The sequence below is a fragment of the Silene latifolia genome, chromosome 11, assembly GCF_048544455.1.
Source record: "Silene latifolia isolate original U9 population chromosome 11, ASM4854445v1, whole genome shotgun sequence".
NCBI lineage: Eukaryota > Viridiplantae > Streptophyta > Magnoliopsida > Caryophyllales > Caryophyllaceae > Silene > Silene latifolia.
Window position 1 is genome coordinate 203286512 of NC_133536.1, and position 53869 is coordinate 203340380.

Genomic DNA, 53869 nt, shown 5'->3' on the forward strand with positions numbered 1-53869 from the left:
TCTACAAGCCACGGGTGGTAACTAATCACTGCTCTGGAATTACACCCGGAACAATTGGCGCCGTCTGTGGGGAAGGGACACTAGAAGCTAGTCACATTCATTCCCAAACAAAAACAAAACTCAAAATAAAAACCCACCCAAAAAGCCGAGAAAATGTCGAAACAAAAAGACGCGATGCCGTGACCGACGAAACCGCGTTCTACCAAGATGACGCTTTCAACAACTCCGGAGTCATGCAGCCCTCCACCGGCGGAGTAATCCAACCGGAGTTCGGGATGCCAATAATACCCGACGCGCCGGTGCCAACCAACCAGGTCACCATCATGGGGCATGTGGTTGACGTAGCGAAGCTAAAAATGCTCTTGGACCTAATCAGCAACACGCCCGCTCACACCGTCACACCGACAAGAGCGGCGGAAACCGTCCCGGATAACGGGGCCCAAAACGTGACTCAGAAATCAACGGAGCACTAGGAGAAGTTGACCCGGTCAAGACGCCTGGGAGCCCAAAGTGGGCGCGGTAGACCTAAGTCCTTCCCGCACTCGCGGGAGGACAGCGTCCCCGCCGCACGAACGAGGCACACCCCAAAGGAGCCAGAGGAGTCCGACTCAGCAGAGTTGGAGAAGGAGTCATAGTCGAAGAAGGAGCCCCTCCCGCTACGAGGGGAGAAGCCCGGATAGGGATGCGAGGAGCCGATCGCCACGTGTCATTCAACACGTGGTCGGGCGCCCCCTCAACGCCTACGTCCTAGAGGTCCCGGTGCCAAACAAGCTAAAATTGCCACCCCTATCATACAAGGGGGATAGCGATCCACCGACCACGCCGAGGCTTTCGAGTCTTACATGTCGGTATGGGAGCAGCCCGACGAGGTCAGTGCCGAATTTTCCCAACAACTTTGCATGGGATGGCTCAGAGCTGGTACAAAGGGCTTCCCGATGGCTCGGTGTACTATTACGCCGACCGAAGGGCGCTTTCCTAGCCCAAGACTCTGCAATAAGAGAAGGGCCGTAGAGACCTCCGACCTCCCGACTATCGACAGACGGGGGCGAGTCTCTCCGGAGCTATGTGAAGAGGTTTGATGGAAAGGTCCAGCAGATTCGAGAAATTAATCCCGAGCCGGCGGCCTTGCGGCGATGAAGGGTCTCCCGAGGGGAGCCTTAAAAACGAGCTCATCAAGAGCGGAGGCCTAGGCCGGGACGCCGCCAGGAAGGCGGCCGACCAAGCCATCAAGGTAGAAGACTATCACAAGACCTGGGTAGATCCCAGTGAAGCCGAGCCCTCGAAAAGAGGAGTCACCGCAAGACGATCGGAGACGAAGAACGCCGCGACAACAACGGTTCGCGGCCCGACGGAAAGCGCCGTGAGAATAATAGGTCACGGTCGGACAGATCCGACCGGAGGCAAGACTCGGTGGGCGCCGGGTGGAATTCGGGAACGTACCACCGGGCGGTATAGTGAAAAAACCCCCTCGTCGTATCGGCCGAGGTCTTCGCCCGAGCAAAACGAGGGCCGAAGTGGGAGACCCCCAAGCCAAAAAGTGACGGTGACACGAGCGATCGTGAGTACCACGGCCACACCGGCCATTTAACCAACGACTGCCGCCATCTGAAGAATGCCATAGAGGAGCTGATCCGGAAGGGAAGCCTCGGCAAGTACGTTGCGAAAGGCCAAAAGACTGACGCCGGCAGTTCAGATAAAAAGTCCGTCTTCGAACGGATAGGAGTGATTCACGTTGTCATCGGGGGCAACGAGAACGGAGGGTCCGCTCATGGGCACAAACGACACCTAAACGAGCTATATCAGGCCATCAACTTTGTGCCCAACTCAGGGATCCCCTCTGCAAGCATCCCCGACATGACTATTGGAAGAAAGGACTACGAAGGGGTCATCGCCCCTCACAGCGACCCGCTCGTGGTCAATTTAGACATATCCAACCACCTGGTCAAGAGGTGCCTGATTGACACGGGCGCATACACGAACATCATGTTTAGAGAATGCTTCCTCGGCCTCGGCCTCAAGATCAAGGACTTAAGCCCCGCACCAACCCGTTATACTGACTTTTAAGGGCCGGCCTAGTACCACTGGGGTCAATTAGGCTCCCGGTGAGGTTCGGCGAAAAGACGTCAGCCAAGAACGTCCTAGCCGAGTTTGTGGTCATCGACGGCTCGTCCGCATACAACGTCCTCATAGGCCGGGTCACCCTAAGCGAGGCCGACGCAGTGATGTCCATCCGGGCCCTAACACTGATGTACGTCTCGGACCGGGGGGAAGCGCATAAGCTCGTCTCCAAAGACGAGAAGGATGAGGTGATCAACGTCCAGATAGCTGCCCGAGGATGCAACATTCAATCCCTCAAAGAGGCAAGAAAGTCCGAGAAAGGGAAGAGTCCGTCCTTGCAGCAGGAGGGCGACCAAATGGATACAACTAGGGGCTGACTGGGGAAGTTTGCCTGTAATGAGCCGTTAGGGCATCGGTAATCTCGTAAGATTTTATGTAGCCGCGGAGGTGTCCAAAATAGCTGTGGACACCCCAACGCATGTTTTCACCTAATGAGAAACCATCAAGCCTTCGACCAAAGCAAAATTTTCCCATCAGTTCTCTATCAAGAAACAGACGCCGGCTCACACTGTCATACCGACAAGAGCGGCAGTCTCCATCAAGAAACAGACGCCGGCTCACACTGTCATACCGACAAGAGCGGCAGTCTCCATCAAGAAATTAGCGCCGTCGCAGTCACCCCAAGTAGTAGACGCCACGGCAGTCACCCCAAGAGGTAGACGCCGTCGCAGTCACTCCAAGTGGTAGACGCCACGTAACACGCTATCAAGAAATGACGCCGCTCACACCGACATACCGACAAGAGCGGCGCCTCCATCAAGAAATGTACGCCGCTCACACTGCATACCGACAAGAGCGGCAGTCTCCATCAAGAAGCAGACGCCGGCTCACACTGTCATACCGACAAGAGCGGCAGTCTCCATCAAGAAATTAGCGCCGTCGCAGTCACCCCAAGTAGTAGACGCCACGGCAGTCACCCCAAGAGGTAGACGCCGTCGCAGTCACTCCAAGTGGTAGACGCCACGTAACACGCTATCAAGAAACAGACGCCGGCTCACACTGTCATACCGACAAGAGCGGCAGTCTCCATCAAGAAATTAGCGCCGTCGCAGTCACCCCAAGTAGTAGACGCCACTAGCCACCCCAAGAGGTAGACGCCGTCGCACTCACTCCAAGTGGTAGACGCCACGTAACACGCTATCAAGAAACAGACGCCGGCTCACACTGCCATACCGACAAGAGCGCCTCTCCTCAAGAAGCGTACGCCGCCACACCGTCATACCGACAAGAGCGGCGCCTCCATCAAGAAATTAGCGCTGTCGCAGTCACCCCAGTAGTAGACGCCACGGCGGCCACCCCAAGAGGTAGACGCCGTCGCAATCACTCCAAGTGGTAGACGCCACGTAACACGCTATCAAGAAACAGACGCCGCTCACACTGTCATACCGACAAGAGCGGCGATCTCCATCAAGAAACGTACGCCGCTCACACTGTCATACCGACAAGAGCGGCGCCTCCATCAAGAAGCGTACGCCGCTCACACCGTCATACCGACAAGAGCGGCAGCTCCATCAAGAAATTAGCGCTGTCGCAGCCACCCCAAGTAGTAGACGCCACGGCAGTCACCCCAAGAGGTAGACGCCGTCGCAGTCACTCCAAGTGGTAGACGCCACGTAACACGCTATCAAGGAATGTACGCCGCTCACACACTGTCATACCGACAAGAGCAAAGCGTGATCGTTGAAAAAAAATACGTGCGCTGTCGCAGCCACCCCCAAGTAGTAGACGCCACGGCGATCACCCCAAGAGGTAGACGCCGTCGCAGCCACTCCAAGTGGTAGACGCCACGTAACACGCTATCAAGAAACAGACGCGCTCACATCACATACCGACAAGAGCGGCGCTCCATCAAGAAACAGACGCCGGCTCACACCGTCATACCGACAAGAGCGGCGCCTCCATCAAGAAGCGTACGCCGACTCACACTGTCATACCGACAAGAGCGGCGCTCCATCAAGAAATTAGCGCTGTCGCAGCACCCCAAGTAGTAGACGCCACGGCAGCACCCCAAGAGGTAGACGCCCGTCGCACTACTCCAAGTGGTAGACGCCACGTAACACGCTATCAAGAAATGTACGCCGCTCACACCGTCATACCGACAAGAGCGGCAGCCTCCATCAAGAAATTAGCGCCGTCGCAGTCACCCCAAGTAGTAGACGCCACGGCAGTCACCCCAAGAGGTAGACGCCGTCGCAGTCACTCCAAGTGGTAGACGCCACGTAACACGCTATCAAGAAACAGACGCCGGCTCACACTGTCATACCGACAAGAGCGGCAGTCTTCATCAAGAAATTAGCGCCGTCGCAGTCACCCCAAGTAGTAGACGCCACGGCAGTCACCCCAAGAGGTAGACGCCGTCGCAGTCACTCCAAGTGGTAGACGCCACGTAACACGCTATCAAGAAACAGACGCCGCTCACACCGTCATACCGACAAGAGCGGCAGCTCTATCAAGAAACGACGCCGCCACACTTGTCATACCGACAAGAGCGGCAGCCCATCAAGAAATTAGCGCTGTCGCAGCCACCCCAAGTAGTAGACGCCACTACAGCACCCCAAGAGGTAGACGCCGTCGCAAATACCCAAGTGGTAGACGCCACGTAACACGCTATCAAGAAACAGACGCCGCTCACACTGTCATACCGACAAGAGCGGCCTCTTCATCAAGAAATTAGCGCCGTCGCAGCCACCCCAAGTAGTAGACGCCACTAGCCACCCCAAGAGGTAGACGCCGTCGCAGCCACCCAAGTGGTAGACGCCACGTAACACGCTATCAAGAAATGACGCTGCCACACCGTCATACCGACAAGAGCGGCAGCCTCTATCAAGAAATGTACGCCGCTCACACCGTCATACCGACAAGAGCGGTCTCCATCAAGAAGCGTACGCCACACCGCATACCGACAAGAGCGGCGGTCTCCATCAAGAAATTAGCGCCGTCGCAGTCACCCCAAGTAGTAGACGCCACGGCCACCACAAGAGGTAGACGCCGTCGCAGTCACTCCAAGTGGTAGACGCCACGTAACACGCTATCAAGAAACAGACGCCGGCTCACACTGTCATACCGACAAGAGCGGCAGTCTCCATCAAGAAACAGACGCCGGCTCACACTGTCATACCGACAAGAGCGGCAGTCTCCATCAAGAAGCAGACGCCGGCTCACACTGTCATACCGACAAGAGCGGCAGTCTCCATCAAGAAATTAGCGCCGTCGCAGTCACCCCAAGTAGTAGACGCCACGGCAGTCACCCCAAGAGGTAGACGCCGTCGCAGTCACTCCAAGTGGTAGACGCCACGTAACACGCTATCAAGGAACAGACGCCGGCTCACACTGTCATACCGACAAGAGCAGCAGTCGTTGCGAAAAAAATACAGCGTCGTCGCAGTCACCCCAAGTAGTAGACGCCACGGCAGTCACCCCAAGAGGTAGATGCCGTCGCAGTCACTTCAAGTGGTAGACGCCACGTAACACGCTATCAAGAAACAGACGCCGGCTCACACTGTCATACCGACAAGAGCCGTCGCACATCACACTCGCAAAAGCATTCGAAGTGTCTTGGAAGCGTTGAAACACAGTTGAGATACGCACTCTAAAACGGCCCCGGCCAAGCCAAGGCGAAAACAAAGGGGGCGCTCAATTAGGAATACAGGAAGGCAACTCTGACAAAGATAAGACAAAGACCTCGGCCAGGCCGAAGCGAAAGAAACGAACTATTATTAGAAGATAAGTTACAAAATTTACAAGTGAAAAGAATACAGACGACGGCCGTCCCCACAGGGGTAAGCCGAAACACAACCTACCAAAGTTGTACAAAAAGCAAAAGCTACAATTATGTTCATACATCAAGAGATAGCGGGGAGGCAGGGCTGAGTAATTGGCCCTCGAACAGCTGAAGCGGATCTGCTGTAAACTTGTTCTCATCAAGCAGCACGTGGTAGTGAGGAGCTGAAGCAGATCTGCTGTAAGCTTGCTCTCCTAAGCCTGTCGCTGCCTGCCATCATTATCGGCAGCCGCGTCTTCCCCAGTGGGCAACCCAGCAGCTTCTCTAGCAGCCTCAACCTTGGCCTCGGCATCCTCAGCTGCCCTCATCCTTTCGGCTTCTTCCTTAGCCACCCTAGCCTTCTCAGCAAGAGCTGCTTTCTCCGCGGCCGCCTCCCTCTCCATCTTCGCCTTCGCCACCTCCTTGGCCTTCTCCACCGCGGCTTTCTCCTTAGCCTCGACCCTGTCATCAAGCAGCGCGTCGAACCTATCCCATGGGAAGGAACCATCGAGAGGGAAGAGCTCCCCGATAACTTCCCTAGCGGCATCTTCGGCCAAGTCCCGGAACTCGGCGCACAGTTTGGGGAGCATGACGGTTTGGAGCATATTGATGTCCACCTCCTTTTGCTTGATGATGGCCTCTTTGCCCCGAATCGCTCCGCCGGGCCTTAAACAGACCCCTGTATTCATCCCTCTGCTGGAGACAGAGGTCAGCACGCTTCTGAGCAAGGCTACATTTCTCCAGCAGTTTCGCAGCTTCGGTCGCCGCAGCCTCGACCTTAGCTCTCTCAGCAAGGACCTCTTTTTCGGCATCCTCCCGGAGCTTCCTCTCAGCCGAGAGCGCCTTCTCAGCATCTCCCCTAAGCTTTTGCTCATTAAGGAGATTCAGCTTCGCCGACGCGACCACCTGCTTAGTGGCATTACGCTCGGAAACAGCTCGAGCAATAAACCTCTCCTGCTCCTTGAGGCGAGCCCCGGTAGCCACGTTCCACCTCGCCAGCTCCTTGATCAACTTTGTGCCCTCCTCTATAAGCTGGGAGACGGAAGCCTTCTGGGGGGGAGGAACGGCGTTGGTACTTTGGCCACCAGCCTGCGGCTGGGAGAAGGAAACCTTCTGGGATGAAGAAGTGACGGTGACGCCCTGATCACGAACATACGCAGAGAAACCCACCGCCTGCTGCCCAGCGTGGGCGACAGCCGACTGCGGCTGGCCTGCAAAAATTCAATTAAAACATCAGTATCAACATTGACTTATCAGAAACACCTAAGGGCACGGCTGAATTCAAGCCATAGTATAGACGGATACCATGTTTGGCCCTCTTGGCCGGAGAAGGCACTTCCTTGCCAGCTGTAGAAGCCGTCCTCTTCCTCCTACAGATAAGGGGAGATCCCTCTGCATCCGAGTCCCCCTCATCGGGAATATCAACAATCTCAACCTCCTTAGGGGAGAGGACGGGAGTTGGAACCGGTGTCGACGCCGTTTTCCGCGTCCGATGAACTACGCCGCTAACGACCCTAGCCTGCGCCTCCTCTTTGCTCAAGGCCTTCAGCCGCTGTTCCATAAGGTCATTCGGCGACGTCCTGCGATCATGGGCCAGAGCCTTGGGATGCAAGTTAGCAACGGTCTTATCTTTGTGCAGCCCCATTCTCCGAAGAAGATCCTCAGATAGGTCCGGTCCAAAGTGGTCTGCAAAAGAAACAGAGAGTCAAGTAGAGGAAATAAATCGAGGTCCGAGAAAACAGGAACATTGAGAGCGGTGATGGGCCTCACACCGACCCCACTCACCCTGCGCTAGGGCCGGTATGAGGCCGACATAGCAAAGCGGCTCATCCTGAAGAATAATCTGCGTCGGGGGAATCCATCTTTTCGACATCCCACTCTTGTCCACCTCGAAGAGCCTCATCGCCAGCCTCTCGTCCTCCTTCAGATGGACCCCTGGCGGCATCCATTTTCGATGTTTCCGGTGACCCATCCGTCATGCTCCGCCCTAGTCTCACACCGCAAATTAACCTGGTCTTTGGAAGGAGCGGGCGGCGAATAGTCGTCCGGCACCTTAACGTACACCCACCGACCCTGCCAGTCCTTGCAAGAAGAGATCTTGTCAACAGAGACGTAACCTTGCTCCGTTTGCACACTGTACCATCCGACACGGCCAGAGCTTGATGGTTTCAGATAATGAAGTCGACGGAATAAATTCACCGTCGGAGCCTCCCCCTTAAAGAGGCAAAGCCGCATTTAAACCGATTATGGTTCTCATGGCCAACGGGTGCAGTTGGGCAACGGCAACGTTCATAGCCTTAATTATGGCCATAACATACCCATTCAGCGGAAACCGGAGCCCGTACTCCAAATGCCGCATGTACACACCGGTGTGGCCTGGCGGAGGACAACAGACGGACTGATCCTCCTCAGGGATGACAATTTCGTACCCACTACCGAAGAAAAATGGCCCTCGAAAAACTTCTCGCCGGAACAACTGGCAAGCTTATGGGACCAAACACGGTCAAGGCGAACCTTACAGGCATCACCGTGATCCATGACGTACTGCCTCCCCTCACTAGGACGAGGCCTTTCCTCCTCCTCACCAAAATCATCACCAAAATCACCACAAGAATCTTCATCCTCCCATTCCTCCAGAATTTGAGGATCAACCTCAGGAGAAGGAGGCTTAGGACCCTCCGACACAGGCCCACTAGGTCCAGCATCGGCAGAAGACATGTTCACAACAAATTACTAGCAAAGAAAAGAAAAATTCGCTTGTTTACCTCAAAAGGAAAAAGTGCTAGCCGGATCAAAAACTCTGAAGATTGGAAGAAAAAGGAAGCCCTTGAGTTTAGCAAGACGAAAATTTTGGAGAAAATTTGAGAAAATGAAATTAGTGACCAAAATCACGGAAAAACGCCCTATTTATAGGAAAAAGCCCATAATGAAGGGCCAATCGAGCACGACCCATGAAGCAACGGCCAATCAACGAATGTACACGTGTCGAGCATGCAACCACGGAATGTCAATCGTCGCAACAGTTAAACGTCAATCAATGCAATAGTGACCAAGCGTCTTCAACACGCCCATTCACATCTCTTCAACTATTCATCTTCCTCAACAAATTCCTAGGTATCTGGTCTCCGCCGGCCACCTGATCAACCAAGCTAGGAAGCACCGGCCGGGGGCAATCAAAATCAACCGGCACTCTCAGCCTTGGTCTCGGCCAGCGTCATATTCTTTTCCACATCGAGTGCCCTTTACGCATCCATGTGGAGGGGGGATATGGTATACGGTACGGCCTAACAAGAGCCATGCCGATGCACAAGAAGAAGCCGATGCAGAAAATTTCTAAAAATTACTTGTGCAGAATACATGCTCAACGTACATCGAAGCCCATACCACGGCATAGACTACGCTGGGGGCAAATTGATGGGGCATATTCTGCACCGCTGACCAAGTCAACACACTGAGCAAGGTCAAAGATATCCACAGCAAGTCAACGACTTAGACAGCCTAGCCGATGCATCCCATCGGCCTGTCATCTGGGTCTCGGCATGACAACCTGCCAGCCGGGACACATATCCGCGTACTCATATCCAAGACCCCTCGGCGGTGAGTCAACATTGTCCGCCGGCCTGCCATAGGTCCCTCGGCCGAGGGGTAGATCAGTCTTTCCACCTGCTAGCCACTTGGCCACTTGGCCACTACGTGACAAAAGGTGAAGGTCTATAAATACTCCTCAACCTTCATTGAGGAAAGGATCCCACAATTATAACCTAAATACACTATTCATCTGGTAATATCTCCCTTATCTCTCTACAATACGCATCTAACCAAGTAACACAGCTTAATCCTTTAAGTTTACTGACTTGAGCGTCGGAGTGAGTACGCTTGGCACACAGCCAAGCCCTCAGTTCGTTCATTGTTGCAGGAGAGGCCGAGAGGGACGATAGGAGCAAGGAGGACTCAACTCAAGACATTATTCTACAAGCCACGGGTGGTAACTAATCACTGCTCTGGAATTACACCCGGAACAGATTTGATTTCCGTTCTTAGAAATACTCTATTGTTTTGTCAAAAAAAATAAAATAAAGAAACTTCAAAAAAGGGGAAGATTACATTCAAAATATGGGATTTTTTAAAATTAACGAAAATAAGTTTTAAATAAATGAAAATAATAATTTAAACATAATATAGGCAACGAAATAAAGTAAAAAGAATATTATTTAAAAACACATACTTACTTATATTTAATAATTTTATTTAAAAAAACAATACTCATTAGATCTATGATATTCACTAATAATTTTATAATTTATAAAAAAATAAAAAATCAACTTTTAGAAAAATAACCATCAGATCTATGAGAAATTGAATAGAAAAAAATTACAGAAACATGAACAAAAAATGAAACCAACATAGCTGATAGTGAGAGAGATTGACAATTAGGTAAACATTATCGAGTAAGAAGATAATATATTGTTTAAAGAATGAGGATTATAGAGAGAAATTATAGGGACTATGAATCCATGAGATTTACGAGAGATAAAGTTGAGACAGAAGTGAGAGAATGAGTTTGAGGGAGTGATATAATGACGGTGACTGGTGACGGTGTGTTTGAGAGAGCGAGGGAGAAAGAGGCAGGTGAAGTATGTTAGGTTAGCATTACTGATTTACTATATTACGTGAAGGTGGGGGCTTTGGCGATATGTACTGGGATTTTAATGGGTTAGTTTGAGGTTGTTTAAGCTTATTTTAATCATATTTAGATTTTGAGCCAACAGTTTGTTATTTAGCATATTTAGATTGACACGAATTATAGAGTAAGACGTATCACCCTGTGAGACTGTTTATTTCTACAAATAAACTATTTATCTAATACTAATAAGTAAGTTGTTTTTATATACAACGAAATCGTCTCACCGTGTAAAACCGTCTCATGTAATAACGACTGTATTAATGTTATTGTCTTTACTATATTCAATATTGTCGATTGATATTCTTACTTATAATTTTGTATATTTGAATTTCAATATTTCTACATTTTCTTCATTCATAATTTAATAATAACAATTGTTTAATAAGTAACCCCGTGCAATTTTTGCACGGGATTAAAACTAGTTGTTGTTACAATTTAGGGGTGAGCATGGGTCTCGGACCGGATCGAAGATCGAGAATGTGAATTTTGTCGACCGAACACCTGAAGTAAAAGTTCCGGTCTCAGTCCAGTCCGGTCTTAGACCTAAATGGACCGAAAGTTATTATTTGTCACTAAAAAGTATGCACTAATTAATTTTAGTTTCACCAAATCAAGCATAGTAAATACTCAAACTATCTTTTGATCTAAATAATCGTTAATATTGAGTTTGAAATGTCTTTCGAAAGTAAATTAGTAAACTATTTGAAAATTTATAAAGATTAACCTTAAAAAAATCTAAATCAGTCTTTTCGGTCCAGACCTAAAATAACCGGTCTTGCACCGGTCCGGACCGAAGACCAAAACCTACAAAATGTGGACCGAGGACCGGACCTAAAGCATTTCGGTCTGGTTTCGGTCCAGACCGAATGGTCCGATCCGATCCATTTTTTGGTCCGGACTTAAGGTTACTCATCCCTAATTGTACTTGTTGGCTTACTAATTTGAGAGATTATTGTATAATCACTATTGATTAATGATAAACTAAGTAATACGAGGTAAGTTAAAATTGGCATGGCCCATGTACGGTCCATATTAGCACGATATAGTATTGGCAAGACCCAACAAAGTACAACATGTCATGGGTCGTGGATCATGTTTGGGCCGAAGTTTGAGAATAAATATATTACTTAATCCAAGGACCACACTTATAATATAAAGAAATAAAATTAAAGTGGAGGAATTGTTTGGTCATGTCAAAGCACGACACAGAACGTCATGGATCGTGTCTAGGTTGTCATTTCCATTTCGCCGGCACAGCACAAAGCGAATTTTTCCGTTGAAGATATTTGTAAAACAGTTAAACAGGAAATACTAAAGATATATTTAAAAAGAGATGAGCATGATATTCTACCATCTACATCAAGTTAGCGACAGTATGTTTTGCCAACTCAAATTTATGCAGAGGGTGAAAACTGAGAAAGGCAGAAAAGATAAAGATATTTGAATCTATTTGGCCAATACAACAATTCAGTGATGCCTTTGGATTCTGATTTCACGAAGCTTTATTAGTGGCCTTTGCCTTATCATCTCATTTTACTCTCACCAAATCTTTTCAATATCACTTTTTTTTTTATAAGTCTTCTTTAAAACGGATATATAAATGTCCGTTTAAAAAAACTGGATTAAATAACACATTATTTGTATAAATGAGATAAATCTTTTACCAATTTCAATGCATTTCTTTCTATCTTATGTGTAATACTTTACCCGTATTATGATTAAAACGAATATATCCGTCTTAAATGAGAATTTGTGCTTTTCTTATGATTCTCCTTTGACACTTTGCATCAAATACAACGCCAACACCTATGTGCTCCTAATTTTATGTTGTTATCATCTACTTCACAAGCAAGACGCTTTGCATCTACTTATCCATACTACATTAGTACCACTCAATTAAATCCAAAGATTATTTGCAGTTGTTATTATTATTGGAAAGTGTTAATTTTCCACACCGCAATGGAAAGAACTAACCAACAAGTAAACTATAAAAATAAAGAACTATAAACAATAATAAAATAATACGGTATTTAGGATAAAATCTAGGCCGAAACTCTCCAATGCAGAGGTCAATCCACAAGTCAAATCGACTATAATCCACTATAAAAATAGTAGTAATACAACATAACCATCCCGAATAAAAACTAATTAGGAACCCATGATAATTAAATATAACAACCTCTAGACCTCCGGTAATATTGGTAAAATCCCACCAATAATACCCCTAGAGTAACCCCTCAATTATTGTTTTTAGAACGCCTGTTGCACTACCTCTCACACCCTCAAACTCTGCATTTGTAGTCACCTTGTTTGATACAGTATGTATTTTGTGAGATTGATATTATTGTTTTCGAAATAAAATACATCCTCTATAGTATAGGAGAACCTATGGAATATGGTTCATGTACTAACGTCTATAATAAGACATTACTTACATTAGTCCCCTCTATAGTATGAGGAAGTCCAGTCTTACTGTCAAAAAAAAAAAAAAAAACTTTAATGTGACTTATATAACATTAATCGGTAATCCTTAAAATATGCTCCCGCCTAGTAAAAACTTATTCTTAAACTAAACTAATTCGGTTTAATATTCTAATATACTCCTATTAATTAAGACTAGAATTGGTGCCCGGCTTCGCCCGGGCTACCTCTACTTACCATTATTATTTTTTTTCATTAAATAAATTACTTAAAGTTGCATAACCCATAAATTTATCATTAATATATTTTTTATAACATATCCTAAAATTATGATGAAATAAATTTTGAGACAAATTCACTACTCCCGCTATTAATATTTTACACATATTAAATGAAACAATAGTAATAAGATTTCACTACTTGCATGTAATCATTATTACTTTCACTACTCCCGCCGTAATTATTGTTACTGTCACTACTGCCGCATTAATATTGATAATTTCACTACTCCCGCCGTGATTATTGTTACTTTCACTATTACCGCATTAATATTGATTATTTCACTACTCCCGTTGTTGTTTCTACCACGTTCACTAATCTCGCCGATAATATTGTTACTTTTACTATTCAAATGAGTAATTACTATCATATAACTATATCCAATGTTACTACAATTCTTTTCTTTATTGACGAAATTACTTTTACTACTTACGCATGCAATTTTAAGAGGGTTATATATTTATATAAATACTCCGTATATTACATATATGCATTAAATCAAATCGAAAGAATTATGCAATATTATATATTATGGAATCTAACTTGAATTATTTATAAACCACTTATTATATTTTTGTATGTTTAATAATTAACATCTCTATACATCTAATAAACTATAAAGTTTAATAAAATTGCATAGATTTTAAATTTAATATATAATTTTATCATGATAATAATTAATACCATAAGTGTGCATGTTTATACTAATAAAATATTTTACTTTAAGGAAATTGACCATCTTATAGTCTTCTATAAATATTTAGGAAAATTACCAAACATCTTCTTTTTTTTAGTCTCCTTGAAATTGACCATCTTAATTAATTATTTTATTTTAAGGAAATTGACCATGTTTTAGTTTCTTACAAATGTTTAGGAAAATTACCAAGCTTCTATATAATTTAATTTTATCTCAAACTATATAATAGTTGCATTGAGATCCCTTAATTGGGTCCATCACACGGTGTTATTGATCTAAAACTATATAGTATAATTAATTTGTATAACTTTCTTTAATTACATTGAAGTCCCTTGGTTTCTGGATTTAATATATAGTATTGATTGATAACTTTTTCCTCCTACAATAGAATTCTAATATTACATACGATCGTTTCAATAAAGATATCAATTATTATGAAGAATTTTCTCACTGTGTTATGCCAAATTACCATTTACCTAACACACTTATGTCATTGCTTAAACTTTTTAGGATTAATAAGATAAATGATAAATGATAAGTCGAAGATTTCCATGATAGATAACATTTCTAACATAAAAACACATAGAGCTAATAATAAAATAAAAATAATGTTACATCTTAGCATACCTAGGAGATCTAAGCCCTTAAAAGTGGAGGACAACTCAATTTGCATTAGAATAGTGAGTAGTGACCACCAAAAAATAAAGCAAGGATTCTTGTAAATTATGCGCTTTAAATAATCGGGATTTAAATGACCTAGGTGAAACATTTAGCAAATAGCTGGAATAGCTCAGTTGGTTAGAGCGTGTGGCTGTTAACCACAAGGTCGGAGGTTCAAGCCCTCCTTCTAGCGAAAATCTTTTCCATTTTTTTTTACTGCTTTAATTGAGGTCATTTTAAACGTCGTTTATGCAGTAAAATCCCCATGCCACCAAATTTGTTGTTCACTATAAATTCCGTGAAGATGGTAGAGTCACTTTATGTCCCCTACCTTTCTATTCACAAATCACAATTTTAGCCAAGGTGACAACTTGTAAAGCTAGATACATATTCATTTCTGATAATTTGAGATGTTTTACAATCGATTAAAATAATGTTGTTAGAGGTATCGAGTTGGTGGTATCTTTATATCACCTTGACATAAGGAGCCTATATGAATGAATAGGCTTCATAAGATCATTTCATGTGTCTAGTTTTAAGCTTATAGGTCTCACCGACCAAACACGATATCTTCCCCCCTCGTATTGTAAAATACCAAACAATTTTATTTAATATAAAAATAAATATCCATATTTAACAAAAGCAGTTGTTAGAATCCTCATTATCAGTAGAGGCCATAATGGCGATTATGTAACTTAAAAGCGAATTTCAATGTCGATAACTGTTTATGAACCGCTACATCATTAAATAAACACCTAACACAGATGCCCTAACCTTCTTGTGCATTAACAGAAGATCTAACAATAAGCTAAGGATGATCAGTAACCAGACTAGGCCATGTTTCCAGAGGCAAACACGCAGCAAAATTCGTCATTTTTAAGACCCATTTCTAGCAGTTATCTGAGAAATCATTCCCACTGTATTTTTCTATGGAAACTCCAGTCTGAGGGATTGAATGTGCGCTTCCCGTCAGATAATACAAGATCATAAGGGGAGTCCTCAGAAAACTCAGTTGGCATGGATTTCCAGTGTAAACTTGGCTCCCACTCGGCTTCTTTAAGCGTCTTGAGTATCTCTTCTGTCACTATTTGGCTTCCTTCTGCAGATAAATGGATTCCATCTCTGGCAACAAAATGACAGAGAAATTCAGAAATTCAGCGAACCTTGCAAGCAACAAGTGTTAAATTCCTTCGAGTAGCAAGACTGTTTGCATTTCTTATATGAAAAAACTGAGGGACATTATATTTAATGTTCTGTGAAATTGTATTGACGATAATCTGAAACTAATACATTACATTGGTAGCTGAAAGCCTCTGTTAATGACAGAGTACTTTTGAATAAGGGAAAGTAAAATTAAGAGAACTTACGTAAAAACAGATGTCAACCAATCGTCCCTCTTCTGCATTGCAGTCCAAAGATCGATAACTTTGAGATCCATTTCCCTGCATAGCTCAATAAGAGCTTCGGAATACTTCCCGCAGATTTCATTGGTTCGAACTAGATCTGAGAGGAACTGACTGGTTTAACAGACATACATATTGCAGAATTAGCATTTTGATTTTTTTTCTGAAATTAACAACGGAAAAAAAAAGAGAAGGTGCAGAGGAGGAGAACCTTTGGTTTTTTTTTATTAAGGCCTCATCCACTGGGGGAGTGCTAAGAAAAACGATTCGTGTAGTATCTGAAAGATCCTACACATTGGGAAATTAGGTTAGGCTTTTGATCCATATACACATATACAACCTAATAATCCCGGTGTCTCCAATCAACACAAGATAGACATTGCTATGACTTGGTTCTAACTTCTAATATAGCATATTAGCATACACGCACCTTGAGATAAGTAGCAATCATTCTCATGTTCTCAACATATTCAGGAAGAGGCACATGCGGGCCAAGGCCAGATGGGTGAGCTCCCATCGAATCATTTCCTCCAAAGTAGACTATGATTAATGATGGCTGAAGAGCAGCATCCTAAAATCAATATATACAATGGAGTTAATCATAGCTAGTTAGCTTCCATGGCAACAAAAAGCATGTACCGCATGAAGTTACACCAGCAAGTGTAGAAAGGAACTAGGAAAACACTGTGATCACATTGCACTTAACACGAGTCTGGGTAGCTCACATACAAGGATCTTGTTGAAATCCTTTAAAAAAATCCATTTAGTGAGGCCTCGACAATCCTCACTACAACCTTTTTTAACTGACTACAAAACTCAACATTGTGGAGTTTCAAAGTGCACAAAACCCCATCTCTAGTTCTATACTAGCGAAATAGCTTCTGCAATGGGCATCTGCCTAAGTAAACACCACAGCCTCTATTTCCTATAGCATTAAAGCTTCTCATAAAAATAGAAGGGTAAAGATGAGTAATCTAGTAGCTAACACAGTCTCAGGGTAAATTTGTCAAAGGGTTTAGACTCGAATCCCATATCCAATATGCGTACCAAGATAAAGGCGTGACATGCTGTTCTGGACCATGTCAACAGCGTAGACTCAACTGACCAAGAATTCTTCAGTTTGTCCTGCCTCATTTCGTAATACACTAGTTACAGCTTCCTATTTCCCATTATGATCAAATCTGATCTTCTGCTAAAAAAGTAGCTGTGTCTGATAAACATTACTCCCTATATCCATGAGTAACTTTATGGTTTATGCTCGGGCGTCCATGAACAAACTTCCTACTTCGAATCATTCCCTTTTCCTATGGTGGTCATTATCGTCTGTGGCTTTGCACTTTTCTTCAACTTGCATTTATATCCACTTCTTCACATGTTTTCGAAACTTTATGCAAAACATTAAAAGCAAACTAGGAAGCGTAAATTGGAGTATATTCATACCTTTGGAAACACTTTTTCAAGGACTGCCAATGCCCGGCGAGAGTTCCAGCCACTGTATCCTCGCACAAGTATGTCTGCCTGGTCATATCAGGAGGCAACATGTCATTATAAGGCCGAAAATAGAAAACACGCATTTTTCCCAGCAATACATAAAACAAGAGACATGATGAATTAGAGAAGGAAAATAAAGATGGGAAATTTAAAAAGATAAATGGAATATACTAGGAACCACAAGTAATACAGTTTCATAAGAACATAAGCTAACTTAAAGGCCTCTTCATATATCACACATCACATGGCAAATCACAAAGGTGTTGTTTCTCATAAAGTAGTGAGAGCATCGGTGCAGTGAAGATAGAAGCAGGTTAACCTAATGCTAAGACTTAAAATGCTAAAACAGTTTTGGCTGCTACATTTCTGAACATACAGATATAACCTCAGTCAGCTCAAAGTCAATTCTACAACTGATAACAAAACAAGTCATCTCGCAAAAGACATTTCTAACAGGTATACCATAAGCAATCACTGACTTCTAGTGTAAAGGACCTCAATGGCATGTACTTTAGAAAAAGCTAGCAATAAGTAATCCCTAAAAAATGTTACTACTTTGGAATAAGTGGGACTACTTAATAAACGGTGAAGATGAACTTTTGGTCAGCGAATATAAAGCCACTTTCGTATAAATTAACCATTTAGCAAGTGGTTTGCTGCATCTCTAACCTGTCCACAAATTCTTCTACGAACGTTATAATTTGAGCATGATATCATCAAAGAATACTCGGCAGCTTTTTTTTTTTCAGCAGTTATAAATTGACATTTAAAGCTGATTAAAGCAAGTTCATGCCTGTACTGCCTTAAACGATAATGACATTTCAACTCTGGAAATAGTTCCACCAACCTACTGCTGTGAACAAAATATAGTTTATCCTTGAGAGTTATCTGAAAGGAAGGGGAGGGAAAGGGAGGTGAACAAATTCCCTTAGGTTAGCAAGTTGAGTTGGAGGGATAGGAGAAGGTTCCATTTCACCTTCTATAAGTCCAACAAAAATCCTTCCGACATTGGAAAGGTTTGTTTGAAAGACGTCATCTTCCTTCCCTCCCCTGCCCTTCCCTCCTCAACGTGTAACCCCGTGGTAGAAAAACAAGAAATCCATTACACTGCGCAGCATTTCATTGTTCACAACAACACAAGGTCAAAGAGCTTAAACGCTGCACATACAACTCCTACAACCTATTTTCATCCACACTACTCTCGAGATTGTTAGAACTGTCCGTATGAAAATGATCTCTTCAAAGCTTAGACATTTAACTTTACACTTTGAATTGGGTTACGAAAAAATTAAGTTGTTTCTTGTTGTATTGCACTTCCATGATTCATACACAGCTTACTAATTGGTTTCTTGCTACTTGAGAAATGGTCCCTAGTCCTTGCAATTGCTCAATTCCCCCGTCTAACTCAGCATTTTAGTTCATAATTTTAAGTACATTGGTGTCAATTTAAAAGCAAGTTTTCCACTTTCTTCCATTTCCACCAAAATGTGTAATGACTCCGCCTATAATTGGGTAAAGAGTCGAATGTATGTCATTATGCAAGTGTCGAAAAGGCGATCTTTTTGTAGGGGCCATAATTAAAAGCAAAATCACAAAGGAAAAACCAAGTCATCATCATATAATCCTAAACTAAAACAAAAAGAACTAATACTCCTTCGTCTCCAACCTCCAACCACCAAACTGCATGTATACATCAGCCAATTTAAAAAAACTTCACACAGTGGCAGCTGCAGTATTTGAAATTAGGAGGCGAAAATTGAATACTCCTTCGTCTCAATCATGTATTTACCTTTTACTATATTATTTGTGAAGAGTATTTTAGTCAACGGTAAACAAATGATTGACACGAAGGGAGTAGAATAAAGTAAACTAGAAATTAATCAGGAATTTTAATTAAAAGTTCCAAAATTTTCCTTGTCCAAAGGAACGACAGCTCCTCCAACGGTGGAGCGAGGGGGGTTAGCAGGGGTACTCGCCCCGGCTCAAAAATGAAAAGTTTGAAATTTCTAGTTAAAATTTCAAGAAATTTCCAACTTTCCCTTATGACATTACTCATTCGCCTCTCTTACGACAAATCCTGGCTCCGCCACTGCTCCAACCCTTTTATTTCTAACATTGACTCTACACTTATACTGATATACAACTATACGCAAACTTCGACAAAAAAGCAATGCTAACGACCTTCTCTTTCGGGTCTTCTATCCTCACAGACAAATAAATACCATATGCAAGTGGCTACCATGAGTATTAATTATCAGTTTGTGGAAAAAGGGAGAAGACCCGAAAGAGACTGTCTATAGCATTACTCTCGACAATATATCACATTCAGTTCCTAATAATCAAATACTACTCCAAATACATAAGCAAAACCCTACTTTAACCAAATGCATCAAAAAATTAAAAAAAAAAAAAAAAACTGTAGAAAAATGTAGTAAACCTTTCGAGCATAAATATCGGCGAGGTTGGCGCCCCAGCCGCCATTACTGAAGCTAAACTGTACTATTGATGACCCGAATAACACAAATTGTGGTCTGGATGGTCCGACCATATTTTTGTAGCAGTGTTGTAATTTGATGGAGAATATTATATTATTATTATTATTATTATGTGTGCTGTGCAACTTCAAGGGTAGATAGATTTCTTATAATGAAACCATGATTGAGTGTGAGAGCAGTTGGGGTGGGGTAGTTTGGTTTTATACTTTCGTCACAACATAATTGTGGGTCGCTATTTATTATGAGAAATTTGGTGGTATACCAAACTAGACCTGGCCATGGGCCAGGTCAAGGCCGAGCCGGGCTTCTTTGGTCGAGTCCTGAATCAGCCTATTGGATTGTGCTGGCTTCATGGATTCGGTAAGGGCCACATATGTTTGTTGTGGCCGGCTAACCCGGCACGTTAGGCAGGCTAAAACGGGTATGGCTTTCGAAAGTGAGCCTTAAGCTAGCCCGTATAGATGGCGGGCAAGCACATGACTTAAGTGTGCAGGGCGGGCCACTAAAAGAGGGCCTAGCAGCATGTACGGGTCAAGCTGGGTCGGGTTGTTTGCCACCACTATATTAAACCTAATAGTTATACGAGTATGTCACTGTGGGAGTGTCGGTCTAGAAGTTACTATACATCTGGTTAATATAAAATATAGATTATAATGCTCTATAATTGCGAGACACGTAGTATATATACAATGATCTTATATAAGACTAACTCGTATCAAAGAGTTAATAATTAAGATGTGGGTATGCTAAACACTAAGTCGTAGGTTTGATTACTCTTTCTTCCAATTTCCTAATCCCTTAAACATAAATGCACCTACTAATCCCTTAACTCCACCACTGCTTATGTATCACACTATTAACCTATGTATATTGATCAATTTGAATCCAAGTGATAAATCACACCACCTAGTTAACTCACAAGTCACAATATATAAGGTATTTGTACAACAATAAGGTCATTTTACCATGTGACACTATTACAAAATAACATTAGTCAATTAGTCATGCAATGTGGTCAACAATCTTATGACCATTTGTGTTTGAAAAGTGAAGGACAATCAATATATTTGAAACTTCGAAGGGGTAATAAATGGAGCGTATAGAATATGGTTACAATGTGGCCGGTTATGGTTGAAAATTAAAAGCCAGGCCAAATCCTACACCTATATAGAGTATACACCTTTCTCCATTACTAGCAAGTACTACCAACGTCGCAATAAACACATGCACTGCTTATGCCAAATTCTTATTATAGACGGATACCATTTTCTCTCACAAAATACCCATTTGCCATAAAGTGGGAAGCACATGGGGGGTGCCCCACCTTATCCCCCCTATCCGTTTTATTAGAGGTCTTTACCTGTTTATACGCCCCACCCGTCTATACCAAGACCTATTGACTGCTTATTACTCCGCATTTAGTCATACATTTTTAATTACCCGTTTCGCGCTAGTTAATTCTTATCTAATTTCGTTTTGGACGTATTACTTAATTATTATTTATTTCTATTTTTTTTTTTAAGTTTTATACGAGTGAACATGTGAGAGAACTCTCTAATTTATCGTTGTTTTCTCTCATTTTCTATCATTCCTTGATCTTTGTGCCCGGTGACGAACCCAGAATTTCTTATTAGGGAGTGAAAATTTTCAACAGGGGCAAACGAGTAACTTTAACAGGTAAATTTGAGAAAAGTTCGGAAAATTAACTAAAAACTTCGGATTTTTTCATTTTCGGCGGGGGAGAGCGTCTATGCTAACTCACACCCCCCCTCGTTCCACCACTATTTGTGCCAAAACGAATAGATAACAAATAACTAAGACGGAAGAGGTATAAATTAAATTAACTTCTCCTACTTGACTGTCCTTTTCTTAGTGTTGTTTCTTATGAGGTAGGTGTCTGGTACTTGCACTTTTTACGCTTTACATATTCCCCACCCTTTTGGGGAAATAATGTCCTCCTATTGTATTAGCTCAACGATTACCAAACCATCATTATTAGGGGTAGACTTATAATTGGACTCCGTCATCTCTAACTTACTAATTCCGTCCATGGTTACACATATCACGTGTGAATTAAAGGGGTTGAACGGTTTGTTGTCTAGTGTGGGCATTGAGCATCCTATGGCTACTATATCGATATCTTGTGATAGTCGGTCTGCCTTGTATATTGCTCAAAATCCCGTCTTCCATACCAAGGATATTGAGATCAATTGCCATTATTAGACTTGTATATTTGTAGTTTTGTGGGTTTGATATATGTGTAACCCTAAGGGCCTACGTTGTTATAACCAATGAGAAAGTAAGTCGTTATTTCGTGCTAATACATAGTACTCCATATCTCTTAGCATTTAGTTGGGTGTATATGATAACCAAATGAACGTATTGTATAACATATTAATAAAACTATACGCACACAAGGTGGTGTAACAACAGGTTTTCAGATGGCGGATATGACCATTTTTCTTTTTTTTGGTTGACGAGGGGATTCTCAAAACCGACAACCACTATCTTTTTATAAGATGCGCACTGGGGTCTGGGTAAACCCGTATATACTTGATAGATTGAAACATGGAAGCTAATAAGCTATGTATATCAGGTTTGACCACCCTTTTTACAAGGTGATATAATCTCGAAATTTAATAATCAAAGAAAAAAAGATGAGGTGTAGGGAAGGATGAGCCATGAATTTGCAGACAAGAACAATTGATAAGTCATAAATATAAGTTTGAAGACAAACTCTGGCACCGCAATCCAACTACTTTAGAGGACGATGACTTCATGGTTGTTAGAATCAAATGAAATCGATCTACTTATATTTGTTGCATTGAAGCTCATGCATCGCCTTTTACTGGTTTACTGTCACACCATGTCACCCTACAATTTGGAACACAGCACTAACACATACAAGCTGTCAATTTTTATGCACAACTATGCAAATTAATTGCGCATTCAACTTCAATGTGGTTGTCAATTTCTCATATAAGTACTAAGAATAGTTTTTGCATTGATTTACGATGGCCTTACTTATATTATATGAGAGCATTTTATTGAATGAGGAGATGTAAAAGTGAAGTATCCCGAGCACACGAGATAATAATACAAATCATCTTAGAAGCAATGTCGGAGCCAGAATTTGAATTTAGGGGTGGCGAAAATTTTTAAGGGGGAGGAACGGTTAACTATGTAAGGTACACTCGAAAAAAGCCCTACTAGCCTCCCCCACCCCTAGAAGGAACATATTACGATAATGACACGATAATAATTTTTTTTTTTTTTTTTGAGAAAAGATCATTATCATTAATAAAAAGTCATACGACATCTACAACATATGTCAAGCTCAATCGGATACAAATCGATTACAACCATAAGAAATAAATTCTCGTTCAAAGAATGAAACACTGCAACAGAGTCTCTATCATCGATTCGCCGCAAAAGGCTTTCATCCATAAGAGGGTCTCTGAATCTTCCTTGACGAGTATCCATTTCTTCTGGCGTGATTGATTGTAGCCATGAATTGACGAGTATCCATTTCTTCTGACGTGATTGATTGTAGCCATGAATCGGACAAAATATGTAAAACCATGATCTATAACAACGTTGATCTTCTGCTGACTTATTAGAAAAATGCAAACGAACCAGAAAACGAAAGCTCTCAAACTGAGAGAAGGACACCACCGATAGACGGGGACAGAGCCCTCGGAAAGAGAGACGAAACAAAAACGAAAGCGAAAATTAAACAAAAACATAAAGGAAACAAAGCGGAACACAGGAAAAAAAACGGAAGTCACCGCCTCCCTACCAACCCACAAGACCGCCAGATCCAAGCACCACCCTGCCACACCACCTCAACAAACTCGTTCGATAAGACCCGAAGAGCCCACATACACCACGCAGACCGAGAGGGATGAGCAGACCCGTACGATTCAGAACCGGGTGTGGGTAAGAAAGGGGAGGAGGGTTAATCGGAAGAGAGGAGACGGGTCGCCGGAGAAAGGTCTTGAGAGACCCCATCCCCGGCGACATGGTAGGGGGTTGATGGGTGGCGGTGGGAGGAAGGAGGAGAACGGCGGCAACAAAAGGGGAGGATTTAGGGTTTTGTTTTTTCAGAGAGAAGAAAAATATAGAATTGCTAGATGATATCTATCTACGATGGGTAGAGCATTATTATTAAAAACATGTTGCACTTGGAACCATGACTTTCTTAGAATTGCTAGATGATGAGGAGACTGTTTTTGACACGATAATAATTTCTGGCTTACCTTTCTCATTAGCATAATCACATACTTATACAATAATAGTTGGGCTTAGCCCATACGGCGGCCATCACAATATAGCTAATAACCCTCTTTAAGTGGGAGCATACGAATTTGTAAGGCCCAACTTGCCAACTAAATTACAAAATTGAGTGAGTAAAAACATTGGCCAACTAATTAAGCCTCAGTACGGAACATGGGAAGGGGGCAACAACCCCGTCCTGGATAGCATTACGAATAACAGTAGGTCTTATGAGAGATCGTCTTCCCTAGTGAATTAATTTAAGTGTGCTTGGTCTCTTAAAATACTGGATTTTTCGCAAGATACAAAGCAGTTGGCTATCACAATCTTGCTTGTGACGGTCACTATCCGTCACAAGCTTGCGACGGATAGTGACCCTCTCACAATATGCAAGTGGGAGGGCAAGTGAGGCGCTCCATATTCGTCCCACTTGCTCTCTCACCCCACTTGCAATTATGTGAGAGAGCCACTATCCGTCACAAGCTTATGTCTAATATGGGTATTAGACATAAATCGTTAATTAACGAGTAAGAAAAACTAGTTTCGGGGGAGATATACGGTGGTGATTGGGGAGTATACGTGAAAGTTTGGGGGTTATTTGTAAAAATGCAAATACATGGTAGTTATTTGTAAAAATACGCGAATAAAACGGTGGTTATTTGTAATTTTTCCTTTTAGAATAAGTTTATTTCATAGAAATAATTCATCCTATGGATGACCTGAATTCATTCTATGGATGACCTGCTTAAATTACTCCATCCTTTAAGTAATCCGAATTTAATCCCTCATATCCCTCCTCTTTTCCCAGAACACACTAGAGTAACCGACAACCTAAACAACAGGTTATCTTATGTTTTTAAGGGTTAATAAACACCTTAATTATTTACAAGAATAATCCAAACTATGAGTGACCTTCTTATAATACTCCCAAGTCCCAACTATATTTAATCTCATAATAATCTGAACTATTAACACTTCTTCTGTGGTCACTCCTCCGGCGCCAACTCCCTCTATTCTCATGTCCCCTTTTCTCTTATTCTCTCAATTCCAACCTTATCAATGGCGACCCAACCCAAGCGTCCTAACCTGCATAACAAACTGAAGATGTAAAATCAATCCAAAATAATCAAAACTCGAATCAAAACCAAAATGTCATTATCCACATCAACAACAACATCACCCTCTTCGATCACCTCTCCAAAAACTCTACCTTCAAAGACCCCACCACACCGCAACCACCAAACCAAAACGACGACAACAACAACAATCATTTAGCCACCTTCTCCGGAGTCCCAATATTCTCCCTATTCCTATTCCCAACATTCTCATCAACTCAATTCTCATCACAAGCACTCTCTTCTGCCACCGTCGTCTCAAATTACCGAACGTGATGGTGATTGGATGGTTAAAAATGCATGATGGTGATAGGAGAGATAAAGGATAGAGTAATTTAAGCAGGTCACCCATATGATGAATTATTTCTATGAAATATTAGTGGTCACATCATTTTTCACCTGTTATAGCAAGGTCAAAAAAACAAGCAAGTTTGTTCCGCGAAGGAATTGGGGATATGAGGGATTAAATTCGAATTACTTAATGGATGAATTAATTTAAGCAGGTCACCCATGGAATGGATTATTCCTATGAAATAACCCTTTAGTATAATATTTCATTAATTTTCATTTTTCACCTCAATAATTTGTATTTAAATTCGAGAAAACGAGTTTATCTCAAATAAAAAGAATTGAGTAATTCCATGAAATGTGTGTATTTATTAAAAAAAAAAAAAATAGTTACCTCACATCTAATAATTTCATTTTATAAATTTTCTTAAATTCTTTTAGTAAATTCTTTTTCATCACGAAGTTAATAATAACAGTTTATGGGTATGTAGGGATAGTTTATAGTTTTATACCAATTTTATTTTATTTAGTTAAAGATTAAATTTTAAAATTAAATGATGAAAAGATTATAGGTTAATGAAACGATTTATTATTTATTAAATGAAAGATTAGTTTAATGAAAGAAAATTTAATTTATTTCCATATTTAAGTTCAAGTACTTTGTAGGGAAAACTTTTTGAGAATCCTTTTTCTCTCTTATGAGGTGTTTGGTTGAAGGGTTTGGAATGGAGTTAGATATCCAATGGATTCCAACTTCATTCCAACCTCTTGTAATACTATACTTATGTATACACTCAAGTTTCTAAATCCATTCCACCCTATTACTATACTCAATCCATTTCAGGATCGAATCAAACACTTGTGAGCCAGTATGGGATTCTAACTCCATACCTCTATGGTATCACAATCTATTCCAATCCATTCCAATACTTTAAACCAAACGATCTCTTAGTAAATAAGAGATAGGAGATATGTTCTTTTCTACACCGTCATTTTTAGGACCCTCTTTTCTCTTTTATCTTCAATCATAAGTCCAATTCAACTTTATAATGAATAAATTAGTCAAATCGATTTTATTACCGTAAGGTTAACATTTTTTTAATATGGGTTTAAGGTTTTCTTCACGCCTTCTAGTATATAAAATTCCGAAATTGAAACTCTATTTTCTCAAGTTTTTCAATTTTGTATTTTGAAATCGCTTCACTCACCAAACAAAGAATTTGAATTCAAAAATTCTTATTTCACTTTTCTAAATTGAAATGAGGTATTTAAAATTAACTTCTTATTGCAAACACTATCTTATTGAATTGATCCCATCGAATAACCCAATTAGTATAATACAACTTCACGTTCAAACTGAGGACTCAAACTTCGCCCGTAACTTGAATTGACTCGCCTCAAATGTTTATTGTTACAGAGAGTCCATTATCCCACAATAACTTAGAATAAGTTAACCGCACTTAAAAAAACCTACCAACCTAATTCAATCTGACCAGACGCGATCCAACCCGACCCACATCTACCTCAGTTGACCCCCTTTACCTTGTCTACTCCCAATTAGATCCGACAAAACTATTCTGATCCGAATTACCCGGTCTGAAAAAACCGACCCGCACCCGAATTGAGGATCCAATTTTGACCCGAATTGACCCAAAACTAATTCAAGCTAACCTGAATGCTGATTATCGAAAAAAAGACCGTTATCCCAAATAACTTGAAAATAACCACCGAAAAATGACGGACCTGATCCAACCCAATCCAACCTGAATTCTTGCAAACTCGAACAACCCAAACCCGACTTGACTGACCCGACCCCGATCTAGGGGTGTTCATTGGTCCGGGATCGGACCAGACCGGACCAAACTCTTTGGACCGAAGACCAAATAAGGGTTAAGAGGTGGACCGAGGACTGGACCATATTAATATTGGTCTGGTCCGGTCTGGACCATAAAAACACGAGGACCGAACCGGACCAAATGGACCAAAGTGGACTAAATATTGTTGTCATTGACATGTTTTACCATATAAAACTAGAACTCGAGAAGTTCATAACGATCAAAATAAGCAACATTATTTTCTTACTAAATTTAACTACATAATTATACATTTAATATAATACATGTAAACAAACTAGAAAATAAAATCAATAATATTGCAATGTTAAAAATTCTTTTTTTATATAATTTCGATCCATGGTCCGGTCATGGCCCATCTTATCTTGGTTTTAATCCTAACCTGGACCAAGATCAAAGTAAAGTAAATAGGTGACCGTGACCGACTAAAATAAAATTCAAATCGTTTCGATCCGATCCAATTAATGGTCCGGCCCTGGTCTCTTTTTGTCCCACCACTGAGTGAACAGCCCTACCCCGATCCAATTGACTTGTTTGCAGGGTTAAGTCTCAATCACCCTTCACCACCAAAAACAATACTTATCATTTATCATGTCCTACTACCAATCTGGACCAAGACCAAATGTAAACAACCTATCAGCCCAACATTTTAGACCAACAAAAACCCAAAAAAACAAGTTCAAAACCCTAAAAAAATCCACCATCAACCTGCCTCCAAATATAAACCCTCACACAACTTCACTTCCCCCTTCACCCCATCCATTTCCCCTTGTTCATCCCCAATCTGCAAAAATGCAGATCTTCGTAAAAACCCTAACCGGCAAAACAATCACCCTAGAAGTCGAATCCTCTGACACAATCGACAATGTCAAAACCAAAATCCAAGACAAAGAAGGAATCCCACCAGACCAACAGCGTCTAATCTTCGCCGGAAAACAACTCGAAGACGGCCGTACCCTCGCCGACTACAACATCCAGAAGGAATCAACCCTCCACCTCGTCCTCCGTCTCCGCGGTGGTGCGAAAAAGAGGAAGAAGAAGACTTACACCAAGCCCAAGAAGATCAAGCACAAACATCGCAAAGTCAAGCTTGCTGTGTTGCAGTTTTACAAGGTTGATGATAGTGGAAAGGTTCAGAGGTTGAGGAAGGAGTGTCCTAATGCTGAATGTGGTGCTGGAACTTTCATGGCGAATCATTTTGATCGCCATTATTGTGGGAAGTGTGGGCTTACTTATGTTTATCAGAAAGCCGGCGGCGATTGATTGATTGATCGATTGATTGATTGATCGAGGAAAAGGTCTATTTAATTTACATTTCCGTTTTAGCAGACTTTGTTTTTATTTTAGCTATGTGCTAATGTTATTTGGGATCATTTTGGATACACAGTTTTTCGTGTTTTGTTTTACTGTATGAATTCATCTGTCCCAAATCTCCCAATCATTTTACTTTCGGCAAATCTGCGGTTTTATTTATCGTAGATGTTGAACGTATTGTTTGAATGTTTGAGGCTTTCGTATCGGATTGTTAACATGATGCTGGTAATTGAGTATGTAGTTGTGAATGACTTGTTTGTTATTCTTTGGTTGCATTAGATAATACTTTGTAGTACTCCCTTCGTCTCAATCATTTGTTTGACTTCTTTATTACCGCCTCAATCTGTATTTTAGGCTGTTGTATCTGATTGTTAACATGATGCTGTTAAATTGAGTGTGTAGGTGTGAATGATTTGTCTGTGATGAAACCATCCCAATCATTTGTTTGCATTTGATTAAAATACCCGTCACAATGAATAAAAAAAGCCAAACAAATGATTGGGATGAAGGGATACCTAATTGTGGCTTGAACCGATAACAATCGGCCTTTTTACAATCCTATACTTGATGGTCATCAATGTTCCTTATATGAGGTTGATGACGTTTTGAGCTTGTATATGTTTATCATTAGGTCAATTGTATTGGGGATAGAAATTTCGCATTATTGAAATGCAATTTAGGTAGAATGTGCCCATGTAATAAGATCAGAGGTTTGTCTGAAATATTCAGAAAAATGACTGAAGACAAAAATTTGTTCATTGATAAGAAATTTAGTCCAAGTGATTGTAAACTCTATTTGATTTTTTCAACCGGCGGTTTTATTTTATTTTCCATCGTGGGGATTTTGTGTGGCTGTACTTTTGATTGTTTCCATCAACTGGTATTTGCATATTACTTTGTAGTGCTAATGATAATGATGATGCTTGGGTGAGATGCTGTGTGCTCAACTCTTTCTGGACGCTTGATGTATATAGAATGGTCATTACGTCTTCTCATATGTTATCTACACTTCGTCTTAGTCAACATTGCTGCTATTTCTACCTCAATCCTACGCACCACTTGGGCTGTCAGCCAAAACCTCCCAATTCCACCCCATTAGTTAGGCGACGATTGTGGTTGATGCATGAGCTTTACTATGAAGTTTTTATTAAGATTGTTAATGGGAAATTAATTGTTAAAAATGTGTTTTTTATTTGGCTGTTTTAGAACAAATGCAAAAGTTCTTCATTTGAAGTCATTTTTCACTAGTTTTGTTGTTCCTATTATCTTATTTTACTTGTTACTAATCTAAGAACGTGATTCGTAAACAAGATTCTACGGAGTATGTGTGCGTAGATGTGTAACTCTACTTTTACCTTGTTTTTTATATCGTTTATACCTTATTGAGTTATTGTTGCTGCACCGATGACAATGAGCTTTTTTGTGTAGTAGTCAACTATAGATTCCCTCAGTACAGTCTTGGTTTTGTTGAATATTAAATTGCAACCCTATACTCGGTGGTCATCAATGTTTCATGTGACGTCGATGATGGTATTTTTGACACCGTGAAATAGTACTCTCCTTTGTTCGCGTGTTTTGTTGAGGTACCACCAGATTATAAATCAATGGTTTGTAAAGTCCTCTATATGTCAGTGGAGGTGGGCTGGTTGTGGTTGCAGAGAAGTATAGTGAATGAGTCATGGCGTAGATGTGTGTAGATGCGTAACTCTTCAGGAGTTGAGGGATTGGTTGTCGTCCCTCTCCATTGTTTTGGGTTATTTAATTTGTGTTTCTATATTCTGTTTAGCTACTCCCATTCAACTATTTACTAAAATACTCGTCATAACTGTAAAAACGTAAACTATTGGTATAGTACACAAGCCTCTTTGTGGTGATTGATCTCTTTGTAGTGATTGATCAAGGTCTCGAGTGTTAATATCTGTGTTAAGTTATCTGGATGATTAGTACTCCGTGTATATGATGAAGCTGACTCCATGTGTTTGATTAGTATGATGAAGGCTGCTTTTTTCTCTGCCAATTACTTGGGAAATAATGGTAAGAGTAGTGTTGAACTTGGCTATTTTCTTTTTTTTTGTCGAGTTTAAGTTCGTTAGGCGTGTTGGAAACATGGTAGCTCATTGTATGATGCATCTGTCTTACTTAACTCTCGGGTAGATGCATCTGTCTTATTTTTGTTTCTGGGTTTACAAAGTTTGAGGTGTCTTAATTCTGGATTTTTGATTGCTGAATTTCTTTCTGGGGTTTTTGTGTTGGGTATTATGCTTGAATGGTTCTTACTTTTACATCATTTCTTTCTTTGGTATCCATTTTCATCCATACAAACGGAAATATTCGTTCAACCTGGAAATTGTCGCATATTCCTATAGACCTATGTCTGTAGAAACTTCCGGTTTTGTTTATATCGTAATTTTGCCTTTGTTTGGTCCTGGTGATTGATTAATGACTTTGAAGGTTGATTGTTGTATCTATGGTTTCCACATTTCTTAAATGACAAATGACAAACTCTATTTTAACTTTGTGCTAATTTGTCTAGATGGTTTGATGTTATTCTGGTTTTTATAAAATTGGATACGTGAATTTTAGGTTGAATACAAAGTACGGAGTACCACCATTAGTAAAAAAAGAATTAGCATGTTACAAAACTGAACAGGCTAAAACGGATTAAGATCTTCTCTATTTCCTCTCCAATCTCTTTTGATAATAATTTCACATAACTTTCATTTTTCTTTATTTTTATACATAAATTTAGAACCGTTAGATGTTAAAATGCGATCCGGATAAATGAACTCTTCATTTTTTTTAGAAAATGGAGTGGATCTTAGCTCACTTAAAACCTAGAACGAACTATATTGTCAACGAATGTTAGGGTATAGTTTGTATGCCAATTAATCAAGCACTATCTCTTTTGACTAACGATTGGGTAATCTTCGTAGTTGTTTGCTTATGATTTTGTACATACTGGATAATATTAATTACTTCCTACTTTCTACGTCCTAAACATTTTTTTACATTACAAAGAATAGGAAGATGCGTAAATAAATGATTGAGAGAAAAAGAGTGATTTTGTATATATAATTTAATGAATGAGAACGACAACATTAATAATGTATAGTGTGGTTAAACTTGGGTGAATCTCTCAAGGGTCTCAAGTTCAAGCCTCATTAAGAGCAATCCTCTTATGGGGTAAAATGACTTTTAGTTATGCCTTCTAAACTTCGAGCTTATCACTAGAGCTAACAAGTCTGACACGACCCGATAACCAGCGACCCGAACACAGCCCAGACCCGACCCTTTATGAACCCGACCCGGTATTGACCAGATTAAACTGATGACCCGATAATTATTAAGCTTAATATTGATAAGGCTGATGTCGATTTAATGTTTAGTTTGATACATTTGACTTAATAATGAAATAATTAAACCAAATAATGGTTGAAATACTAATTTTAATGGTTAAAAATCGAAGAAATTCAATAAAATTGACATACCCTATAATGACCCGACCCAAACCCGACCCGACACACTATTTGACCTGAAAAGACCCGACCCGATAACGACCCGATCCGACTCAACTCGACCTGAAGCCTGACTCGAGATGACCCTGATCCGATTGTCACCTCTACTTCTCACCCCTTACAAAGGGTGGTTGACCTAGTATACGTGATTTCCAGGCTGTCACATATATTCGAGGGAGTACGCACCAAAAATAAAGCCTGCGTTGTGATTTGGTTGGCGACTTCCTACTTGGCTTGGGAAGCTGAATTGATGCGTTAACTCTCTTATCTCGCAGGTTAAAATAGTTTCTCTCTCTTTTTTTTTTTTTTTTTTTTTTTTTTTTTTTTTTTTTTATCTTGGGCGAATTTTTGTTTTAGACGGACAATTTTACGTCTGAAACTAAGACTGACTCCATTGTCAACATTTTAGGATAAAATGTAAATATTTTCTGATATGTCCTGTCCCTTAATCTTTGAGGTGGATCGTAGGGTTGTGTTTTTAGTTCTTATATGGGTAACGTTATCTGTTTTTAGCCCCCCTTTGATTTTAGTCTCAATAAATTTCCTTATGGAGATTGTTGGTAGTGATGTGTGGGTTGGATTCGATAGAAGAGTTTTCTTGAAGTATTGGCCTTTTGGTCAAAGAGTTCGATTTCTAAGGTGTAGGAGTTTTGTCTCCGTCGATGGCAGACTTCGTCGTCTTGCTCATCGCTTTTTATTTCTTCGTTCTTTTCGCAAGAGCGGAAGTACACCTTGTCATTGTCACTCTGCGGCTCGGTTGCGTCGATGTCTTCTGGAAGTCAAGTCTGCTGTTGAAGCTGGATCGGTTGTTCGTGGCCATTGCTCCGTCCTTTTTCGTCCTATCATCGCGGAGCTAGCTTATCTAGTTCTTGTTTTAATTACTTTTAATGTATGTCTTAGGTATGACTTTGTAGTGCTAGATTTAGCCGTCGTGTTTCTGGTGCTACCTTGTCGAGTAGCTTACGTTGTTGCTGATAGAACATTGTAAGTTATTCCCCTGTCGTTGTCAAAAAAAAAAAAAAAAAAAAAAAAAAAAAAAAAAAAACTTTTTGTTAAAAAGTGACAACTTTAGTTTTAACATTTTATAATTAAATGGTAACTCCATTTGTCCCAGACATTTGTTTACCTTTGATTTTAACACGAGGATCAAGGAAAGCGGACCAAATTGACTGTGAAAAATCAAATTACCCATAAAACACATTCCCAAAATAGAAAGGTAAATAATTGACTGAGACACCTTAAAATGAAATAGGTAAACAAATGTTTGGAACGGAAGGAGTACTTTTTATTAAAAAATGTTGACATTTTCTGATTTTTAGGTAAAACCGTCTTAAGGGATACCTAGTAAGTCTTCCTTGTGACGAGTATTATCTGTCACAAGCTTGTGACGGGTCAAATATCACCCACATGAGTAGATAAGACAAAGTCATAGTACATAGGGAGGCACAGATGATTTGTCTTTATCTAACCACGTGAGTTTTATTTGACCAGTCACAAGCTTTTGACGGATACTATCCCTCACTGATAAACAAGTCGTTGTTCACTCTCAAACACATTTATATCCAATTTAGTATAGCAAGTAAGTCGAATTCGAACCCAAAGTACGAAGGTATTTAAATTGCCCAGTCCAAGTCTAGTTGTGCTAAGGTGTCACGATTTTTTTTTTTTTTTTGAAGGGAAAGCCCGAGGGCCTTACTGTATTAAACGAGAATCAAAACAAACCGCATTGTTCGCAGCCGGTGGTAAAACATCCGACCACACAAATCTACCAACTACTCTAGGTAAAGGATGCGCTAAATAATGAGCCACACTATTGTTTTCACGGCTCGTATACGACCAAACAACAGATGAAAAGGAATTGCATAAAAATAAAATGTCCTGTAACACTAGCGAGAACATGCTCCGCCCCGTATCCTTCTTCTTGAGTCTTTCGATGACCGGCAAACAATCGCTCTCCATCACATCTTGGAATGCCCTCTCCTCGCAGCTTCATTAATTCCTTCCAAAATAGCCACCGCTTCCGCCATTTGTGAGTCCCATTGTTGTTCCTGCACAAGAGAAACACCCCATAGAACCGCTCCCCTCTCGTCCCTACATACCACACCAACACTCATTCCCTCGCCATCCGTTAGACCTGCGTCCACATTGACCTTGACAAACTCCGGTGGGGGTACCACCCACACCCCCCTAGCCACACCTCTCTCACTGCCCAGCCTACCATTTCCCTGCCCATCTCCGCCAAAACCTCCCCCTTCCATTTCATCCATGACGTCCTTCACCCTACGAATGACCCACGCAACATCCACTTCCCTTTCGTCGAAAACAACCTTATTACGGTGTTCCCAAATGGCCCAACACCCTATCATGAATAACCCGTGTTCACGACACCCCACTCACGCCATCTAGCCTCGACCCGATCCCCGAACACCACCGCCTCCATTTCCTTCATCCCCAAGACCGATTCCCTCCCACACACACTCAGCAAAGGCACAATCTCGAAAAAGATGAAGACTCGACTCATCATAATTATTACATAAAGAACAAAAAGAAGACTCACCTCGAACTCGAGAAGCGATGTTCGCTCGTGTTGCTAAAGCCTCGCTGCAGAGTTGCCAAAAGAATAACTTCACACGGGGCCATACCGGGACTTTCCATAACCTATTCCAAAGCCATCTTTCTCGCTCCCAATTTGAAGCCCCTCCTATCTCCAGCTCCTCACGGCCCCCAGCTAATGTTCGATACGCAGACCGAACCGTATATATCCCATCCCGTTCTTCCTTCCAATACCACGAATCAGCCGGTCTAGAATGACTCAGGCGAATGTTCTTCACACGCACACACTCGAAGGGAAGGAACACTGTGCTCAAAATCTCCTCATTCCACTCTTCTCCCTCCACCCCCATAAGATCAGCCACCATCATGTTTTCTCGTCCCTGAACCCGCGGGGAGACAATGCGCCCAGTTTGAGTCTCTGGCAGCACGCATCCTCCCAAACCCGAGTGGATAGCCCATCACCAATACGTTTCCTCCACCCATACTTTAAAGCCTCACGAGCCTCAAGAATGCCTCGCCACGTATAACTCGGATTATGCCCAAGGTTAGCAGACATGACATCGCCTGCGGGGTAGTATTTAGCACGCATCGTTTGAGCCCAAAGACCGTTAGGTTCAGTTAACAACCGCCAGACTTGCTTTCCTAAAAGTGCCATATTGAACAAGTAAAAATCGCGAAACCCCATGCCCCCTAGGCTCTTGGAGCGACACAACTTACGCCACGAAACCCAGCTAATTCCCTTCTTCCCCTCCTCATGCCCCCACCAAAACCTCGATATCAAGGATCTGAGCTCCTCACAAAAATTGACGGGAATTTTAAAAATACTCATTACATAGGTAGGGAGTGAATTGGCCACAACCTTTATAAGAACCTCCCTACCCGCCCTAGACAATATTTTCCCTTGCCAACCGTTCAACCTCTTCGTTAACTTGTCCCTTAGAATATCCGTTAGAACTTTTTTGGAGCGACCCAGAACAGTCGGAAGCCCCAAATACCGCTCTTGCTCATCAACTTCCACCACTCCCAATCTCGTAGCCAGATTGTTCCTCTTTTGGATAGGAACACCCTTGCTAAAAGAGATAGTCGTCTTCTCCAGACTAACGAGTTGTCCCGAGGCATGTTCATACCGTTGTAAGATAGCCTTCACCGCTTCAGCTTCCTCCATATTCGCTCTCATAAAAAAGATACTATCATCGGCAAATAAAAGATGCGATATAGGGGGGGCATTAGCAGCTACCCGGACACCGTGCAAGCTTCCGACCTCCACAGCCCGCCTCATTAAACTCGATAATACCTCAGCACACAGAATAAAAAGGTAGGGTGAAAGAGGGTCCCCTTGTCGCAAACCCCGAGATGGTCTAAATTCCTCTGTCGGCATACCATTAATGAGAACGGAGAAAGACACCGAGGTAACACATGCCATGACCCGCGAAACCCAGCTGCTATCAAAACCCATTGTGATCAAGACCCTCTTCAAAAATCGCCATTCAACTCTGTCATAAGCTTTCGCCATGTCAAGCTTAAGGGCCATAAACCCCTCGGTACTCCTCAAGTTTTTCATGTAATGGAAAACTTCAAATGCAATCATAACGTTATCCGAAATAGCTCGTCCGGGGGTGAAGGCACTTTGATTTTCGGATACTATCTCCCCGAGGAAAGTCTTCAGCCGATTGGCAAGTACTTTGGAGACTAGTTTATACGCCACGTTACATAGACTAATCGGTCTAAAATCACGGATCTTGTCAGGAGCTTTTTTCTTGGGGATTAGTACAATGTTTGTTTTGTTCACTCACCAAAGCGATCTCTCCCCTCGAGAATTGCTAGGACCGTCTCCGTCACAATCGGTCCAATAGTACTCCGGTAAGTTTGATAAAATAACCCATTCATTCCATCTGGACCCGGAGCCTTCAGTGGATGCATTTGGTTCAGCGCATCAATCACTTCTTCTTCTCTATAATCGCGCCTTAGTGTCTCATTCATCTCATCCGTGACCCGTTGCCTAACCCCCTCCAAAACATCCTCCTCGATAACCGGATTATCCGTCGAGAACAGCTGATGAAAGTAATTGTTCGCAACACGACCCACAACCACATCCCCATTCCTCACTACTCCCTCGTCATCTATTAATTTAGCAATGAAGTTCTTCTTTTTCCGTTCCCCAGCTCTTGTATGAAAGAATTTAGTGTTCTTATCCCCATCCTTAAGCCAGAGAGCTCGCGATCGCTGTCTCCAGTATTGCTCCTCTTGACGTCTTAATTTTGCAATATCGGCCACCAATTTCCGCCGCTGCTGAACGTTTGCAGCTGTTCTCCCCAACGTATCCAATCTGCCTAGCTGCTTTTGTAACGCCCGTAAATTTCGGACCGTTAATATATTTCGAAAATAATTAATTAATCAAGTAAAATTTGACATTAATGTATTTAAAGTAAAAATAATTCAAAGAAATATAATTTTATTATATTTTGAAGAAAAGTATTTATTTTGATAGTTTCGAGTTGTTTAAAAATAGTTTAAACCGTGTAAATCTTTTATTTCGAAATAAGGGCGTATCGGGGGGAAAATGACAATTCGTTTGAACGTTGGGTAAACGAATTTGGAAATGGGTCGTATGAATACTCAATTTTATTGTAATCTCGTGTTTAAAGACTTTGGTCTTGACGGAATTTGCGTTTGACTTACGGATTTAATTATTATTGAAACAAGTCAAACCCGACTCGTAAAAATCCCGACTAAAAATCCCGCACTTCCTTTTTCCTCCTTTCCTTCCTCCCTCACGCGGCATCCCCTTCCCCTTTTCTTTTTTTTTCTGATTTTGTTCCTATCATCATCATCAACATCTTACAAAAACACCCAAAACTCCATTTTCATACACAAATCAAGCTTAAAATCGACATAACTCACTCGTTTCTTATCGGTTTTTCACGAAATTTACCTTTCCGGAATCCCCTCGCCGAGATCTACGACTTAGTATGTTCTAATTTCAGTTTTCATTAAGTTGTTTTAAGACCAATTTTCGGAAATTCGGTATTTGTGCTTAATTATTGTGTTTTTATTGTTTAATTAGGTGAAGATTTGGAAGACGAGTTCGGGGACTCGTATATTGTAGAGGATAGCGGCTAGTTTTCGTTAGGGTTTGGGTTTTGAGGTGCTAATTGCTCTTTTTCTAGCTTAAGGTAACATATTTCGAGTTACTCGACGGATTATCGTCACAATCTTTGTTGTTTTGGATGTTTTGTGATTTTTGGTTTAAGTAATAATTTTCACATGTTAAAATATGGTTGCATGCATGCTTAATTTATGCCTTTTGGTTAGTTTAAGTTAGGATATTAGTAATGGAACGATTAATTAATGATTAGATGATGTTAAAACGAGTTAAAATGAAGAAAAAACGGAAAAAAAAAGGAATAGGGTGACGGGCAGCAGGCCGGCAGGCCGTGGCAGGCCCACGGCTAGCCCACGGCTGGCCCGGGTCGGTCCGTTGCTTGTTTCGCGATTTTCCAAGCTTTGTTCATCATTTTAGGTTGATTAATGTTATGATTAGTATAAGTAACAAATGGGTAGTAATTTGAATTGAATCATTCTAGTAATAAAAAAATATGTTAATGGTAAAATTGTGCTTATATTAATATTTATCACATGTTAGGATAGTTTACAAAATGAAATTGTAATTCATAGGCTCAAAATGAATTTTATAGCGATAATTGTAATGTTTTGTTGATTGTGCTTCTAAAAATCGAGCCTTAGTCCCTTTGATGATGCGATGTCGATTAATTGAGTGATTGGTCACCGCAATTTGACCCGCACTGTCCGCAGGTGGGGGTTGCGGTAAAAATTCGGTTGAATGATTTAGATAATCGGCCTTTTTCTTGTTTTAGGCCATTTATCAAGCTTTAGTTCACATTTATAGCTTATTGAATTAATAGGGTCTTGTATTGTAGAAATGGCCCTAGATTCCCTGAAGCCTTTAATATGATTACTATTGTTAGAATTAGAAATTAGTATTGAGGATTCTGTTGGATTGTATGATGTATATAGACATTTATATAGCCTTTCACATGATAGAATATTAGATTTTATGTTGGTAAGTGGGACTTTTTGCCCTCTTATGGTTAAGTGGGTGTCTTAATTGACTTGTGTGGTGAGTCGTGTGTGGTGTGGGCTAAAGTGTTCAAGCTGGGACTAGCTGGGACTAGGTCCTAGGTGAGTACTTCGGCCTTCATCATAGATAGGTCTTTATAGTCTCTGACGAGTATATGTTCACTGCTTGATAGCCTTTGTGTTCCTGACTAGTGGATTTATATCCAAGTTGGGGCATGACCTCAGGTACTTATTTTGATAGTATGGGGTCAGCTTAAGTACTAGCCAACCCTTCGGTGGTGTCCTTAGGGTACTCACTTCACTTTGTTTTAAAAAAAAGTTGTGGGTCTTGGGTGCGGTGGTGTGTATCCGCATGTCTAGGTCTGCGCAGATTTTAGGCTAGGGTTGTGTTGTCTCTTGGCCATGTTTTATTAATATTAACCGCTGAGCCAAGATACCGGTTCGATTACCTTCCCTACCTCGTGGTATAGACTCGAGTTACAAAGTGACTATTGACCGTACTAAGAACTTATGCCTGTCTTTGATATATTGCCCTTTCTTGTATGGTGATTTTATGAACTGTAATAGGTGAGATGTAAGCCGGTTACAGTTGATAAAGTTTGGATTACTATTTGTTATCTGATTCACATGATAGTTTAGTTTGGTCAGATTAGGGGTCATTTGTTAGAATACATGATAAGTAAATGGTTTATCAAATTGTTTACATGTTACATTACATGTTACATTAATTTTGACGATTCGTGGCTGGGAGGACTCGAAGTTACTCCCCACTGAATTGTGGCTTTCGTGTTTGTATAAAATGCGATTGACAGGTTGTTGATGCTTTGTTGGGGGTCACAGACGAGCTAGTGAGCAAGGAACCTTGGACCTAGTTTGGTTTTCTTTTGTAGAAACCTTTTATCTTTCGGTTATGTATATAACCTTTTAACTTTTGGTTTGTATATAATTTGAAGGGACATATGTCTCCCTTTTTCCATTTTGGGTTGTATCATTATGTATTTTCTTATCTTTAGCGGTGTTAAGTAAATTAGATTGTAGCAATTGCAGGGTTTTTGACACTCTTCTTGAGTTGGATTGGTTGTGAATGGTTTAGGAAGAATTTTTTTTGAAATTGCAGGTTTTTGGACTAGTTGAACCATTTACAAACATATCCTACCAGTTTTTCTGTAAAATTTACGTATTTAATTAAGGCTTGATTCAAGGGTGTCACAGTTGGTATCAGAGCTTATTGCTCCCGACGCACGTTTGTGCACCCCACTTAAAAATCACTTGACCTCTAAATAATAAACTTGAGAGAAGGGTAGGATGGGTAGAATTAGGATTTTATGTGGTAGTCTGTTTGTGATTGCTAATTGATAGGGACTAATCATATTTTTCCCTTTTGAAAGATGGCTCCGCCAAGAAGAGACATTGATGATGCTATCTTACTAGTTCTTACTCAAATTCTCCAAAACCAACAAAATCAACAAAATCAACAAGCTCCTCTTCCTCCGCCAGCTGAGGGTACTCCAGGCACCTATACTTGGGTGGCTAACCAATTGACCCGAATCAACACTCCCACTTATGGTGGAGAGATTGATCCAGCTGCTCTTACAGAGTGGTTTAGGGAGTTGGAGAAAAGCTTTACACTGTATGATGTCAAGGAGGAACATAAAGTGAAGCTAGCCTCTCATTTCCTAGTACGAGAAGCAGACCGGTGGTGGTCCATGACTGGGCCTACCGTTTCAGCTGAACCAGGATTTGATTGGGTACGTTTCAAGGAGTTAATGGAGGCCCGTTTCTATCCTCAAGAGCTGAAACAGCAAAAGTTGAAGGGATTCATGGAGTTGAAGCAAGGAAGCCTTCCAGTTCAGACCTTCACTGATAAATTCAATGAGTTGGCTCATTATGCCACTAGATTAGTGAAGGATGACAATGAAAAAGCCTTCTTCTATCTTGAAAAGCTCTCCCCTAAGATCAAAAGCATGGTCCGTCGGGATTCCACTAGCTTTGTTTCAATTTATAATGATGCTTTGTGGGCCGAGAATTCATTGAAAGAAATTGAAAATGAAGCTCGTGCAACTAGTTCTAGTCTTGGCAAGAGGCCTTTATATCCCTCTTCTAGGCCCTTTACTCCTTCACCCAGGTTCATTTCATCTCCCTCTGACCCAAATAAGAGGAGATTTGTTTCTAATGTTCAAGCTAACCGGGGTGGTCAATCTTCAGCTGTTAACGATAATAAAGGTACTAGAGACCGACTGTGCTATAACTGCAAGAAACCAGCACACCCTGGTAAATGCTTTGTTGATTCTATCATATGTTTTTCTTGTAACAAACCGGGCCACAAAGCCAATGTTTGCCCGGAGAGGAAGGTGACAGCTCCTATTACTCCTGTCGTCCCAGTGAGGCAAGTGAGGCCGAAGGGCCGTATCTTTGTTATGAGCCGAGCTGAAGCTGAGGCACATCCTGATATCATTACCGGTACATTTTCTATTTTTGATGTTCCTTGTTTGGTACTATTTGATACGGGTGCCTCTTTATCTTTTATTTCAATAAAACTTTCCAATAAATTATCGCTTGAATCATCACAAGAAGAAAGTACATCTATATCTTTACCCTCTGGGGATGTCTTTTCCTGTTCTAAAATCTATCCAGAAGTTCCTATTTCTATTATGGGATCTATATTTCCAGCAAATCTTTTCCAATTTCCACTTGAAGAATTTGATGTCATTTTGGGCATGGATTGGTTACATACTTATCATGCTCGATTTGAATGTCGAGACCAGAAAATAATTCTTACAAACCCTTCAGATCACCGTGTGTCTTATCAAATGGTTAAAAGACAAACCGGTACTAAACTAATTTCTGCTATGAAGTTTGTCAATGCAATGAAAAAGGGTCATCAAGCCTTTTTGTGTATGGTGACTACTTCAAATTCTTCCTCTCTGCCTCTTAAAGAGAACATTCCAGTAGTATGTGAATTTCCCGATGTTTTTCCTGATGAGCTACCGGGAATTCCTCCCGAAAGGGAAGTTGAATTTGCTATTGATCTTATTCCTGGTACCGCCCTATTGCTAAAGCTCCTTATAGGCCAAACCGTCTGAAATGAAAGAGTGAAGACTCAGCTGGATGATTTGATTGCCAAAGGTTTTATTCAACCTAGCTTTTCACCTTGGGGTGCTCCTGTTCTCTTTGTAAGAAAGAAGGATGGATCTATGCGATTATGCATAGATTATCGTGAACTTAACCGAGTTACTATCAAGAATAAATATCCTCTTCCTAGAATTGATGATCTTTTCGATCAGCTCCGTGGTGCTTCTACTTTTTCTAAAATTGATCTTCGTTCGGGCTATCATCAAATTCCAGTCCGAGAAGCTGACATTCCTAAAACGCCTTGATCGAGATATGGTCATTTCGAGTTTACGGTGATGCCATTCGGTTTGACCAATGCTCCAGCTGTATTCATGGATCAGATGAACCGTACTTTCAGAGAACACCTCGACAAGTGTGTTGTAGTGTTCATTGATGACATCTTGATCTATTCTAAATCTGAAGAAGAACATGTCCAACACCTTCGTGTTATTTTAGAGATTTTGCGCCGTGAAAAATGGTATGCTAAATTCTCTAAATGTGAGTTATGGTTACCTAAAGTGACCTTCCTTGGGCATGTCATTTCAAAAGAGGGTGTTATGGTAGATCCTGCCAAAATTGAAGCCGTTGTTGATTGGAAAAGTCCAACCAATGTTTCTGAAATCCGTAGTTTCCTTGGCTTGGCGGGTTACTATCGACGATTTGTGAAGGATTTTTCAAAGATTGCTAGGCCGATGACTCAGCTGTTGAAGAAAGAGTCTAAGTTTGTGTGGTCTGAAGAATGTGAAAATGCCTTCCAGGAATTGAAAAAGAGGTTGACTATCGCTCCGGTGTTGACCTTACCTGAAGAAGGAGTGGACTTTGATGTATACTGTGATGCTTCTAAGCATGGTATAGGTTGTGTCTTGATGCAAAAGAGGAAAGTCATTGCTTATGCCTCTCGACAGCTTAGAGTTCATGAAGTTAACTACCCGACTCATGATCTTGAATTAGCTGCGGTAGTACATGCTTTGAAGATTTGGAGACACTACCTCATTGGAGTCCATTGCAACATCTACACCGACCACAAGAGCCCGAAATATCTATTTACCCAAAAAGAGCTGAACATGAGACAAAGAAGATGGTTAGAATTGGTGAATGACTATGATGCCAATCTAATTTATCACGAAGGAAAAGCTAATGTGGTGGCTGATGCTCTTAGCAGAAAATCCTGTCATTCTTTGAATTCTTTTCGGGACTTACCTCCTGAACTTGCTTTATAACTTCAAAAATTGGGAGTAAGCCTTGTAAAAAGGGGCTCTCATCATCTTGATGCCATGTCAGCTGAACCTGATTTCCACCGTGAGATCCGTACTTGCCTTCCTAATGATCCTACTTTCATATTCATTCGAGCTAAAATTCAACTTGGGCAAGCAAAGGATTGTAAGATTGATGATGATGGGTATCTCCGTTATCATGGTAGAATCTACGTTCCGAGTGCAGCTGATTTGAGAAAAAGAGTTCTTGATGAAGCACACCTTTCTCCTTACTCCATTCATCCGGGAGGTACCAAGATGTACAAAGATTTGAGATTGCAATTCTGGTGGCCTAGGATGAAAATTGAAGTTATGGAGTATGTCGAAGAAATGCCTCACCTCGTCGAAAAGTAAAGATTGAGCATCAAAAGCCCGGGGGTTTGCTTCAACCCTTGGATGTTCCTCTTTGGAAATGGGAGTCTATTTCCATGGACTTTGTGATGGCCTTACCCAGGACTTTCACTGGGAAGAATGCTATTTGGGTGGTTGTGGACCGATTGACTAAATGTGCTCGGTTTATTCCCATCAAAGAGACTTGGAGATTAGAAGTTCTAGCTGGTGCCTATGTGAATGAAGTAGTACGCTATCATGGGGTTCCTAAAGATATAGTTTCAGATCGGGATCCTCGATTTTGTTCTCGTTTCTGGACTGCATTACAGGAGGCCTTGGGTAGTAAACTATTAATGAGCACTGCTTTTCATGCCGCCACTGATGGTCAAACTGAGAGAACAATTCAAACTTTAGAGGATCTTCTTCGTGCCTGTGCCTTAGATTTCCAAACTTCTTGGGAGAAATGTTTACCTTTGGTTGAATTCTCTTACAACAACAGCTATCAAGCTTCCATTAAAATGGCACCATATGAAGCTCTGTATGGTAGAAAATGCCGTACTCCAATTTGTTGGGATCAAACCCAAAATGTTCCAATGTTAGGACCTGATTTGGTGACCGAGTCCATTGAACAAGTTAAAATCATTCGAGAGCGGATGAAAGCCGCTCAGGACCGTCAAAAATCATATGCTGATGTCCGTCGTCGACCACTTTCCTTTGAGGTTGATGATCAAGTATTCCTTAAAGTGTCACCTATGAAAGGGGTGAAACGGTTTGGCGTTAAAGGGAAGCTGAGCCCTAAATATATTGGACCTTTTCGGGTGGTTGAAAAGATTGGTCCAGTTGCTTACCGTTTAGAATTGCCCCCAAATCTGAGCAAGGTTCATAATGTCTTCCATGTTTCTCAATTGAGGAAGTACGTTAGTGACCCTAGCCATATCATCCAAGAGGAGATTCTTGAATTGGAGCCTAACTTGGTGGTTGAAGAAAGGCCAATTCAGATTCTTGAAAAAGCCAACAAGCAACTTAGGAGCAAAGTTGTACCTCTAGTCCGAGTTCTTTGGCGTTGTGGAAATGTCGAAGAAGAGACTTGGGAGACTGAAGCTTCTATGTTAGCTAAATATCCTGAATTATTCTCGTAAGGTATTCCTTTTCTTACTCTTTTTCCGAGCTACTAAACCATGTTTAATCATAATTAGTAAAGATATTTTTCTTGCTATAGAACTTTAAACTAAAAGTTTGAAAATGCTTTTATGATTTTCAATGGTTTTAACATTAGTGAATGTTAAATCTCGTTGTTGGTGACGTCCCAATAATGGGTTTTCTCATTTATTGGTGTAGAAATATTTTTTATATCTTGATATGAATATGGATGTTCTTGTCTGATCAACAAGAGTATCACCGTTTCATTGAAAAGATACCTATATTTTCTAATAATTATAATTTCTCCTTCTAAGTTTCGAGGGCGAAACTTTTTAAAAGGAGGGGTGATTGTAACGCCCGTAAATTTCGGACCGTTAATATATTTCGAAAATAATTAATTAATCAAGTAAAATTTGACGTTAATGTATTTAAAGTAAAAATAATTCAAAGAAATATAATTTTATTATATTTTGAAGAAAAGTATTTATTTTGATAGTTTCGAGTTGTTTAAAAATAGTTTAAACCGTGTAAATCTTTTATTTCGAAATAAGGGCGTATCGGGGGGAAAATGACAATTCGTTTGAACGTTGGGTAAACGAATTTGGAAATGGGTCGTATGAATACTCAATTTTATTGTAATCTCGTGTTTAAAGACTTTGGTCTTGACGGAATTTGCGTTTGACTTACGGATTTAATTATTATTGAAACAAGTCAAACCCGACTCGTAAAAATCCCGACTAAAAATCCCGCACTTCCTTTTTCCTCCTTTCCTTCCTCCCTCACGCGGCATCCCCTTCCCCTTTTTTTTTTTTTTTTTTTTTTTTCTGATTTTGTTCCTATCATCATCATCAACATCTTACAAAAACACCCAAAACTCCATTTTCATACACAAATCAAGCTTAAAATCGACATAACTCACTCGTTTCTTATCGGTTTTTCACGAAATTTACCTTTCCGGAATCCCCTCGCCGAGATCTAAGACTTAGTATGTTCTAATTTCAGTTTTCATTAAGTTGTTTTAAGACCAATTTTCGGAAATTCGGTATTTGTGCTTAATTATTGTGTTTTTATTGTTTAATTAGGTGGAGATTTGGAAGACGAGTTCGGGGACTCTTATATTGTAGAGGATAGCGGCTAGTTTTCGTTAGGGTTTGGGTTTTGAGGTGCTAATTGCTCTTTTTCTAGCTTAAGGTAACATATTTCGAGTTACTCGACGGATTATCGTCACAATCTTTGTTGTTTTGGATGTTTTGTGATTTTTGGTTTAAGTAATAATTTTCACATGTTAAAATATGGTTGCATGCATGCTTAATTTATGCCTTTTGGTTAGTTTAAGTTAGGATATTAGTAATGGAACGATTAATTAATGATTAGATGATGTTAAAACGAGTTAAAATGAAGAAAAAACGGAAAAAAAAAGGAATAGGGTGACGGGCAGCAGGCCGGCAGGCCGTGGCAGGCCCACGGCTAGCCCACGGCTGGCCCGGGTCGGTCCGTTGCTTGTTTCGCGGTTTTCCAAGCTTTGTTCATCATTTTAGGTTGATTAATGTTATGATTAGTATAAGTAACAAATGGGTAGTAATTTGAATTGAATCATTCTAGTAATAAAAAAATATGTTAATGGTAAAATTGTGCTTATATTAATATTTATCACATGTTAGGATAGTTTACAAAATGAAATTGTAATTCATAGGCTCAAAATGAATTTTATAGCGATAATTGTAATGTTTTGTTGATTGTGCCGAAAACTGAGCCTTAGTCCCTTTGACTGATGCGATGTCAGTTAATTGAGTGATTGGTCAGCCGCAATTTGACCCGTACCTGTCGCAGGGCTGGGGTTGCGGGTAAAAATTCGGTTGAATGATTTAGATAATCGGCCTTTTTCTTGTTTTAGGCCATTTATCAAGCTTTAGTTCACATTTATAGCTTATTGAGTTAATAGGGTCTTGTATTGTAGAAATGGCCCTAGATTCCCTGAAGCCTTTAATATGATTACTATTGTTAGAATTAGAAATTAGTATTGAGGATTCTGTTGGATTGTATGCTGTATATAGACATTTATATAGCCTTTCACATGATAGAATATTAGATTTTATGTTGGTAAGTGGGACTTTTTGCCCTCTTATGGTTAAGTGGGTGTCTTAATTGACTTGTGTGGTGAGTCGTGTGTGGTGTGGGCTAAAGTGTTCAAGCTGGGACTAGCTGGGACTAGGTCCTAGGTGTGTACTTCGGCCTTCATCATAGATAGGTCTTTATAGTCTCTGACGAGTATATGTTCACTGCTTGATAGCCTTTGTGTTCCTGACTAGTGGATTTATATCCAAGTTGGGGCATGACCTCAGGTACTTATTTTGATAGTATGGGGTCAGCTTAAGTACTAGCCAACCCTTCGGTGGTGTCCTTAGGGTACTCACTTCACTTTGTTTTAAAAAAAGTTGTGGGTCTTGGGTGCGGTGGTGTGTATCCGCATGTCTAGGTCTCTTGTGATTTTAGGCTAGGGTTGTGTTGTCTCTTGGCCATGTTTTATTAATATTAACCGCTGAGCCAAGATACCGGTTCGATTACCTTCCCTACCTCGTGGTATAGACTCGAGTTACAAAGTGACTATTGACCGTACTAAGAACTTATGCCTGTCTTTGATATATTGCCCTTTCTTGTATGGTGATTTTATGAACTCGTAATAGGTGAGATGTAAGCGGTTCTGATTGATAAAGTTTGGATTACTATTTGTTATCTGATTCACATGATAGTTTAGTTTGGTCAGATTAGGGGTCATTTGTTAGAATACATGATAAGTAAATGGTTTATCAAATTGTTTACATGTTACATTACATGTTACATTAATTTTGACGATTCGTGGCTGGGAGGACTCGAAGTTACTCCCCACTGAATTGTGGCTTTCGTGTTTGTATAAAATGCGATTGACAGGTTGTTGATGCTTTGTTGGGGGTCACAGACGAGCTAGTGAGCAAGGAACCTTGGACCTAGTTTGGTTTTCTTTTGTAGAAACCTTTTATCTTTCGGTTATGTATATAACCTTTTAACTTTTGGTTTGTATATAATTTGAAGGGACATATGTCTCCCTTTTTCCATTTTGGGTTGTATCATTATGTATTTTCTTACCTTTAGCGGTGTTAAGTAAATTAGATTGTAGCAATTGCAGGGTTTTTGACACTCTTCTTGAGTTGGATTGGTTGTGAATGGTTTAGGAAGAAATTTTTTTGAAATTGCAGGTTTTTGGACTAGTTGAACCATTTACAAACATATCCTACCAGTTTTTCTGTAGAATTTACGTATTTAATTAAGGCTTGATTCAAGGGTGTCACAGCTTTTGTCTATTCACAATCCCTCGGCTAATTTTATTAATATTCACGCCCTTCCATTTCCGCAATTCAAAAGCACATTCCTCCAAAGTATCGACAAGACTCCCCCTCCCACGCTCCACTCCCCTTTACACGGCCTCAACGCACCCTTCCTCACCGACCCAAATTTGTTCGAACCTAAAGCATCGACTCCCCTTCACTCCTTCCGCTCTACTGTTCAAGACAAGCTTAATCGGCGCATGATCGGACCACTCTCTATTAAGATACATAAGTCGAGCATATGGAAACATATCCGTCCAAGAGGACGAACACAAAGCTCTATCGAGCATACATTGTCGGTTAGCATCTCCCACTTGACCATTATCCCACGAGAAATTATACCCTTCCCACGGCGTATCTCGCAATCCACACTCATCAACAGCTGCACGGAAATTGTTCATCTGCCATTGTGGTCTCCTGCCCCCCTTCATCTCAGTTGAGAAGAGAATTTCATTAAAATCACCGATACAAACCCAAGGCAAATGAGACTGCCTACTCAATAGAAGAAGGAGCTCCCATGAAAGGTGTCTATCCGCTGTGACAGGCCAGCCATAAAAACCCGTAATTCTCCATTCCCCTTCCTCGCCTTTTACCCTGAAATCCATATGATGATTGGACGCAGACATAAAGGTACAGTCAATCTCCTTCTTCCATAGCATTGCCAAACCACCCGATCTTCCTACACTATCTACTTCTATACCATAAAACTCATCAAACCTCTCCCTGACCCTCCGTAGTTCACGACCACTCAACTTAGTCTCACATAAAAATAGAATGGCCGGGGCCTCTCTCCGTACTAGAGCCCGGAGAGCTAACACCGTGTCGGGGTTGCCCAAGCCCCGACAGTTAATGCTTAGGATATTCATTGGGCCCGGCGGGGTTGATCTCCGTCAACCTCCGCCTCAGGTATAATGATGCCCCCGTCGTGAGTTTGCTTCGACTTCTTCTGCCCCCACTCAACATCCTGTTCCTCTCTCCTCCGCTTCACCAACTCGCTTTTGCCCTCCGTCATCCTCCCGTCAATCATTCTCCCCTCAGCCCTTGACCCTTGCTCATCTCCTGGTCGCCCCAGCCTCGTCCAGCACCTCTTCCCTCCCATTGTTTGTTCTCTCGTCCCTACACCAATCCCAACAACATGGTCACTCATGGACCCTCCACACCTATCCTCCATCCTTATCTCTCCCGTGGAGGTTAATTCCTCCAAAACACAGTTCCTTTGTACCTCTCCCTCCTCCTGTCCCTGCTGCCCACTACCCATATTCTTCCCCTGATCAGTCTCACTCTGGCCAACCCCACTTCCATCTTGGGTCAGGTATGACAGACCCTCACCTTGCCTCACCCCTTCTCCCATAGCATCTTTGTTCTCCTTCGTACCACTCTGCTCATTCTTCTTAAAGCGAAAATTCAGGGCAATGTTCTCCAATTTCGCAATCATATTCGAGATGGCCTCCTCCGAATCTTTTTTACTAGCCTCATCAAAACTCGATCTCAAATCCCTAGCAGCTCTACTAGTAGTACCCTCCTTATACGTTTTCACCACTTTCCATGGTGAAGCTCGAAGCCACTCCCCGAACTTCAAATCTTCCTCCTCGTACGGACCATTTTCGCAGTCCTTCTCCCCATGTCCGATCAGTCCGCACCCATAACAGTAAGTCGGCAATCTTTCGTATTTAACGTTAAAGTTAATAGTGCGGCCATCTCGAACTTTAATAGGAAGCTCAGCCTTCAAAGGTACACGGATATCATACAACACCCGCACCCTAATAGCCCTATCGAGTTCAGGGTTAGGGCCGTGTTCGAACCTCATAAACGTCCCCAGGCAGTTACCCAACCGTTGAGCATTCAATTGACTAGTGCGCCCCGTAATAGGAAGGTCATATATTCTCGTCCAGATGGGAAATAAATTGAGAGAAGCATCAGAAACTTTACCCGATTGATTTGGCACGTCGAAGCACCACATGAATTTGTCGAAGTGCCATGGCTGCCCTTCGAGCACTTTCGCCCTATCCTTCTCAGTCCCAAATCGAAAGATGAAAGTTTTGTCCTTCGAGTCAACTACATTCCCCGCAATAGGCTTCGTCGGATTCCAAAGTTTTATCATTGTGTCAATAGCAGCTTTAACGTTTATTGCCCTTGTCGCCCACAATTTTCCAACAAGCAGTATCTTCTCCTCCTCGACCACCGTATTACCCTCATCCTCCCATTCAAATAACCCTTCATTCGACCCCATAGGTTCTTTCCCGTCCCGATGATGGCCCTGCGATCCGCTCTCCATTAGCACCTGCACACGAAAATAAAGCAAAACAAAAACGAAAACCGCGAAACCCAACCCACGATCAAAGTCGTGAGCAAAGCCTCGAGAAAGAGGAAAAAAAACGAAGAAGATTAGACGGAAAACAAAGATTTTTTGACGGGAGCCCTAGGAAACCCTAGACGGGTGTTAGGTTAATTCGTTTAATACTTCTAAGTTCTCCTTACTAAGGTGTCATGATTGATTGGGCTTCTATTATGTCCGAGGACTACTACAATAAATTGCAATAAAATGTAAATGAATGAAAACCAGAATTTTTGATAAATCTTCTGTAAAATGAAATAAGGCCATGGAAACCTCTCACTTCTATGATTCTCTTGGGGAATCGCCAAGATTTAACTGCTTCAATTTTATCTTGGTCCACAAAAATCCCTCTCCCAGAGACAAGGTATCCTAACAATTTAAATCCAGTTGTCAGGAATGTACACTTCTCCAATTTGCCAAACAGTTTACTATCCCTCAGAATTTTGAATACAGCTTCAAGTTGATTTAGATGCTCCTTTGTGGTCTTGTTGTATATTAGGATATCATCAAAGTACACTACAATAAACTGTCCCAAACAAGGCCTCAACACCTCTGTCATGACTCTCATAAAGGTGCTTAGGGCATTTGACAACCCATATGGCATAGCCAGCCATTCATAGAGTCCTTGCTTAGTTTTGAAGGCAGTCTTCCATTCTTCACCTTCTCTGATTCTTACTTGATGATAGCCTTGCCTAAGATCAATCTTGTAAAAGATTCTGACACCACTTAGCTCATCCAACATGTCATCCAGTCTAGGTATGGGGAACCTGTATTTGACTGTAATGTTGTTGATGGCCCTGCTATCAATGCACATCCTCCAAGTGCCATCTTATTTAGGAACCAACAATGTTGGCACAACACAAGGACTTAAGGATTCCCTCACAAATCCTTTATCCATCAGCTCCTCAATTTGCTTCTGCAATTCTTTGGTAGCAGCAGAATCACACCTGTATGCAGGCCTATTAGGGAATACAGATTCTGGCACAAGGTGAATCTGATGCTCAACGCCTATCAGTGGTGGCAATCCACTTGATAGTTCATCATGGAACATATCCTGGTACTACTATATCAATGGCTCCATTCCTGTAGGAATGTAATGTTCCTTCTCTCTTGTATTTTTTTTTTGACAAAAAGATGAGAACAGGTTGTTCTTGCTGTATTTCTTTAACCATTTCTGCCTCAGATAGGAATAAGACTCCATTTAGCCCATCAGTCACACTAGGACTTTCATAATTCTTTTGATTAGGTGGTAGAGGAGTTAGAGTACACTTTCTGGTACCTCGTTTGAAATAGTAGGTGTTGCTCCTTCCCTGATACACTGAGTTCTTGTCAAATTTCCAGGGCCTGGCTAGAAACAAGTGACATGCATTCATAGGTACCACATCACACAGGACTTCATCCTTATACCCTTTCCCAATTGAAAATGAAACCAGACACTGTTTTTCAACTTTAACTTCTGCTCCCTTGCTTGACCATCTTAACTGGTATGGGTTTAGGTGTTCCTGAGTGTTGAGGTTAATCTTGTTAACTATGATAACAGATGCTACATTGGTGCATCTTCCCCCATCAATGATTAAATTGCAAACCCTCCCTTGAATGGTGCATCTGCTCTTGAAAATGAGGGACCTTTGGTCCTCTTCCAGTGGTGCTTGCTGAGAGTGCATTACTCTCCAAAAAAACAGACTGTGACCTGTATCAGGGTGAGCCATGATCAAATCCTGACGTGGGCCCTCCTCAATAACTACCTCTTCCACAATAGAGTTATCTTGCTCATACTCAACCATTCCTTCCCTTTCCCATTCTTCCACTTCCACTGTTATCATAACCCTTTTAGAACGACAATCCTTTCTGAAATGACTATAGCTTTGACACTGGAAGTATTTGATCCTGTTTTTAGTTGGGTTTGGGTTAGGCTTTTGGTTCAGTACTCCCTTTCCTTTATCAGAGGTGGGTTTGGTTGCTGGTTTAGGTGTATCACTAATCCTGAACCACTATATGGTTTATACACAGGCTTAGCAGCAGGTTTAGACACTGTGGGTTTGGTATTCCCCATTTTCTCAACTCTTAGTGACAGGTTAACAACATCATCATAAGACCATAAGGGTTGCATCCTAACCTTAGTAGCATTGTTTTTATCCAGGCCCTCAAGAAACCTTAAAATCCTTTGCTCGGGTGTTTCATTAATCTCACATTGCAAGGTTCACTGTTCAAACTCCCTCAAATAAGTCTCAAAAGGTCTCTCATCTTGTCTAAGCTGTGACAGTTTAATGAATAAATCCTGAGTATAATACTTAGTGACAAATTTACTAATTTTTTTTCTTAAGTCTAGACCAAGATCTAAGAGGTTCCTTTCCTTCTCTAAGTCTTTGGTGTTTCAGATTATCAAACCATAAAGAAACATATCCTTTCAGTTTTAAGACAACAACTTTAAAAGTCTTAACATCAGTATAACCCTTATACTCAAAGACCTTCTCAATATCCCTAATCCCTTCTAAAAAATCATCAGGATTAAGGTTACCGGAAAACTCAGGAATTTCTACCTTTAGATGCTTGTCTGTGTGCTCAAGAATCTCCTCTTGAGTTCTGTTGCTTTCATCTGAATCTGACCATTCCTCTTGCTCAAGTAGAGGCCGTCCCCTTCATGCTCCCACAAAGAAGCCTCTGGCCTTGCTAGCTCCTTCCTCAGCCTGGTAACTGATCCTCTCCATAACAGCATTCATAGCATTAACCATCACATTGACAATTCCTACTAACTGATCTACCCTTTGTTTAATGCCATCAAGTCTCTCTTCACTCATGGTTATTTTTTGTGTTTTTAATGTAGTTAGGGATGATGAACTCACAATACTCTCAACCCAAGATTAACACAAAGGTGGAATTGTGTTATAACCTGACTCTGATACCAATTTGCCATGTAAAACCCCAGGTCAATCAGAAATGAGAAGAATTCTGGTAGATAAACAGGTATGACACTCAACAATGCAACAAACTTCAATAATTGAAACTACAGTAATCTCTACACATTGATATTATGTTTAAGAAATGATTTTCGTTCTACATCTCCATTCTTTCTACGGTTTAGTTGTACTATTCAAACTTAGTAGTGTGGTGGACTATGGTTTATCATTTCCAAAGAAAAACTCGTTCATATAGCAAAGTGGTTTTTGTCTGGTGGTTGCTCGCCCTCTATTTGGCAATATCGTAAACTTCTTAGCTGACCGATTATTTCTCCTTCTGTTTTAATGAGCATACAATTTGAATGTAGGGGGTGAGATTTTGAAACTTTTGAACATCCTACTCAATATTAAGTGACTAATTA

General features: G+C 41.1%; 3 protein-coding genes and 1 non-coding gene across 4 annotated transcripts; 2 read left to right on the forward strand and 2 right to left on the reverse strand.

Annotated features, from left to right (window-relative positions):
• Positions 1-14738: 14738 nt before the first annotated feature.
• Positions 14739-14812, forward strand: TRNAN-GUU (transfer RNA asparagine (anticodon GUU)). The gene has a single exon. It is a non-coding gene; the product is annotated as a tRNA-Asn (tRNA).
• A 459-nt stretch (positions 14813-15271) lies between these two features.
• LOC141612359 (GDSL esterase/lipase WDL1) lies at positions 15272-20218 on the reverse strand. The gene is made up of 6 exons (XM_074431114.1): positions 19951-20218; positions 17463-17540; positions 16453-16593; positions 16234-16310; positions 15987-16136; positions 15272-15741 (listed from the first exon to the last, which is right to left on the reverse strand). Exons 1-6 carry the CDS (start codon positions 20059-20061, stop codon positions 15528-15530), a joined length of 771 nt encoding a protein of 256 aa, XP_074287215.1. The 5' UTR covers positions 20062-20218; the 3' UTR covers positions 15272-15527.
• Positions 20219-28248: 8030 nt separating this feature from the next.
• On the forward strand, positions 28249-29039 carry LOC141612360 (ubiquitin-ribosomal protein eS31 fusion protein). Its single transcript, XM_074431115.1, has one exon. The coding sequence runs from the start codon at positions 28332-28334 to the stop codon at positions 28800-28802; it is 471 nt and encodes a 156-aa protein (XP_074287216.1). The 5' UTR covers positions 28249-28331; the 3' UTR covers positions 28803-29039.
• Positions 29040-34326: 5287 nt separating this feature from the next.
• LOC141614700 (uncharacterized) lies at positions 34327-35289 on the reverse strand. Its single transcript, XM_074433445.1, has 2 exons — positions 34926-35289; positions 34327-34727 (listed from the first exon to the last, which is right to left on the reverse strand). The coding sequence occupies exons 1-2, from the start codon at positions 35287-35289 to the stop codon at positions 34327-34329; spliced, it is 765 nt and encodes a 254-aa protein (XP_074289546.1).
• Between the last annotated feature and the right edge of the window lie 18580 nt (positions 35290-53869).

Coding starts and splice junctions, on each gene's coding strand:
- LOC141612360 (XM_074431115.1), top strand. CDS start 28,332: ATGCAGATCTTCGTAAAAACCCTAACCGGCAAAACAATCACCCTAGAA.
- LOC141614700 (XM_074433445.1), bottom strand. CDS start 35,289: ATGATGGTGGCTGATCTTATGGGGGTGGAGGGAGAAGAGTGGAATGAG. Junction 34,728..34,925: donor CATCGCTTCTCGAGTTCGAG/GTGAGTCTTCTT, acceptor TATTCATGATAG/GGTGTTGGGCCATTTGGGAA.
- LOC141612359 (XM_074431114.1), bottom strand. CDS start 20,061: ATGGTCGGACCATCCAGACCACAATTTGTGTTATTCGGGTCATCAATA. Junction 16,594..17,462: donor TTGAAAAAGTGTTTCCAAAG/GTATGAATATAC, acceptor TATTGATTTTAG/GATGCTGCTCTTCAGCCATC. Junction 16,311..16,452: donor TGATTGCTACTTATCTCAAG/GTGCGTGTATGC, acceptor CCCAATGTGTAG/GATCTTTCAGATACTACACG.